Source organism: Eumetopias jubatus, unplaced genomic scaffold (assembly GCF_037043125.1).
Source record: "Eumetopias jubatus isolate StellerSeaLion01/CBP00866 unplaced genomic scaffold, mEumJub1_p1.0 scaffold_11, whole genome shotgun sequence".
NCBI lineage: Eukaryota > Metazoa > Chordata > Mammalia > Carnivora > Otariidae > Eumetopias > Eumetopias jubatus.
In genome coordinates this window covers 92,829,572-92,901,660 of record NW_028274817.1, presented here as the reverse complement: position 1 = coordinate 92,901,660, position 72,089 = coordinate 92,829,572, and positions in this window count along the sequence as shown.

Genomic DNA, 72,089 nt, shown 5'->3' with positions numbered 1-72,089 from the left:
CAGGACGGAGGCTGCCCCTGGGGGCCGGACCCCCAGAGTCCTGGCGGGGAGGTGTGGCTTGGAGGCCATCCCCGTGGGTCGCTGCCACTTCTTTCCTAATGGGAAGCCCAGCGCCCTGGCTGTTGTGTGGGCTGCAGGCTCTCTGCACACTGTGTCCAAGGGGACGAGGCACTGCCTGTGGGGCAGAGGGGCAGGGAACGGAGTGAGCCACGGTGAGGGAAGACAGATGGGCTTTTCTCTCTAGAAGCAGGGGAGCCTCCACTTGGATTCCTATCTCGTGGCAGATCTGACCCCAAGGTGGCTCTGCTGGACCAAGGTTCTCCCCAGAGAGAGAATCCAACGTAGCTGTGTTGTCCACAGGCACAGCACAAGGCCCCCGCCTCTCAGCCTGAAGGACGTCCACGGAGGGCTGCGCCAGGCCCTGGCCACTTTTGCAGAAAGAGTTGAATGTCACAAAAGGGAAACATTTCAGAAATAAGGGAACCGATCTCATTTTGAGGGTACGTTGAGCAAAAGGAAAACAAACCCCTCGGGACGGAAAGATCCGGCTTCCGGTTCTGCAGCCGGCTGACGAATATTTATAGAGTGACAACTACATGGGAGGCACTGCAATGGGCTTGGAGCCCCTGTCCCCGACGGAGTTCAAGGTCTTTCCCCTTCCGGTAGGCAACTGATTGGAAAGTGACTGTTCTGGAAGCCGTGCCTCATAGCCCTCCGACTCCAGGGAACAAAAGCACACCAGGGCCCCGGCCACCCAGCTCTGAAATCAAGCCAGCACTCGGGCCAAGGCTGCCCTTCCCACCCACTGCCCAAGCCACCAACCACCCCAAGATGCTTGGTGCTACATGTTCCTGCAGGAAACAGGACTCCTCTGACGGCTGCCTGGTTTGAGGACAGCCTGCCAGCCTTGTGGAACCTTCCAGAGACTTCAGGACAGTCCAGGCTGCTCCTGCCCACCTGCCTGCCCTCTTTCTCGGGTCAGAGGGCATCACTGGCTCTTGGCGGCTCTCCCAGCCTTGCCCAGCTCCTCCCGGTTTCTCTCACAGAAATGTCCCCCAATAAAATCCTTGCACATTTAATCCTCCTCTGGCATCTGCTTCTCAGAGGACCCAGACTGCCCCAGAAGCATTATCATGCCCCCTCCTTCTCCTCCTTCCTCCGCACAGGCTTCCCAGATGGACCACCCTGCCTCTAGCCAATATGGACCCCTTGCAGACACCTGAATTCGCCCATTCCTTAGGAGTCTCTTTATGATTTGGCATTTCCCCGGTAAACTCTAAGTTCTGTAAGAACTTACAACATCCTTAAGGCTCCTGACTTTGGTGGCTCTCACAGGTGTGGCTGACCCAGGGCAGGGAGGTCGTTGCCACTAAGCCCTTACATCGTATTTCAAGATGCCTCTCTGATTTATTACTATAATCCACAAAAAACGATTGCACGATGAGCCCACAGCACAATGCGAAGCTTTTTGCATGCATTAGCTCATTTAATGGCTCTCTCCACACGCACCCACCCCACCCCACCCCACCCCACCCCACCCCAGCCGTCACCCAGAGCATGCCCTTCTTCGAAGACAGCTCTATGACTTACTCTCACTCGGAGGGCGCTGCCTCCTCTGTGAATCCAAACCAAGACATTTGCAGGCAGAACGCAGAGATCTGATCTTACAAAGCGTGAGCATTTCGCAAGGGACAACAGATCCTCAGGTTGAGCAATTCCGGGCACACGGCTTAGTGACACAGTCGCGCTAGGCCCAGGTTAACAGATGACGGAGTCTCCTCCTCGATTTGATCTGTCCTGCTTTATGCACCCCAGCCACTTCTTTCCTCTGCGTGCCTTGTCTTCTTGGTGCCCAAAAACAAGGCCCCGGGGCTCACACGCCAGACACATCCCAGGCATTCTCCGACCCTCTGAACTCCATCTGTCCTCCCCAGCCCCCGACATTCGCAAATGTTCCCCAGCGCACCCGGAGACACAGCTCTACATACGAAACAAACAGTAAGCCATGGGCTGGCTGACCAGGGACCTCACACAACGTACTTGGCATCCGTGAGCCTCAATTCCCTCGGCTGTGAAACAGGGTCATTGCAAGGACTCATAGAGAGAATAAATTTGAAAATGACTGTGAATCCTTACTACTCAAAGCGTGGTCCTCGGACCGGCAGCATCAGCATCCAGAAACGAGGTAGAGATGCAGATCCTCAGCCCCCAGCCGGATGCGCCGAATCAGAACAGGCGGGCTCAGGGCGCCCTTTCCCTCCCAGCTGACCCGTGTGCACACTGAGGGCGGCAGGCTGGCCCTCCAGCTGTAGATGCTCACCATTCTTCTCCCTTCCGGGTAAGTACCCTAAGGAAGGAGCTCTGAGCCCAACCCTCTGCCTTTGCCCACGTCTCCCTCTCCTTTCTCCCCTTCCCCTCCCCCGCTTCCCTTCCCCAGCCCCTTCCTTGCAGAGTCCTCCCTCCATTCTCTTCCAATGGCTTCCTCTCCTCTGGCCAGTCACACAGAAGCAGGGGGAGACTTGGCTACACACACACACACACACACACACACACACACACACACACACACACGCTGGGAGGGGGCCACTCATCACAGCTTCACGGCCGACAGGGCGCAGAGGGAGGCGCAGAAATGCACAAAGGTGCCCAGCCAGGGATAAAACCCAGGACCAGCTGATGCATCCAATTCACCTCTGGTTCCAGGCCCCACTGGGTGGTGAAGTGCCCCCATTCCACATGCTTGATGTGTAATGTATTTTCTGTAATTACGGTGATGCTGACTGTGTACATGGGAAATGACTATAGCAGTTAATTATTTGTGGGTAAACAAGGGATGCCTCTTTGCCCCAGGAGAGACTGAAAGACACCCGCTTAAAGAACCACAAGATCAAAGAGAACGGGAGGGGGCAGGTAAGAAGAAAAGTCATTCTGCCCCTGGGAGCTTCCGGGAGGGAGGGAGGAAGGTGATTTGGCCTTTAAGGAGGCCTCAAGCCAGGCCGAAGGGCCCTTATAGCGAGAGCCAACGGTCCTCCCGGATCTAAACCGAGGTGTAGAGATGGGGGGTGATCACCAAAGATTGGCAGGAGTGCTCCCCAAATGCCAGGTAGTCCACACACAGCCTCTGCCCTCCCTGGGGCTCCAAAGAGCCCCAGGTAGCTTTGTGGGGGGTGGGGGGGCACATCCAGAGCCTGCTAGTTGTGAATATCCGTCTTCTTCTTTTCCCCAGGACATAAAATCCCCAGTTTTATGCTGGAAAGGTGCCCATCTCCCCCAGGAAAGACTATATGTCCCAGCCTCAGCTTGCAGCCATGTGTGGCCATGTGACCAAGTCTGGCCAGTGGGATCCAAGCAGAAGCAACTTCTGGAATGTGATCTGGAAGAAAAGAGAGTGCATCCCTCTTTGCTCTCTCCTTCTTGCGCGCTTGAAAAGGGATCCAATGGGGACCTCGAGCAGCCATCTTGAACCGTGAGGTAACTCTGGGTCCAGAAACCATGTTGTGCCAGCAACAACATCAAAGGATCCCGAGTTACTGACACTTAGATCTTACAGTCCTTTATGCCAGCCATCTTACCAGCCTGGGACTTCCAACCTCTCAACTTTTACACAAGAAATTGATTTCTGGTGTATTTAGGTCACTGTTATTTTGGAGGTTTTGTTATTCACAGACTACCAAAATCAGACGAGAAAGATATGGAACATGGTGTCTTAGATCAGGTTCTCCAGGATGCAGACTTTGAGATGGAACTTTGCATGGAGGGGCACCGAGGTGGCTCAGTCGGTTGAGCATCCTGCTCTCGGTTTCGGCTCAGGTCATGATCTCAGGGTCGTGGGATGGAGCCCCAAGTCGGACTCTGCACTCAGCGGGCAGTCTGCTTGAAGATTCTTGCCCTCTGCCCCTCCTCCCACTCGGGCACACACACACACTCTCTTTCAAATAAATAAATCCTCTAAAAAAGAAATTTGGATGAAGGAGGTTTACTGGGTTGTGGTCTCAAGGTCAACACTTGGGTCCACATGAGGGAAAAAGATTGAGCAGGGGGAAAGCTGACTGGCAACGTGGTCACAACAGTGGCCTTGGTGGATCCCACAATGACCTCTGGGGTAGGGATGGCCCTTCAAACTTCAGAACTGAGACAAGAGGGCTGAGTCTTGGGACCCCCCCGGGCTTTGGTTTTCTTATCTTTTAAAGTGGGTGTGTTACCAATCTTGCATTTGTATCAAGGATAAGAAAAAATACGTGTGCAGGACCACGCTCACAGGTGAACGACAGTGTGAGCCAGCCTGGGGAAGACTTGAGAAGTTCGTCCATGTCCTCTGGGGGCCCATGCCTGTGTCTCAACCAACTGACAAGCAGGGGAGTGTCACTTCTTCAGAACCTTCTCTAACACTGTCACCTTCTCCAACGGGGAGAATACACAGTCTCCTATGCTCAATACCATCATGGCTCTTACCACAGTGGACACGGCTGTTTTCCTGGGACTCTGAGCTCCGCCATCCCTTCTGTATCTCCAGCTTCCAAGCCCAGTGCCAGGCAACCAGAAAATGCCCAATGTACGACGATTGTTCAGTCAATGAGCTTCACTGAAGGCGCCAAACCCTGGTGATTCCCCTGAAGCCAGGAGATTTACTTGTTGCCTCCTGTGCCTCAGTTTTCTCATCCACATCATGGGAATCATCATAACGACAAACAACAAAATGCTGAAATGAGATATTAATTTGGAAAACTGCAGACCACGATGCTGATGCTGTGCTGTTGGAGATAGAGCGGAGGAGGTTTTCATCAGTGGAGTCGAAGGGACTCCGAGGGATTGTTTTCAGTGCATACACTCCGGCTACAGAGTTCTGCAAAATTAGGCAGCCACCAAAGTGTAGAACCAGGGACAAATGGCCACCTCCCAAGGGTAGCCCTAACGCCAGCCTCTCTTGCCTGGGAAGGCAACCCGTTCGGCCACCCCGCTACTGGGGGAAGGCTCTCCAGTGGGGCCCAGCCCTGGAAGTACAGATGCAAAGGGGCAGCTGAGACAGTGCAGTTCGAGGTGCGATCGGAGCCACTGCACACCCCGCCCACGATGGGGAGGGGGCCCCCGGCATGACGCACACAGGACTAGGGGACAGGCCAGGCTCCCTCAGAGGACGGCTCAGTCCTAAGCGGGGCTCTCCGGCTGCTCCACAGCATGCTCGGCTGAGGGGCCCAACATAAATCCAGGGCGTTGTGATGCTCTTACGTGTACCAGTGTGGCGGGAGGACGGCTTCCCATCCCGAGTAGGAGGAACTCAAAGCACCCTGGAGGACCTGGAAAAACAACGGTAACGCACCGCAGCATATTTAAGAGGCGGCAGGGCAGGGCAGTTAGGGACCAGCATTCTGGAGCAAGCCAGCCAGGAGTCAAATCTTGCCTCTGTGATGAATTAACTCTGTTACCTGGGTGGTGTTCTCTAACTCCTCCGTGCCTCAGTTTCCCGAGCAGCAGAATGGGGACAGGCATCATTCCCATCTCAGGGGGTGGTAAGGGCCGGGCTAGCATAGGTCAAGCATTTAGGGCCCGGCCTGTGAACTGCAGGGTGGCTGTGGGGCTCATCAGCTATTCCGTCCATAATGATCACCTCCGGGCCGCTGGTGGCACGCGGCAGACGGGCGCGCCCCTCCCCCAGCGCCCACGAAGTTGAATGTGGTCAGAGCCCAGTGAAGGGTAAGGGAAGCAAGGATCTAGAGCTCCAAAGAGAGAGAGGTCTCTCAGGGCTGGGGCAGGCGGGACTCTTTCGGTTGTAAGGCCAAGAAACGCCATTCAAACTGGCTCAGTCCAAAAACTAAAAGGGGGGGGGGGGGGTTGGCTCAGGAAACCAACATGTTAAAAGGTACTTGGCTTCAGGCATGGCTGATTCCAGGCACTTATCCCAAGTGATGACAAGAGGGCCACCAGCAGTTTCAGACTCAGATTTTATTAGTAGAGCAACTGTCCCCACAGTTCCAGAAAAATCCTCAGGGCTGCCGCTGCCTGGCTGGAATTGGCCAGCTTAGGCCATGGCCCACCCCAGGAGCCTGGGAGCCTGGCTGTCTTCACTTGAACCACGGGGACTGGGGAGAAGATGGAGAATGGATACTGACTGCCCAGATCTCCCCTCAGAAGGCCTAGCTAGAGAGACCTGACTGCCCCCCCCCCCACCTCCTACTCTTGTTGAAATAGTAACCAGTGTTTGTTCAAAGCCACAGATTGCAAAGGCTTGGCACCCACGCCATTTACTCTCAACTCACTGGAATCAATTCTGGGCCCAGAGGTGGGCCTGGGCGCACGGCAGGGGAAGATTAATCTAGCAGCTGTGTGTAGGAGGGATCAAACGTCGAGAGCCTGGTGCGGGTGGAGGGCATTGTTTTCAGCCCAAAGGGAAGGGGCCCATCCCTGCCTCTTTCCAGTTCATCAGTAAAGTCCCAGGGTGGCCAGGCAGGAGGGACGAGGAGAGGGAGGGGCATAGGAATTGGACAAGGACCTGCTCTGATTCGGAAGCAGGTTTTGAGGGAAGTGGGGGGCGGGGTGAGTCCAACAAGATGCTAGAGTGTGGGCTGACAGAATAGTGACAGACTTCTCTGACAGATATGGGGAACTCTGTTAGGGGAAAGAGGGGGATTTGGTTCGATTCATTTGAATCAAAAGCGCTGCAAGAGCACCCAGGTGAAGGTGACAGCAGGCTGAGTTCAGAGCTATGGATTTCAGGGTCCCAAAGTCACCACTGTGCCCCTGGGAGTGACTCGGCCCCGCTGCTGGGGAATGTTGGGGCACAGGGCACGGTGGAGGGGAGGCCGAGAACCAGGCCTTGGGAGATGTCCATATATAAGGGATCAGGCAAGGGTGTGCCGCGCAGAGGACAGTGGGAGCTCAGCAGGAGTCATGCAGGGGGCGGGCGCCCGGCAGGGGAAGGGGAGGGCGGTGCACGGGAAGGCCTGGCGGTGCAGAGTGAACGGTTTCCCGGCCCGAGCGGTGCCGGGTGCCCGGAATGAGGCAGCTGCTGAGTTCCTGCTCTCACAAGCACGGGCGGACCATGGCTCATGTCACTGCGACGAGTATATCTGGGGTCAACAGAGGCCGTGCAGGCCCGAGAAGGGGGCAGCGAGTGTTTGTTTCTTCAGTGCTTTAGTGATAATGAGGGAAAAGAAGAAAAACAGGGCCCATAATAAAGGGGAGAAATAGGAGGAATAGAGTAGCTGTGGCACCCCTAGACACACACACACACACACACACACACACTCATATATCGTATACACGCACGCATGCACACTCAAATACACACTCCTATGCACACCTGTACAGACATGCACACGTGCACACATGCACAACACTCATACACACTCACATACTATACACACCCGTACAAACATGGACACACAGTCATACACACTTGTACGCGCACGCACGCGCGCACACACACACACACACACACACAGGCTTGAGAAGGTAGAGAAAGCACTCCTGTTCCCACAGAATTCCTTGGAGAATCGTCCCCAGACACCATCTTCTGCGGAAACCGGGTTCTTCCACACGGGCACGTGTGCACACACACGCACTCACACAGAGGCACCCGTGTCCCCACGGGGACCGGGCCGCTTGGCTCGCCCCCGGCCGGCGGGAGAACGACATGTGGTGGGCAGGGAGCGGGGGCGGTGGGGGGGGGAGAAGCCGGCCTGGGGGTGGCGGCCCACCCTTTGTTGAGGCAAGGGCCGGGGCCGTGGCGGGAGTGTGGGTGGATGGGAGCTCCGTCCTCCCTGCTGGCAGGCCCGGGCAGGCACCGTCCCCAGATGTCAGCGCTAATGCCTTGATAAACAGGGAGCTTGCTGGAATGTGGCTGTTAATTGGGGATACGCCGCAGCCTTTAGCTCGGGGAGCAACGGTTAATGACGGGCCCGCTGGGGGAAGCCACACGCTGTTGCCACTGTTCGAGTTCTGTCCTCTCTGCGTTTTAAACAGCAGTTTATCTAAAATTGAAAACACTTTCCTGGGAATAATTATTTCTTGGAAGCTACAGGAGTGCTATCAGATTCCACAGTCTGCTGTCGGGTTGACCTTCTAGGGGCCAAGGGGCCGGCTGCGTTTGGGGGGGACGGCTTTGCCACTGCTCTTCCCCACTCCCATCCTCCTGTCTCTTGCCTGGGTCACCGCCGCACAGCCACCGTGGGCATGTTCCAAGGGCCTTTGTAGCTAATTCGGGGCTGAGTGGGAGGTTCACTGAGTAAAGGGGAGCCTAAGAAGGAAGAACAGGAGGGCGGGAGATGCTTCTAGCGTTGCCCAAACCCACCTGGAAGCCTCCGCGTCTCTGTGTCGGCCTCCCGGCTCAGGCTGAGCTCTGCCTGGTCTGCCGGAGCAGGGTGTCAGGGAAAAGGTGCCGTGGTCGCCAAAAGATCCCCCACGTTTCCAAAAACGGTGAGCCTGCAGCAGCAGGGGCAAGAACCCGAGGCCCACCGAGCTGTTCGGATGAAGGCAGGGGCAGCTCTGTGGAGGGGCACCCCAGAGCCAGAGGTGGCCTCTCCTTCCCCAGTTGGGTCCAGGCTGCGATGGGAAGGGACGGAGGGGTGCGGACCCACACCAAAAGCTGACCCTACGTGTGTCCTCCCAGGGTCAGCCCAGGCCAGACCACGACAGGGCGCTCAGCCTGGAAACATGGCCACAGGCAGCATTCTCCTTGAATGGTGAGGGCAGGACACGGACGGTTAAACTCAACGCGTTGGCCACGGGCCAGCCTTCCGGCTTGGCAGTTACACACTGTCTACCTCCGCCTCTCCCCACTGCCCCATCACCTCCCTGTCAGGCGGCTTCAACGCCGCTCGCCTCTTCCTGTCAGCAAATGTTTGTGCGTGGCGTTGCTGGGCGACAGTTGAACAGGGCCTGCATTTTCCTGGTCCCTGGGCCCCTGGGCCCCTGGCCTTCCCTCCAAGGGCTTTGTAGGCCTTAAGTGTCAACGCAGCGTGAGCGACGGCTCGGAGCAGCACCGGCCCGGCTCCTGGAGAAAGGGTTGCTCTGGCCATATCAGCTGAGGATCCCTGGAAGGTGGAGCCAGGCCTTTCCCATGCTCCCAGCTCCTTGGGGAACGGTTCCGTTAGTCCCCTTCGCAGACCCATCTGAGGAGACTGGAATTCCTTTTGCCAAATGCTGATAAAGACAGGAACCATGACTCCACCCCTAAGTGAGGTCACACGTGGCTCCCTGCCCATGGGAATCTGGACAGCAGGATGGACCACCAGGCATTCTGTAAACACCTTGTGTGGAGGAAGACCCACCGAGGTTTCGAGGCAAACTTAGCTCCCAAGGCCAGCTCTGTCAACCACCAGCTGTGTGGCCTCAGCGCTCTCACACTGCCTCTCTGGGCCTCTGCTTGCTTATCTGCGGCGTGGGGCGGTCACAATAAGCCCCACTTTGTTCAAAACCAACAGGGCCTCTTTCTTGCTGTAAGTACTGAGAAGCCACCATGGGAATGCCAGAGTGGGAAAGAACTCTCTATGCAAATAGGGGAAATGCAGGGAGATCAGTGAGCCAGGGTTCTGGGAAGGAACCAACAAGGACGGGAAACTGTTTCCTGTTCTTATTTGGCCGGGGTGGGACCTGAGAGAGTGGTACCTAATGGGAAAAGGTGCTGGGTAAAGGACGGGTGGCCTCGAAGCAAGAAAGGCAGCAAGAAACACCGGTCGTCAGGTCACCCAGACCTGAGTCCACGTTTTTGCCACATCCTGCCCTAGCTGTGTGACCTCGGGCAAGTTGCTCACTCTCTCTGAACCTCACCGATCAAACGCCCTCCAAGTACTGACCTCCTAGGGGTGCTGTGGCTTAGCATGTGGTAGGCATCCAGGGAGTTAGGCCCTCAGGCTACTTGGGGACAGAGGACGTACAGGCGAAAAACCATGAGATCCCTCGAGGGCAAATGCGGTCAGCGCCAAAGGCAAGGCACGAGAGACGAGCGCTTTCCCGCTCCCCTACATGAGCTCCCTGTGATCATTTTACAAAGAAACTACTTACAATCAAATCTTTGTCTCAGGATCTGCTTCTAGGGACACAAACCCAGACAAATACTGAGGCTTCAGGTCTGGCTAGTTCTAGGTGCTTAAGCAATAGCCTCAGGAAGCCATTCTTCTCTAGCTCTCAACTCGGCTCTTCCTCTTACCCCCATCCTTGACGAGGATAAGACATATTCAAAGTGTTCGCAAGAAGACCGATATAAATCTATTTCAGCCCAGAGGTGGAGACAGGGCATCCTCTAGAACAAGAGCTGCAAAGGGAAGACAGCCAGCCATGAAAGAGACAAAAATGAATGGCTTAGGTCGAGGGCTAGGGTGGCCGAAGTCCCCCCGTACCCCCCTCCCCGACACCCGGCTTGTGGAAACGTACTGGGCCCCTGGAAGGCACCAGGCGGGGGCAGGAGCGTTTGTGCTCAGGAGGAACTAGTTATAGGAGGGCAACATAACCATAGCCTGAGGGACAGTTGTGAAAACGCAATGTGCATGTGTGTGTTTAACTAGTGGGAGCAGAAGACGCCCTACGAGCAGGCACACGCTTCCTGAAGAAAGCAGATTCAGAGCAGAGGCGCAGGTTGGACCCAACCTACCTACATGGAGCAGACACACTCAAAGACAAAGTGATGCAACATCCAAAATATTTTAAGAGAAATGCCTGCGTAGCTATCAACATCTTAAATGTCCTTACTTTTTGACCCAGAGACTCTACCTCGACGGGCCTTTCTTTCAGAAATACTCATGCTCGCATCCAAAAATATATGCACAAGGAAGTTTACCACAGCCTCATGGGTCACATTGAAAAATTAGCAGCCCCGTAATTATCCAATCATAGGACCGTAATAGGGAAATGGTTACGGAAATCATGGCATATCCATACTGTGGCATTTTCAACAATTAATAGAGGGCAGCACGTATTTCTCAATTATCATAGTTTGGGTTCCTGAAGAAACTGACCTGAGACAAGCATTAGAAGGCAAACTATTTATTCAGGAGGTGGCAGAAACTCGGGAGAGGCGTGGGTGGGAGGTAGAGAAAAGTGGGGGGACGGGAGCCAGGGTAGGGAAGGCAGGCAATAGAAGGTGTGCTCTCAAGGGGCGCTTGGGCAGTCCGTGAAACATCCGACTCTTGATTTCGGCTCCGGTCATCATCTCAGGGTCGTGAGATCGAGCCCTGCGTCGGGCTCCACACTCAGCGAGGAGTCAGCTTGAGACTCTCTCTGTCTCTCTCTCTGCCCCTCCCCACACTTGCATGCAAGTGCATGCGCGCTCTCACTCTCGCTCTTTAAAGTAAATAAATGTTGGGTTTTTTAAAGAAAAAAAAGAGGTGTGCTCACAATGCCAAGCTGGTTACCCCTATGGACAACTGGGGCTCATTCCCGCAGGGGGGCTCTAGGAAAAGCCTCCAAGTTATTGCCCAAGAGCAAGGGGGTTGGCAGAATTGTCCACCAACTCCTGAGATTCCTTGGTTGAGGGCTGCTTCCTGAGTCCAAGGACGTGGACCCTGGCAGTTAGAAGGCACACCTGCACGTGGGAAGGTTCCAGGGACACAGCAGGGCACCAACAGCCTCTGCCAAACGTTCAAGTGTTGCTGTGTGGTTTTGTCCCCCCATACACTGTTTAAGTGGAGGTGGGCGGAGGTGCAGGGGGCTACACAAAGTGTGATTGCACTTTTATTATTAAAATATGGGGGCGCCTGAGTGGCTCAGTGGGTGAAGCATCTGCCTTCTGCTCAGGTCATGATCCCGGGGTCCTGGGAGTAAGCCCCGCATCAGGCTCCCTGCTCCACAGGAAGCCTGCTTCTCCCTCTCCCTCTGTGCTCTCTCTCTTGCTCTTGCTCTTTCTCAAGTAAATAAATAAAATCTTTAATACATACATACATACATACATACATAAAATGGGTATGCCCACATGCATTTCAGGGTATACCTCTACAAGTATAGAAAAGAAAAGAAAAAGGAAATAATGCAGACACCAAGCCAGGACAAGGAGCAGAGACAGCGTCCTCTACTTCCATAGTCTGAATTTTTCCACACAAGTTTTACCTTTGTAACTAATAATAACAATTATTATTACTATTATTATTAGTATTATTATTTGCCAGGAAGGGGGAAATTTTTAAAAATGGAGTGCCTCATCTATAAGGGGAAAAGGTGATAAAGATCCCTAACCCCATCCTGGACCCTTTGGGCCAGAGGAGTTTCTGAACTGAAAAGTTTTTGTGGATCAGGAAGGTAAGACCCGCAGAAACCAGGTCTTATGAAACATCCCCTGGCGGGCCAATCAGACACGTTAATATTGCGTTGCCGAAACATATGAAGAGTCACACAAAGTGGGATAAATAATGACTATAAAAAGCCTCACATCAGTTCAAACCAGGTTTTGCTGCCAAAGGCATTTGTGCCAAACTTAACAGAAAATCTTTGGGTTTCTGCTGCAGAGAAGGTATTGTGGATTGGTAGTAAGGACAGGAGAGTTTCTAAAACCAGAGGCGAGGGTGATGGGGCCAAGAAGGCGGGGTAACGAAGTCCTCCCACGATAACACAGGAGTGGGGGCCTTCTGTCCAGTTGTCACCCAGGGCAAAGCACCCAGAAGGGGCCACCTAGATCCAGGTGCTTCTGGGGGCCCCTGCTTCCCGATCAAGTGCCCACTGCCCCCTTAGAGCACCTCTTGGTGTCACGGCCTAAATATTATGGACACATGAATCCTCTAGGGATCTGGTGACAAGGCAGGTTCCAAATCAGTGGGTCTCAGAGGGAGGCCTGGCACCTGTGGTCCTAACACATACCCAGACGGGGCCGATGTCACTGGTCTGAGGACCTCACTTGGAGCATCAGTTTGAACCAAAGTGGGTCTCCATGGCCCTTGCACACATCAGTCATGGTGGCCACAAAGAACGCGTCAAATTGTGTAAGTTGTCAGGTTCCTTGGATGGGGCGCCAGCAGTGAGAACATGACCACGCAGGGTGGTAGGGATAGGAAGGGATAGGTCCCCACACAGGAATGCTGTGTTCCTTTGGGGACACAAAGAAGCCTTGAGAGACAGGGAGACCAGAACCAGAGAGCCTCTGTTTAGAGGCTGCAGAAAAGGAGGACCAGTTCGCTGGGCAGACCTGGCATGGGGAGGTCCCAGCCATGCAGGTGATTGGGTGCCGCTGAGTTCTGGTCAAGCTCAGCTGGAAAGTTCCGTCTGGTCACAGCTCCACCCTACTCCAGACGCCTCAGCCTTGCCTCCTGACCCTCCTCCTGCCTGGCTGCAGTAGACAGGGAGAGGGGAGTGTTACCCCAAAACACCAGGCATAGGTGCCATTCAGAAGAACCTGGGCAGCCCGAAAAGAGCCGGTGGCCGCAACGGTGGCAGAAGTGAGACTCACGGTTACCTCTGGGGGTGGGTGTCGATGGAATCCAGGCAGGGGGGAACTTCCGGGTGGGGGTAGGGGGCCTGCAAATGTTCTATAAGTTGATCTGGGTGGTGGTTACATGGATGCAGATGTATGTTAAAAAGTCACTGAAGGATGCCTGGGTGGCTCAGTCATTGAGCATCTGCCTTCAGCTCAGGTCATGATCCCAGGGTCCTGGGATTGAGCCCCGCATCGGGCTCCCTGCTCAGCGGGGAGCATGCTTCTCCCTCTGCCCCTCACCCTGCTCGTGCTTTCTCTGTGTGTGTGTGTGTGTGTGTGTCTCAAATAAATAAATAAAATCTTAAAAAAATAAAAAATAAATTTAAAAAGTCATTGAGCCATACACTATCGATCTGTGAACTTGACTCTGTGAGTGCCATATCCAAGTTAAAATTAGGAAAAAGTAAAAATGAACCTCACCCCTGGAATAAAGTAAGGGAGCCAGTCCTGGGCCCGCTCAGAGTATTGCCCAAGAGGCTGCTGGGCCACAGGGACCAACAAATAGCCTCAGGGGCCAAAGGAGGAAAATGTGTGCCTTTGCATGAGCTGAACTGAAGACATGACATGACTCCACCCCGGGTGTGATAATTGAGCAAATGAGATGTATGCAAAGATGTCTCATGATTTCACAGTCACATACCATGTTTGTGAAAAACTTCATTTGGCAAACATCGCAACATCCATTCTGCTCCTTAGTCAGAAAATGTATTAGAATATCAATGTGCCCAGCTTTTCCTCAGCCACCCTAGCAGACAGATGTGTCCTGTACCTGGAAGTATGGCTAATTTCAGACCAATGAGATGTCAGCAGGAGTGAGTGAGACTACTGAAAGCCTCCGTTTAAGAGAAAGATCAGTCCTCCTTTTCCTCCATATTGCTGCCTGCAGATGTGATGGGTGGAGCTCTAGCAGCCTTCTTAGACCATGAGGACAAGGGAAGTTGTCTGAGGGTGGTAGGCATCGGCGAGCTAGAAGGAGCCTTGGTCTCTGATGATTCCATCAAGGCTCTTAGACTGCCTGTTTAACCTGAGAGAATTTCCTATTTTATTTAAACCCACTGTTATTTTGGATTAGTTTCACTGTCATATGCACACCAGAGATGGTCCTTTTGCCTATGCGTGACGGTATGCCAAATCTCTCACGGAGTAGTGCACATTGGCCACATGCTGCCTGTTTGCCCCGGATTGTGGGGCAGAGAGGAAGCACATCAGGGAAATGTACACCAGGGAAGAAGTGGAATAGAAAGGCTGGGCTTCAGGAGTGGTAGACTGCACAAATGACAACAGACGACTCCCCTCCTGATAGTCCTGTCCCTACAATGTGACTTCATAGCTCCTCCCAGCAAGGATTAAAGTCTATTTCCTTACCCCTTAATCTGGATTGGCCACGTGACTTACTCTAGCCAATGAGATAGTAACAAAAGTAACCCAGGCAAAGGTCTGAAAAGCACAGGAGCATTGGGACTTGCCCTCTTGTTGCTCTTGGAACCCTACGATAGCCATGTGAACAAGCCAGGGCTAGCCTGGCAAGGGGGAGAGAGAAGCCCCAATCATCATACCAGCTTGCTGGGTACATGAGCGAGCCCAGGGGAGACCTAGAGCCCAGCCCAGACCAGAAGAAGCCCCTGGCCAAGCCACAGACCAGTGAGAAATAATAAATGGTCCTTGTTTTAGAGCACTAAATCTTGGGGTCGTTTGTTAAACAGCAACAGCTCACTGATACAGGGTTCACGGCCCTTGAATGGCGATATTCACACCACCTTAGCCTGGGGTGACGTCAGTGAAGAAGAAACCAAAACGCATCTGGAAAATACAAGACACCCCAGCCCTTGTCTTACCCCCAGGGTTCCTCCCCTTGCCCCTGACCTCTCCCATCTCTCCCAGTTAGGCACATACCTCCTCCGGGAGCGCAGAGACAAGTCCTGGCTGATCTCCCCATTCCTGGGCCGTGGGCAGTGAGTGGGACTAGCAGATGGCCACAGAGGAACCGCCACAAAAGTGTCGCTTTCCCAGGGCAGAAGGAAACCTCAGCTCTAGGAGCCGGGAAAGGAGTGGTGGGGGGGAGGAAGACGCAGCCCTTGGGGCTAGTTTATGCCTTTAAAACATGCGGACGTACAGAGAGAATGGACGAGTCTTTTCTATTATAAAAGATGTGCTTAGCATATTTATGTAATAGTTTCACCACGTGCACTGAATCCAGTTACTGCATTAAGGAAGGAGGTTTTCCTTGCTGGTTTTGACAAACTTTGGTATCTCTGCAACCTCTGGGCAGGTGGTCTTCATACACAAAAGGAACCCTGGTGGCTGGGTGGGGGGAGGGAACCGGGGAGGGGGGAAGTGGCCCACGAACCATGCCCGGCTTTTAGCTGCACTTTGATGGCTCCTTGTACACTGTCCCTAGGAAATGTACATGCAAGGGTGTTTCCTGCACGGAGCTCCACGCGGGCACTGGGGGTGGTCCCCAGAAAGATGGGGTGCTGGGAAAAACTAGAAGACTGCCAGGCTTCCGAGGAGCCAGGGCCAAATGATCTGAGATGTGGGGATCAGTCAGCAGAAAAGACCAACCTTGCTGACACGTTTGGCCTTGCCCCCCCCAAAAGCCCCTCCCACGTTTTCTTCCTCTTTCGCCTCTTCTCCCACTTTCTTTCCCTCCCTCTCTTGCAATCTCTTCCCCCTTAACTTTGTCTATCTTAATTGGCCATAACATGGAAGTGAAATTCTTTTTATTATCTACTATATTTATTGAATACAGTTTTATGTTCCTTGCTCTTAATTTTTAAAGTGGATGAGCTGAACACTTTATGGTTTTCTTTCAAAAAATTTTATATCGCGGCAGTAGTCATTAGCGCTGTTCACAAATATTCCGGCTCTCCTTGGGGGCACGTGGCTGAATGGAACGTCCCCCCACCTCTGGTTTGGCCGTGTGACTTGTTTGGGCCAATTAAACGCGAGCGTTCCGGGGTGGAGGCCTGGCTGCCGGCGAGCTTTGGGGCCACCCAGGTTTCCTGCCGCTGTGGTGACAAGGCACATTTTGGTCAAGAAGAAGACTTGCTCAGTCCGGGTGTGTCCAGGACTGTCGTGGGCCTCTTCCCTGGCTGGCCCGTGTCGGGTCCAGATTGTGAGTACAGAATAAGCTCTTTTATAGTAAGCCACTGAATTTGTTACCAAGGCATAGTCTTACTTGTGCTGACTGATGAAGTCCTTATACTACCAATCCTCCTCTTTTGAGTCTCTTCTCTAATAACAAAGCATTTAGTGTGATGGTAAGCTCATTATCTGTGCCCATGGTTTTTCTGTGTTTGGGGGTGGGGAGTCGGGGGAGGGCGTCAGGATCCCTCTGAGAATCTGATGAAACAATGAGCTCCCTTGTCCCCTAAAATGCACACGTGCAATTCTGCCTACAATGCTCAACCATCGCTGCTCCCGCTGGGCACCCTCAGTCTGGATGCCGGGTGGGGCAAGTCTTCCTTCTCCCACGTCCACGCTTCTGCCTTCTGTCCTGAAACCACCGCAGGCACAGGAGTCTGCCGGTTCTGGCGGTGTCCTCGGGGCAAGAAGCCATGCATCATTTCAACCGCCGGAGCCACGGCGGTCATCAGAACACGGGTAACTAGGTTTCCGCAGGTGTTCCCTATGGTGGGGATGAACATCTACAGGCAGCAGAGAGAGATTTGAGCATTTCTGGGGCCGTACTTCAGAAAACCGCCCCCCCCCCCCGTGAGGGTAGAACTGAAAATAAAGGGTAGCAGGGAGAGAGGAGGGGGTGGCAGGGGTCAGGGACAAAGCCCTTGACCATGACCCCCGCATGCTTGTCCCCATGATTCTTTTGTACGAAGAGCACTCCCTTGATCTGTGACACTATGTGCCCTACATCTCGAAGAATGACTTGTTCTTCACTCGGACACACGTGACACGTTTGCCTTCCTGAATGTCAGTTTTGTCATTCGCACGACCTAAATTACTGACTCAAAAAAAAAAAAAATTCACGGGGCGCCTCGGTGGCTTAGTCGGTTAAACGTACGACTCTTGATTTCTGCTCAGGTCGTGATCTCGGGGTCATGAGATGGAGCCCCATGCCGGGCTCCGCACTCAGTGGGGAGTCTGCTTGGGATTCTCTCTCCCTCTGCCCCTCGCCCCCCCCAAAATTCACTTTCAGGCCCGCTGTTCAGAACTGGGAGCAAATGCCCCCCCTGAAAACAGTGTTTAAAATGGTGGTCAGTCTCCTTAAACAAATTACCAAAGTCTGTCAGATGCCTCCCAACACAAGAAAATGCTGGAAGCCAAATGTAGGAGTCTCTGCAATGTGGTAGCAGAGAGGGAATCCGCATCTGGGGCATCGGTCTTACCCATTCTCCATCTCTCTTCTCCCTCCCACTGCCCTTTCCTTCAGGTCCTCCGTCTCTGCAAGCCTCTTCCCACCCCCACGGCACACTGTCGCCAAAATCACCCCTCCTTCTCACCCCCAAATCTCACTGTCTCAGTGTAGCTGACCCCACGAAGGTGTTCAGAGGAAGGCAACTGTATTGGACCAGTTCTTACTAAACTGTGAGTGACCATGTATCAAAGTAAAAGAAAAACTGTCAAGAGCGGTGAAGGAATGTGTACTGGGAGCTTGCCTCCTGGGATCAAATCCCCAAAGCATAGCTCCTAATTGTTCGAGCTTCTTTCCATCTTTCCACCAGCCCACGCAGCCTCTAAAACAAAAGTATTTTTCAAGCTAACTCAAGGTCACCGTATTGCGGCTTCACATACGCGTGCATGTGTGCACGTAGGGGGGTTGGCGAGGGGGCATCACAGGCAGGGAATCAGCAGTCTCCCATAACAAGTGAGCGGCATTGTCTGCAAAGCAATCTGGCGTCGTGGGAAGGGGGAAACCCTTATTTGAGGGAGTGGGCGGTTGAGGGTGGGAAGGATAGATTTTTCATTCCTCAAAAACCACTCACAGAATATAAAATTAGTTACAGCCCCTTGATACCGTGAACAGAAATCGAATTCACATGGCAGCTAATTTTGCCTAAAAACGCCGCTCTCCGAGCCATGGGGCTACGTCCAGAGGCCCGACAGATGCCACGGTCTTTGTTCCCTTCCGCGGGCTGGGGGGGCGGGGTACAGTTTCACCCCTTGCTTCATTCAGCAGCTTCGTCTGCAAGATTGGGGAAAGGCTAGTTGGTGTATTTCGAGGGAGCCAATAATTAGTTCTCTTGGAATCTCGTTTTAGATTTTAATTCTTAGTCTCAGAGCCAAACTATAGGAGCAGAAATTTCTATCTGTGGCAGGAGGGTTTCAGTTTCGGCGCACTAAAAAAAGGCCCTGCTTTGGAGGCATTTTTTTCATGCATGAATCAAATTATTCCAGCTGGGTTTTACCAACACGTAGGCAATCAAAACCTACTTTAACTTGCGATTTCATTCTTTATTTACTAGTTCTATAAATACTGTGATGGGTGTGCTTTTATATCAGGCTGGGGGTGCGAGCAGGAAGAACGGCAGCTGTCTGCAGCCAGGGGTCACGGGTAGGTCTGGGGGGCGCGGGGAGCCGGGCCTGCCACCGCTCCCCCCATCTGTGGGTGAACGCATCTCCTGCCCGCTCCAGTCTTGGGCTCTCGAGTGTGGCCACGAGGACTCCACTCAGCAGGCCTGTACAGAATACCTTTGCCACCCTCCTTTCCTTCCCTAGGATGACAAGGCCAACCTGATTTCTCAGAAAGGGCACCTGAGTCTGGCAAGGAAATAAGAATCAAATGCTATTCAAATCCGCAAGCAGCAGACAGACACAGTGACAGACGATTCAGGCCATGGCTGGTGCATCGTGAAGTGGCATCGAGAGCAGGAGAGGGAACCGAAGATGAGGGGTCGGCCTTGGTGGCCTCCAGCTCTGATAGCTGATGATTTGATGAATTACACTTGTGTGCTGGGCCCCAGTGGATAAACCAGGATTAAGGGGTGAAGTGCCAGGGAGGCGGATTCTGACTCAGCATCAGGGCAAATTTGATAAAGATTAGAGTTGTCTAAAATGAATTGGGCTGCTTTGGGGACAGCAAGTGCCCTGTGTCTGCAGTTTTTTCAAACACAGGGTGACCCTGAGGAGCAGCCATGCAGAGCGGACTCAAAGCTGCAAGGAAGGTTCGATTTGGTGGCAGTTAATGTCACGTCCGACTCAGGAATGCCAGAACGTCTGCCTCGGGCGGGGAGGGGGCTGCATGCTTCCAAAGGAGCTGCAGGTGCTCCTCGGGCTCTCTGCCACCCCTCCTGAGAGGACACAGTGCCTTCTGCCCGCAGAGACCAGAGACCCTACTGCGAGAGCCCGCACCGGTACACACAGGCAGGGCAAGACCGCAAAGTCACTGTGAGGGCCGATGCAAGATCCCAAGGGCGGAAAAGCTCTCTCTGAAGGATGGAAACGTGGAAGGCCGGGATGTATCCATGCCTGACATCTGAGACACGGGTTCTCTGGGCCCCTGCGGAGCTCCTCAAAACGGTCCGAGCCTCAGCATGCAAATTGTCTGCGCGCTCCCTCTCCCCGTCCCTGAGATTCATTCTCGAGCCACTGGAGGTCTGCAGGAGCCCTTGCGGTGTGGCAGCTGTCTTCACCTTGTCAGGACAGATGTCCAGGGCCAGCACTGGCCTGGAGTCAGACCCAGGCTGCCGGAGCTGGGGGGCCAGGTGACAGGACGCCCTGCCCAGCATGGGCCGGAGAGTGCCCCCTGCCTCCACATCAGCCTTGCGGGGGGGGGCCGGGCCCTCCCTCCACCCCAGCCCTCTGGTGACCCCTCCAGGCTAGCAGTGACTCGGAGGCCTCCATCTGGACCTCCATGCACCCCCGCCCGCCAGTCCTCCAGCCCTTTGGTACTAGCCCCGCCTCTTGGACCAGGTCTATGTGTCTCGAAGGTGTCAGTCTTAGGGAAAGTTAACCATCCCACACTGAAGGACACTATCCCCAGTGGAAATATGGAGGAGCAGGTGCAAGTCAGGGGTCCACACTCCACATCTGGTTTCTGCAGCATTGTACAAAATATGAATTAGCAACCAATGTTTCAAAACTGGAGAGCTTTTCTATTAAAATATTTTTTCCCACTTCTTCTGCTACATTAGAAAATCTGGCCCCAGAAGCTGAAGCAGAGAAGCCAATGGCCCGTGTTAGATCTGGACATGTGTATCCAGCTTTCCACCAGCCCCCAGCACCCCCGACTAGTCTCTGACATTGAGGCCAGGTATCAGTTGCCATAAATCATTTCTTTTCATTTTGTGGGTCTGGTGCAGTGTCATTAAAAGGAGAGTGAAATATTCCTTACACCCATGTCTCCATGGAAAGTCCGGGAAGGAAAGGGCTGTGTCTTTAAAGGAAAGTGGGAGCAAACATATATCTTGGTGGACGTGAAGATTCTCCTTATGTGATTACTATGTAAAGTGTTTCTGCACCTAACACAACAAAGCCTAAGACGCCATTATGGGGAAAAGGAAAAAAGAAAAGAAAAGAAAAGAAAACGCCAGCCTGCTCATTCCCTTCCATCATCTGCTCTGTCCCTGTAGGGAGCTGACTGAAATTCGTGCTGAAAACGTTGTTCAATGCATTTCCCCTTCCCCGGCTTCCAAGAGCGTGGCCACTCCCGCTGCCCCGGCTCACCTCACTGAGCCCCTTCTCCCAACTTACCCCTTTGCGCCTCGAGCAAGCCTTTCCTTCCATCCCGAATGCCTTTTCCTATGGAGCCGAGGTCCTGCTGGCCTCATCAGCTCTTCCAACTCAGAAGTTTAGGGATGGTCATGGCCGGCTCCCCAGAAGCCTCTAGATCCCTGGAAAGATGACTTCCAGAACTTGGTGTGTTTCATTATGATACGCTGGGGGTTTATTGGACTCCTCTAAAAATAGAAGCCCAACAAAACTTGACCCACGCTCTGGGAGCAGAGCAAGGACTCCCCGGGAGGCACGGCTCTCCCCCACCCACTTAGCGAGGGCAGTTAAAGAACAGGAGTCCTGGCGGATCTTACGTTTGAACCCAGCACTGGGGTTCTGGGCCCCAGTCCCTGGGAAACTATGTTATGCCAGTCGGGAGTCTCAGAGTTTTATAATCACTCAAAGATCAAACCACGTAATTTCAGTGGTAATTACTTGAAGAGAAAAACGATCCTTAGACCTCAGTGGCAATAAAACGTCGGCGACCTATGAAGTACAGAGATTGCTGTGGGCCACGGGGCAGTCTGGAGCACCAAGCAGAATGCTGGCTTGTAGGGGGACTGGGTCAGAGATAACAAGTGCGAGAACTTTTGGAAAAGGGAGGGGTCTGTGTGCCCCTAGAATGATCATCCAAACCCCTAACACTCCACCATCTACTTTCCATCTGCCAACAAACTCCTACTCACCAGCTATACCTCACTTGGAATGCCCTTTCTTCTGGGAGGCTGCCCAGACCCACTTCCCTTTGCCTGTCCTCCAACACGATGACTTTCATAGCGCTTTCCCTGTCTCCAACTCCATGCAATAGGCACCCCATCCCTCAGTCCTTACCCTCAAACTTCTGGCCTCCACCAATCACCCTGGGCTTTACTTTCTCAATGGCTCACTTGTGTTTCTTGTTTCCATACCAGCCCTTTGATAAAAAGCCAGGTCTCCTCAGTTGTTCTCTGCTTTGCACTAGGTACTTTGGACTTTCTGGAACAAACTTGCTCCAGCCCAGGCACAGACTCAATTCCTTTTGCTCCACGCCCTGCGGCTGTGGGCTAGCTGGGCTACTCCCACACACAGTCCTGGCTCCCAGAACTGCAGCCTGGGCGAAGCTCCAGGACCTTGGTTGCGCGGTGTGGGAGGACAGACATCCCAGCAACGAGACGCATTCCCACTTCTGTGCTCCTGCTCTTCATCTGTCCTGTGTCTCGTGGATAACACCCTCTTGTATCTTCGTCCATCTCTCGGGCCAGTCTGTGCCTCTCAGAGGCTGAGACCCGGCTTTATCTTTCTGGGTCTCTCCAGAACTCCATGTCGGGGCCTGACACCTAACAGGTTTGGATAGATAATATTACTTGTCCATAATTCTTTCTTTACTCCTTGTCTCTGACACTCTGGACGGAGTGTATCTCCCCATCCTCTGACTTGGAGCTTGGCCATGTGGATTGCTTTGGCCAAGGAAATGCGGGTGAAAGTGACAGTGTGTCAATGACGAGCTAAAGCTTTAAGCTTCTGCCAGCCCTCTTGAAGCTTCTGTCCTCCTTTATGAAAAAAGAGCATGTCCCAGATAGCCACTGCTTCTTTGTCCTGGGTCACAGAATGAGGCCGTGTGGGGCAAGCACAGACCGAAACTGAAGCCTGGACTCCAATCTAGCCCACCTTTAACCACAGAGCCAACCTCCAGATCTGCAAGTATGAGGCACATATTTGTGACTGTGACGTCTCCGAGACTTGGGGGATAGTCCGTTACAGAGCATCACACACACAAAACTAATGAAGCCACAGTCCCTCGGGACACCAATGGGGGACGAATGAGTGAAAGCACAACTCATTGTCAAGAGTCAGCTCAGCCCCGGATACAGTTCACAGGGATTCAGTAGTTCTGCACGCGTGCTCCCTGGACCAGCAGCATCTGCATCACCTGGAAACCTCTGAGAAATGCAGATTCTTGGGCCTAGCCCTGGACCTACTGAGTCAGAAACTCTGGGGAGGGGTTGAGGGGGAGCCCAGCAACCTGTGTTTTCACAAGCCCTGCAGGTCATTCTGATGCACAGCTGGGTTTGGGAAGCCCTTCAGGAATGATGAACTAGAACAGCCTCCTTCAGTCGAGGAACCATTCATTCCCTTCAATGCAGACACTCCAGCATTTTAAATGCTAAAGTCCAATTAACCAAAATACCCTGACCAGCACAAACACCGCCATCCCATTTCACCTAAGGTGCCCTGAGGCATTCCATCCCGGCATAGAACTTTCGCGTCCAGTGGCTCTCAACTCTGGCTATATAATAGAATCTCTTGGAAGTTTTCAAAAATCCCAATGCCCAGGCCCCACCCAGGCCAATTAAAACAAAATCCCTGGGGGTGAGAGCTAAGCATCAGGATTTTTTTAAAAGCTTCTCCAGGTTATTTCAAATGTGCAGCTGAGGTTGAGAATAAGCTTTCCTTTTCGAAGGGAACGGGGCCAGCCCAGCAAAGCATGGTGCCTGGCATCCCCACATCGGCGCTGAAGAACCTAAAGGCTGGTTAAATGTCCTACGTCTTGGTGCATTTGCAGCACATCTGACCAGGCAGGCCTCCGGAAGCATGGTGCACGGGCAGGAAGAGCATGGAGCAACTCCGAATGGTCATTCATCCTTTCAGCCTACCCGGGCTACCTTCTTCGTGCCGGGCAGCACGCTGAACGCTGGCAAGTCGGGCCAGTGGCCGGACTGAGCCAGGCCGCCACAGAGAGTGAGGGCCTGTGTCTGGCTGAGAGGGTCTCACACATGAGCTTGTGCTTTGGGGCACGACCAGGCAGCAGTAGGCTCCCTGGAAGGACACAGGTGCCCGGGCCCCTCTCAGGAGGCCAACTGGCTGGCCACCCTCCATCCCCAGCCAGACCCGGAAGGAGTCGGGGCTGCTCCAGTCTGCTGCCTCCCTGTCCTGCATGGGGCCTTTCTCCCTGGAAGCTTCCCCGATGCCTCTGCCTTCCCTCTTCGAAGCTCACGGCAAGCCTCCTGCCCGCCCCCCCCCCACAGAAGACCCCCACCCCACATGTGCAGTGTCGGGCCCAGCTCTGCAGAGAGGAGCTTCTGCCTGACCCTTCTGGACCCAAGGTAGGAGAGCTGGGCCTTCCCACCCCTGGGCCCGGCAGTCATTGGCGGCGGTGGGCTCCGGACCACCCTGGGGCAGGGCGGGCGAAGGGAACTCCTAGGCACCTCCACTCTCTACATGAGCAGGCAGAGCGGCTCCAGCAGCCGAGACCAGGCCTGCTGGGAAGAATCCCAGGTGCAGTCCGCTGGGAGCAAATCCGCTGGAGCCACGGCGAGGGCCATGCGGTGACAGTAACAGGGACCCAAGGTAGAACTGCCAGATCCAGGAAGTATAAATAAAGGATGACCAGTTAACATTTGAATTTCAAATAAACAATCTGTCTTCTTTTTAAGCATAAGTCTACCCCCATGCAATATTTAGGATATACTGACACTAAAAGTATTGTTTACCTGAAATTCAAATGTACCTGGCCGTCCTGTGTTCTCTTGGGCACCCCTAGTCCAAAGGGGACCATGTAGGCCTTTGCTGGGCCCATTTCCTAATGACACCGCTGTGCGTGCATGCCCTGGAGAGCCACTGGCATCACCCCGGGCTGCCGCTTGTGACCTTTGGGGATACTGGCCACTGTGTCATGGCTAGGACCAGAGGTCTGGACTGAAGGTGGCGGGGACACCTGTACTAAATGTCTCTTTGACCCCTTAGGCACCCCTTCCGCATTAGATCAGAGCTGTGGGGCTCACCCAGAGCCACCCTACCCCAACGACCGGGACAAAGTGATTGCCCGCGTGCCCAGTCTGCCCGCCAGGCCTCGGAGATCGAGGCACTCAGGCCTTAGCCAGTCCATCACTTGGTCAGCCCAACCCTTTCATTAAGTATTTTTGCATCCTTTCGCCCGGCTTTAAATAATGAAAAGAGGGCTCCGATAGTTCTGGAAGTTGTCCCAATGGCTGGCAGGTCCTGAAAATAGGCTGGGATTGATTGATTGTAGTTATAACCAGCAGGCCCCGCTGTGGGCGCCCCCGGCCCATGCATAATATAAAATATACAAACAGCAGACAGGGAACAAAGCCAAGACTGTGGCTCTTTACTTTGATTTGCGATCAGCTCCTTTGAAATCCCCTGTATTTAGAAAACTTGGAGAATGAATACAGTCCGGCTTCGTAGCCCCCCTCTCCCAGATCCCAAGAGCTCTGGAGCTGAGGAAAGAAATGCAAAGTGTATGTGATGCTTTAGGCATTTGTGGGGGCCACCAGGCTAGCAGGGCTGTGGGCAGTTGGAGGCTTTCAAGAAGGCAAGGTATGGGTCTGTAGAGATGACCACAGCCCAGCAAATCTCACTCAGGATTGTTTTCTCAGATGAATTAAGACAGGGAAGGGATAGAAAATGCCTCTTGTTGGAGAACCGGGGTCCACAATGAAATTGCTGAGCCCCCACATTGCCCAACCCCGAGGACCTACTGGGCTTCTTAAAATGCAAGAGAATCCGTTTTTCTGATTATTTAAAAAGAAGGAGAGAAGAAAAGGCCTCCTGAAGGACTCTAAATGCTCTTAAAGTCTTGAGGTATTTCAAAAAGTTATTTCCATGTAGAAACTTTTAGGCGTTTCATTTCAAAAGTACAACCCCTTGAAAATCACAGGATGTAGCAGGATAATTAGAAAGGACTAGAAATCATTGTCTTAGGCTGGGTTTCCCCCAGAAGCAGAGCCCGAGACAAGAATTTGCGTGTAAATCGGTTATTTAGGGGACTAACTGGGGAGCACTGTAGGGTGGTGGGGAATCACAATAGGGAAGGGCAGACAGGCTCATGGAGCCTGCATTACTGAATGGTGGGGGCAGCCAGGGCTTGACCCCACTGCCCCACACTGGGAACAGGGGACATTTCTCCTCAAACTATTACAGTGAAGGATTTGGTCCGCGTTTTTTGTTTTTTTTTTAATTTCCAAACCATCATGGACTTACACTGTTTTATCCCTGATCATCTGAGTAGATAATAAAAATGAATTACTAGAAAAATGTTAAAACAAAGACATGCAGGGGCGCCTGAGTGGCTCAGATGGTTAAGCGTCTGCCTTCGGCTCGGGTCATGATCCCAGGGTCCTGGGACGGAGCCCCACATCAGGCTCGTTGCTCAGTGGGGAGCCTGCTTCTCCCTCTGCCTCTCTCTCTCTCTCTCTCTCTCTCTCTCTCTGACTCTCATGAATGAATAAATAAAACATTTAAAAAAAAACAGACATGCAAGACACAAGCCCACTTTTTTTTTTTTTTTGTGATTAGGTGCAAGAGACCTATAACTACCTGCAAAATTACTACAGAAGTTCCTAAATGCTTACTCTTGATTCCCATGCTTATCACAAACCAGCAATAAACAGCTCCCAGACTGGCACCAGTTCGAGGACCACACTCCGAGTTGGCCCATCTGAGATGCGAAGGAGCCGGGGTATTTACCTACAAATGCACGGGGCGAGGCTTGCGTCTAGGGAGAGCTAGCAGGGGTGGCAGATTGGCACCATGTCTCTCTCGCCGTGTGTGAGGGCGCAGCAGAAGCCCTTGGACCAAGAGATGCAGAGGTGACTGACAGCTGGAAGTGCAAGGCGCGTGCCCTAAAGGGGTAAGGGCCAAATGGGGCTGGGGGCAGGGCAGCCACAGCATTCTGGACCACAAAAGTCATTGGCCCTGCCTCTTCTCCCGCAGGAGTTGGAGAAATTGGTCCCTGAGCCAGTGATCGTCCCACCGGGGCACTCAGATGTCACGGAGGAATGTCACAGCCAGGACTAGGGTAGCGGAGAGGGCTCTCCCTGCTTGCCTGTCTCTTGCCCACATTGGCATTCTCCTAGACCTCTGCTTGCCCCGTCCCTCGCACCATGCGGACAACTGCCAGCTGGGGCACAGGCGGTGTCATCCACAGCACGGCCATCTCCCACAAGGGTGAGGCTGGCTAAACTCTCATCCACCCGCTAATCGCCTGGGGAGTGGAGGGAAGGTCCGTGGATTTAGCGCAAAGCCGGGGCCAGACCACAGATCTCCTGGCTTGAACCCACTGCGTGACCCTCTGAAGCTCTGTTTCCTCATCCGTAAAATGGAAATGCTCACCTGTGCCCTACTTACCTCCCGGGGCTGTTGTGAGGATCAAGTGAGATAAATAAGCAAGTGAAGTTCTTGAAAAGTTTAAAGTCCTCTAGAGTGGGCAACCCGAAGAGGCACACGTTACCCAGCATCCTCAGCTCTCAGAACCCAGACCCCAACTCAACAGTAACTTAAAAAGGTCTCTGATTAAGTTCAACACAGGATATTGGTTTGGATCCTGGATCACAAGACAAATGCTATAAAGCACATGATTGGGGCAATTGGCACTATTTGAATGAGGCCCGTATAGTAAGTAATAGTTGTATCAATGTCAAATTCCCTGGACTCGATCACTGTACTGCGGTTACATAGGGGAATGGCTGTGTTCCTAAGAGTTACATCCGGAAGTATTTAGGATTAAAATATCATTATGTCTGCAAGTTATTCTCAAATGGTTTTACCCTAACAATAATAACACCAATAATAGTAGCAGAAGAGCAGTGATATTATGCGTGTATGTAACACACACGCGCACACGCGCACACGCGCACACGCACACGCACACACACAGAGAAGAGAAAATGTGATAAAAAGGTAAGAATTGTTGAATCTCAATGACTTATACATATAGGAATTCATGCTACTGTTTTCGTAATTTTTCTGTAAGCTTGATTTTTTTGTCAAAATGACAAGGTTTTAAATAAAGAAGAAATAAATTGGTCATCTCCTTCCTCAAAAAAAGTCTCGGAGCCTCTGAGCCACTCTAGACATTGTATCAACACTGGAAACTTCCTGGTCCCTCATTCGGAGCTTACTGGCTCATATTCTACACAGGTTCCTAATAAACTTGGTTGTCTGATTTCTCAGCCCAGGATAGAATTAGAATTGGAAAGGCTTGGACTTAGAAAAGGGGAGGGGACCTATCAGAGACCTCACAAAGAGTTAGCAGTGGAACACAATTCACCCATATCTGGGGTGATCTCTTTACTGTACTCCATGCTGAGCCTACCCAAAAGGTAGAGTGGTTCAGCGTTTCTGTTCGGGAAGAGAAACACAGCCATCAAAAACAGTTGGAAACTCTTCATTGCTACTCGAAGAAATCACTATGGTGGATGCTGTTGGTTGCTTCTCCAACACCCCTTTCCTGCTTCTTTCTTCCTGTCAAAGCCTATCTGCCTGAAAAGACTAAGGCTAGCAGATATTCACTTTCCCAAGCTCCCTTGTAGCTAGGTCATGGCCATATAACCCTGGGCAACCTGAAGAGGAGGCTTCTGCATAGCTTCTGGGAAAGGTGCTCCTCCCTGACTGAAAAGGGTATGGAATGAGGAACTCCTCTTTATGCCCTGCCTCAGACATGATAGGATAAGGGTATGATGCCTGGAACTGGGGCAGCCGTTTTGTAATCATGAGGAGACAAACTGAAGATTAAAGAGCAGTGCTCTGATGGTGGAGAAGGATGGGAAGATCTTCAGTTTTTAATGACCTGTCTAAAAAGTTGAGTTAACCAACCCTGCAGCCAGACTTCATTAGATGTTCTCATTACTTAAACTGCATTTCATTTGCAAACCTATTACTTGTAGCCAAGAAGATTCTTATATCTTATTGGGAAAACACCTGTTTTCTGGAAACGTCTATTGCTGCAGAGCCCTCCACTCTCTGTAACATCTTACTGTAGGGTGGAAAGTTGGGAAGGCCTGAACAAAAAGTGAGAGGTGAGTGCCTCTTGAAAAACTGTTTGGAGGGGAAGTAAATATGACTTGGGTGATCTTCTCCAAAGAAGACATCCAGATGGCCAACAGACACATGAAAAGTTGCACAGTATCACTCATCATCAGGGAAATGCAAATCAAAACTACAAGATATCACCTCACACCTATCAGAATGACTAAAATCAACAACACCAGAATCAACAGGTGTTGGCAAGGATGTGGAGAAAAAGAAATTCTCATGCATTGTTGGTGGGAAAGCAAACTGGTGCACCCACTGTGGAAAACAGTATGGAGTTTCCTCAAAAAGTCAAAAATAGAACTACCTTGGGCGCCTGGGTGGCTCAGTCGGTTAAGTGACTGCCTTTGGCTCAGGTCATGATCCTGGAGTCCCGGGATCAAGCCCTGCATTAGGCTCCCTGCTCAGTGGGGAGTCTGCTTCTCCCTCTCCCGCTCCCCCCTCTTGTGCGCTCTCTCTCTCTCTCTCTCTCTCACTCTCTCTCTCTCAAATAAATAAAATCTTTAAAAAAATAGAACTACCTTACTTTACAATAATTACACTACTGGGTATTTACCCAAAAATACAAAAACACTAATTCAAAGAGATATATGCACCCTTGTGTTTATAGCAGCATTATTTACAACAGCTAAGTTATGGAAGCAGCCTAAGTGTCCACTGATAGATGAATGGATAAAGAAAAGGTATATTTTCTTATATACACTGGAATATTATTGAACCATAAGAAAGAGTGAAACCTTGTCATTTACAGCAACATGGATGGAGCTAGAGAGTATTATGCTAAGCGAAATAAGTCAGTCAGAGAAAGACAAACCCCATATGATTTCACTCATGTGGAATTTAAGAAACAAAACAAGCAAAGGGCAAAAAAAGAGGGAGAGACAAACAAAGAAACAGGCTCTTAATTATAGAGAACAAACTGATGGTTACCAGAGGGGAGGTGGGGGAGATGGGTAAAATAGGTGATGGGGATTAAAGAGTACATTTATCATTATGAGCACTGTGTAATGAATAGAATTATTGAACCACTGTATTGCACACCTGAAACTAATATAACACTGTATGTTAACTACACTGGAATTAAAAAAAAAAATTTAAAAAAAAAGAAGCATGTCAGCCCAACAGGGATTCTAAAACTGTCAATATTGTTTATAGGACCTCCTTGCCCCTAGTTGCCCAAACCAACTGCATCGTGATAACCAAGAAGGGTTGTTAAAAATTGAGATGCAGGCTGGGACACCTGGGTGGCTCAGTCGGTTAAGCGTCTGCCTTCGGCTCAGGTCATGATCCCAGGGTCCTGGGATCGAGTCCCACATCGGGCTCCTTGCTCAGCAAGGAGCCTGCTTCTCCCTCTGCCTGCCTCTGTCTCTCTCTCTCTCTCTGATAAATACATAAAATCTTAAAAGAATATATTTTAAAAAAATTGAGAAGCAGGACACCTGGGTGGCTCAGTGGGTTAACTGTCTGCCTTCGGCTCAGATCATGACCCCGGGGTCCTGGGATCGAGCCCCACATCGGGCTCCCTGCTCAGCAGGGAGTCTGCTTCTCCCTCGCCCTCTGTTCTCTCTCTCTCCCTCTCTCCCTTCCTCTCTCACTCTCATAAATAAAATCTTTTTTAAAAAATCCAGATGCCTTCATTTCTTTGAATCAGAATCCTGAGGTCCACAAGCCATTCATTCTCCCCAGTGACTTCATGAGTTTAGGAAAGTTCCTGATGACTTTACATCACGTAGCTTCTGGTCTGTTCCACCTGATTGGTTCTCTCCACACTTCCTTATCCCTTAAGCCAGCTGCCCCTCAGATGCAAATAGATTCTCCTCCTTTTCTTTTGAAGAGCAGCTTTCCCAGCCCAATACAGCTTCTATCCCAAAAGGCTTCTGGAGGCACTCCCACATAAATACAGTCCGCTCCCTAAGAAACATGTTAATGAATATAAATTTATGCATCTTATTGTATTAGCAAAAATCAGCTGCAATTGTCAAATATGGTTTCTAAGTCAAGAAGGCTCTGAGTGTTGCAGAAAATAAGGGAAGAGCATGCTTACAGAAATTCCCCTGAGGTGTCCTGGGAGTTATTCTTATTTCTCTCTTGTGGGTGAAATTTGGCCTGTGGTTCTACTGTGTTTTCCAAATCAGTGACTTTTGTGTTTCCTAGCCAACCATAGGATGGAGTTCATCGGGAGCCAAGCAAGGCCTGCTTCAGGGCATGGGAGAGTAGAGCAGGGCTAAATGCGGACAAGACCCATAGAGAAAAGGGCATCCAGCCTCCCCACCAGGGACCAGGGCTTTGCCATACCACTTCCCCAGTGCTGACTGCCCAGGTCCCCACAAAAGAGAAAAAGGCAAAAGGGAAGTGTGGTTGGCTCACTTTACACCCTTTCTAATGCCCTTTGCTTGCCTTCCTCCACGATAGGGCCCCAAAGCTTAAAAACAACAATTCCCAGGATCCCCTATAGTCAGGGTCAGGCATGTGATCTGGGTACCACCAATCCATCACACTCAGTAAGGTTTGGCTGCAGGAGTGAGTAATGTGAGGCGTCAGACCCACGCAAGGACATCAGATCTTCCGGCAAGAATGCGTCCTCCATAATTCTGCTAAGCTGTCCAGGCTGCATTGCCCTGGCACTGAAGCATCCAAAGCCAGGTCTTTGGCCCACCTAGGGGTTCATTAGCTACATAATATCTTTTAATAAATCCCTTTCTGCTTTAACAATTTAGAGTGGACAGTGTTGATTGCAAGTGAGAACCTTGAGCTATTGGGGAGGCAATTTCAATATTCCCACAAGTGAAAAAAAGATAAGACTAATGTCTTTTTTAAACACAACAATTAAAAGATACAACATTGCAAGTAGCCCAGAAAGCACCCTTGCACCCATCCCCAATCAATAACCTTCCAAAAGTAACCGCTGTTATAATTTGTACGCACCATAGTTTTGCTTGCTTTTGAACTTCATATAAAAGGAAGAAATCGTAGATTCTATACTTTTGTGTCTGGCTTCCTTGCTTAGCCTTCTTTCCCAGCGAAATTCATCCACAGTCATTCTTTTTCAATGCCGTGTAGTATTTCGGTTTATTTCTCCATCTTCATATTGATGGACATCTGGGTTGTTTCCAGTTTGGAGCAGTCATTACGAATAAAGCTTCTCTGTGAACACTCTGTGCTCACCTGCAAGTGGAATTGCTAGGTTATGGGCTTGGGGTTTGCTTTAGCAGATATCACGAAACGGGCTTCCTTCCAAAGGGGGGTTGAGCCAATTTACATTCCCACCAGCAGTGTATAGGGCAAGAGACCTTGGCAAAGGTCTTTGTCTAATTTAAGAATAGCCACAAAGAGTAGGGAAGTCCCCATCTACCAGGACCGGTCATAGTGCAAGTGATATTGATTATCAAAAGTTTGAGGCAAAGGTCCCAAAGAAGCTTATCTCTGGCATTCTATTGCAGAGACCCTGAGCTGGACAGGCTCAGATGGGAAAATCTCAGACTCCAGCACCCGGACTCATGGGACAGGCAAGGTGCAACTGCATAGAGAGAACAGAGCCTTACCATAAAGACTATAATCCTTAAATGTCAAGTCCAGGGATGATCCTGTCATGATAGAGTACAAAGGGATCATTTTCCACTCCCTTCTTATCCCACCAACTCCAGTTAGCATTCTTGCTACCTCCATCATGACTCCCCACCTACCCCATCCGATCAGTCCCCTACTAGAAAGGAAAATCCCTGGGCACTCAGTTGGGAGCATAGATGCTGAGGTTGTACAGACCTGGGTGTGAACCCTGACCCTTCCCAGAGTGCCTGGGTGCAAACTGTAAAGATTGGCAGTTGCTTGACCCTGAGAGGGTTTCCTTACACGTCCTGCTCTTAGTGCTTGACTTGCGTTACGTTAGTCCAGACCCTAATCTTTACCATTGCTAATTGAATATCTTGGATAAGTTGCTGAAGTTCTTGCTCTAAGCCATAGTTTCTTCACCTGGAAAATGGGAATCATATTAATATCTACTTCAGAGGTACTAATAACATAAAGTGGTAGCACGGCCCGCGTAGTAAACGCTCAGTAAAGTTTAGCTGGTGTTATAATTAAACCTGAGCCAGGTTCATTTTGCTAACAGCGTGATTATTGGAAATTGTGGGGACCCTGAGCAAAAATTACTGAAACCCATACCTCTTCCTCCTCCCCCAGTTCTGTTTCACCTAGTCCCACGATGATCCCTTTCCTCACCATTCCCTGGAGAACTCAATTTGAGACCAAATAATAATGTTGACCTTGGATAGCTTTGGTTATGATGGACACAGAGCAGCCTACCTACCCAACTCAGAATCTCACCTCTAACACTCTCAAGGTCAGGCTCACAGTCTGCTTGGGGCAGCTGGTCTACCAGCCTTGGGTGGGGATGAGGGTCAAAGAAGATAAGATGGCCCCAGAAGTCCTATTCACCTGTAAAAGCAGACAGAGATCCACAGAGACATATGGATGAAATGATTCAGAGCTTTGGAGACATATTCCCGAACAGACTAGTGTTTTCACCCCAGACAGAGTAAAACTCTAAGCCCCCACGTCCTCTTCAAAAGTGAAGGTTCATTCATTTCCTCTACAGTACATCACCAAGGTGTGATTGGATTGGTTCATCGTGTTCTGATCATTTTTGTCCCCTCTCCCAGCCCGGGGGGTAGAGGAGACAGGGCAATGTCTTTTATATAATCTTGGAGATTGATATATATATCTCTCTCTCCCCCTCTCTCACGTACTCGTGGAATTAATGTGGTATCAGCAAAATGAACAATGCGATCTAGAATTTTTTTTCACTTTTTAGTATGGAGATTTTGAAACATACAAAAAGAGATAGAATTATACAATAACTCCCTACGTACCCATCACACAACTCCAATAATTATATATTCATGATCAATCTTCTTTCATCCACTTCTCCTATGCTATGTTATTTTAAAGCAAGTCCCAGACATCATATCATTTCATCCATAAATATTTCAGCACACATCACTAAAGATAAGGACTCTCTGTTGAACATGGCCACATTCCATTATTGCACCCCGAAATTAACAAAAATTCCCTAATGCCATCAGATATACCATGCTCAAATTTCCGATGGTCTCAAAAATGTCATAAAAATAGTCATGACACATTGTTTGTTTTGAATCCAGATTCGAATAGGCTTGGGACTTTTCATTTGTCTTTACTGCTATTCCTTTCTTCTCTCATGGCCACCTCTCTGGGGATGATTACATCATAGTTCTAAAATTCCTGCCCCAAATGTGCACATGGCTCACTTTGCTGATACCACATAAATTCCATGAATACATGATGGAGGAATCGGGAGGGGCTTAGCACACACTCCTAATTGTAGCCCATCAGACTGCTATGTGCTGGGGCTCAAACTGTCGACACATCATAAATTCACAGAATTCTCAGCAGGGGGTGGGGGGCTGGGACCCTTTTGATTGCAACCTCTCAGGGAACATTGTGTTCCCGGGTTCTCTCTGCTTTGCTAATTCAGCATCCATTCTGCCAGCACAGGGAGGGCTGGGGGACAGATTTGTTTTCAGAATGGACTCTCTCTGCCTCCAAAGTGGTTTGCTGGCTCCATCAACCCCCACAAAGTCCCCGACCTCCCCCCAGGCACCCCTGCTCTACCAGCCTAATCATCAGCCCTTCACAAACATGGTAGACTGCTCCAACATGGTCAGCCAAGACCACCAAAGTTGCCTCGAAGGTTCGGGCAACCACCTTGATGGGAGATGTGTTGAGGGAGGGCCAGCGCAGGTCAGGGAGAGTAGGAGGGGTCTCTGGAGGTGCAGCGCCCCCGAGGAGGTACTCTCACCTCAGCAAAGACTCCCTCCCATCTGCCTTCCCACACCCAAACCTACATGCCATGGCACCTGCGCTTTGTGCGATCACATTTCAGGCAGCTGGCCCCCTTCCGGATTTGGGAGTCCCCCCCCCAAAACGCATAAAGCCAGCCAAAGCCTTGCCTCTCAAAGTATGGTTCGGGGACCAGCAGCACTGGCATGCTCGTCGGAAATGCAGAAGCTCGGGCCCCACCCTGAGCGCACTGAATCAGAATCTGCATGTTAAGATCTCCAGGGGCTCCGCAAACAGGTCAGAGTTTGAGAAGCATGGGAGCAAGGACAAGTGTCCGAGGACAGGGTGGTAGGGTCGGGGGCTCGAGAGCTGGGATCATTTTCCTCTGTGCCCACGCGGTTCGCAAACGCTTCCCACGAGGGCCACCACTTCTTAAAAATGTGAAGGCAGAGCCCGAGAGAACTGGCAACGTTGTAACCAGGACTAAGGGGTCTCACAATGGAAAATGAGGTTTTTCTCTGCCGGCGCCCAAGGGCACAGTCCCTGGCCCCCTCTCCTGATGCCCACCGTTGCCCTCGGAGATCTCTGTTCAGGGAGAACTTGCTTTTAAATGAGAGTCAATGGACCAGGTCGCGAAGCTGTCAGACGCAGGAATTTCTGGTGCTCGTGACTGTTGTAATTAAAATCATCCGAGTTGACTAAATTGGCCGAAAAGGAACCAGGCCCACATGACTGCCATTCAAAGGGGAGCAAAATAGCTCCTAATTTGTTAATTAAAAATATGAATGCACTCCGTACGGAATGGCTGTGCGTTAAATTCTATTCAGATTCCATTAGAAAACAAATAAGCTCTGCACCCTGATTAGAGGGACCCGGTTCCCCAAATCTGGGTGGATTTGGCCAGGCTTTTTTCGGAGAACAAATTTAGAGCTTGCAAAGACCTTGCAGAGAAGTCAAATTCCTGCGGAGACTTCTCTGGTAAATCAATCTGGTAATTAGAAAAACACGCCAATAGATTGGATTTGCTCTCTATTTCTTCATCATACTGATGAGGCTGGTTCAAAGAACAGATATTTCCAGAGAGGTGGGTGAGGCATTTCCTGCCCGCTCCGAAATGCGCCCGAAATGCAGCCACCGGGGAAAACTGACGGCCTGGAGGCTGGAGAAAAGGCAGGGGGACAGGCCAGATGAAGCCGGGTCACGGAAGGGGCTGGGGAGTTGGAAGCCATGCCTGGATCCTGCCCAGCCTGCTCCCCTCTGCCCTAGGTTCCCAATTCACCAAGCAGCCGTGGGCGGCGGGGGGGGGGGGGGGGGCAGCTGAGAATAAAAGATAAAAAGAAAAAAAAAAACCTGGGCTGCGCGCTCTCCAACCCTCCACTGCCGATTCTCCAGCCTGGCCCACCGGGGACCCAGGGCTCTGAGGCCCTTTGGGGATCGCTGAGAGCCTGAGGCCGGATTTGAAAGGTTCTCTCCAGAGGAGCAGGGTGAATCTCCTCCGCCACCTTGGGGTTTGTGCTTTTCCTGAGCCCCAAGGTTTTTTCCAGCGATCGGGCAGAGCCGCGCCGGCACATTCTCCTCTCTATCAGCGGTCCTGCCTCCTTCCATCGCTGGGCTCTGCGGTTCACGTGTCTTGGGGGGCAGGAAGGCCATGTGGGGGGTCGGACCCACCATGGAAATCTGGGCCGACCAGAGGCGGCGTCCTGGCACATTGGCCACGCCGCACCGTGTCTGTCCCCTAGGCTTGCTGCAGCCCACAGAGGGCGTTTATGATGGCACAGCTCACCAAGCTCTCAAGGGAGAAAGCACCTCTGCTCTCCCTCCCTGCCCCTGGACGGGGGCCAATCGTGCCCCCTGGCGGAGGGGGGGTGGCATCTGCCTCCCACGGCCTCCCCGGCGGCAGGTCAGCATCTGAGGGGAGCATTTTCCTACAACAGTAGCAGCTCAGGCTGTGTCAGGATGTATTCATTTTACAGACTCGCCAGTGTCCTTTCACGGTGTGGAAGCCATGGCTTTGCCTTTATTAGAATGAATTACTTTTAACACCGACTCAAACGGGTCGTCAGAAAATGCGCTGTGGATGTGTGTGCTCTTTTCCACCATCAGAGAAGCTAGGGAACAGAGAGGTCAAGGGCACACACTTGGAGTCGGGCCAGCTGGGTTCAAACTGCAGCTTCACCACTTACCGTCGCCATGACCCTGGGCAAGTACTTAGTGTGGCAGATGCTGCCAGCATCCTGCTTGCGTGCACTCGGTACTCTGGATTCCCCTGCAAGCTGGCAGCTTCTTGCCGCCAGAACCTGCGAGAGGCCTTCAGGCTTTCTCTGACAGCGGGAACTAAGGCCACTTTCCACAGGGCAGGACCAAGGCGCCAAGAAACTTGAGACTCCCAGGAGCAGTCTTCAGCCAACGAGGCCAGGAGTCGGAGGACGAGTCCCCTAGCTCCCCTGCCCTCGGGTGGGACAACTCTGAGGTGTGTTCTAGAGTTTCCAGAGTTCCCCGGGAACATTGGGTGGCAGTCACCCACAGCAGTCATCTGCCCATTGCTGCTTCTTCCTCCTGGTGCTCTCTGGAATCACTGCTTTTTACCGACCACTCGCACTCCATTCTTGGCTCAGGGTCTGATTCAGGGGAAAAACCCACCCTAAGTTGCCTAACTTTTGAGTTTACTTACCAGTAAAATTGGGGCAACATCAGTACCTTCCTCATGGGAATCATAGTGAAGATTGAATGGGACACGAGGTGCAGAGCACTTAGCTCAGTGCTTGGCACATAGGAAGCACTGTAAGTTTGAGAAATTACTATTATTGGCTAATAACCTAAAGACTTCTCCTTCCCATTCTCAGAGCCCACCCCTCACAGTCCTCGCCAATGCAGTTCACAGGGCTCGTTCACTCATTCATTTACACTTCACACACAAAACACAAAAATGGATTGTGGATGACTTTGAAAATGTCATAGTGTCCAGCCCCTTCTATTGGCTTGGCCTTTCGAGGAATCATTTGTCTAATCCAAATAACGAGATGGGAGGTCTCTGGATGCGACGTGCTTTCCCTGTAGCTCGCCAGCACCCCGAGCCTGCACCTCTAGGTACCTGAAGACCACCACCTCTCACTTCTTCGCTAAGAGAACAGAGAACTGCTGTTGCTGATCTTCGGTCAGCTGAGGTCACTCGGGCCGCCGCAGACATTGGGAGACTCAAATGGGGCTGGAGCGTCCAAGATGGACTCAGTCATACTCATGTTGGTTGTCATTGGCCTTTAGTAAGGTGGCCATGGTTCTCCACATGCCCTCTCCAGACACCGAGTTGGGTTTTCTCACAGCATGACTACTGGGTACAAAGTGAGAGCATTCCAAGAAGACAAACTCCAAGGTGGAAGTGCTTATGATGCCTCTGCCTGATGCTCGCTTGTGTCCCTGTAACCACAGCAAGTCACATGGATAAGCCCGCAGAGTCAGTGTGGCAAAAACTACACAAGAGATGAGTACTGGCGGCTATGGTTCATTGGGGGCCACCAACGTGACAAGCTACCGCAGAGGGCTCCAGCTTCACAAGACCTCCTTAATCAATCATGGACACAGCATCGACCTCCCAGGATATATAATCGAAGTGACAAGGGATGTTCCATCACCATCTCCCCAGGGACCTTTACCATGATGGGGCTGACCCACTCAGCCACACACATTAGGCGGAAAAGCCTGTGAGTCACTGGATCATTTAGGATTCCTTTGGTTGAAAGTCACAGAAACTCAATTCAAACTATCTTGAAACAGTGAATTTATAATTTATTGGTTCATGTAACTAAAAATTCCAGAGGTAAGTACTTGCAGGCATGGCTTGATCTAGGCATTCAAATGTCATCCCTAGTACTCATTCTCTCTGTCTGTTTCCATTTATTGGTCCTGCCCTCCTTGGTACTGACTTCACATCAGGAAAGCTTCTCTGGAGTAGGGGGGAAGATGCCCCATTGACAACTCCAGGCTTACATCCTGCTACCTTAGAAACTTAGACTTTATTCAGAGTCCACCGATTTAAATGTTATTGTCACCCAAGGACACCCTCACAGAAACATCCAGAATAGTGTTTGACCACATATCTGGGCACTGTGACCCAGCCAAGTTGACACCTATGATGAACCATCATAGTCAGTGTCTCATACGACAAGATGCTGTTACCAGATAAAGGGGAGGCAAGACCACAAACATCCACGAGAGCTACAAAATAAATAGTGGGGCTCAACAAAACCAAAGGCCAGCCATCTGAGGGACAATTAGTCCCCTCTCTCCTGCTGCATGTTTTTGACCATCTCAGTGCTCAGAAAGTCTTCTCACGGGGCAAGATATGGGAAGATATGAGAGGCAAGCTCAAGTCAGCAAATTTTCCTATTTGCTAATAATCCTAATACCAAGTTCTCTAAAGAGGAAGGTAAACAACTATTTAAAATAAATAGTGCACAATTGTTTTGTTATAGTTATTATGATAGCAGCAGCATCTAGTGATTTAGAGTGTGTTATCTAGTCATTTCTCAGACCACCAATGATCAAGAATTAATTATTTCCCGGGTGTCACATGCCCTCTTTCTAACGATGGAGAAGAACAGAATGTATCCAGATGAAATGATGATTACTAAGAAGTAGGGGAAAACAGTTGCCACAAGTCCTGTGAACTGTTGTTGCAAATGCTAAACAGGACTGTAGCGCATTAGTACCCAGCGGGCCAAGCCAGGAAGCCAAGGACATGGCACCTTTCTTCAGGGGACACTGAACCGATAGCCCCTTGAAGCAGGACAGGAGAGGAGAAATGGAAGCAAAAGGGATTTGAGTCTGTCACAAAGTCATCCGAAAGTGAGGGGCCCGGGACACTAGTAGCAAAAAAGAGCTAAGACCTCGGCTCCACGGCGAGCTCTGGAACTGGAATGGCCCTTCAGAGTTGTCCCCCATTGGGCTGAAATGTCCAGGCCTTGACACTGTCATATTGATGAATCACTGGATGTGAGCTCGCCCAGGAAGGGGTGTGACCTAGGGTTCCAACCTCGGAGGCAGTCCCTGAAGATGCTGACCACCAAAGGCCCAACACGATTCCCAGCAACTGGGTCAAACAATCCTTCACTGAAGGGGACCTGGGAGGTGACCACTGTGCCTACCTTGAGTGCTGTCATTCACACCAGTCCTCACAGGACACAGATGTGTAATGCAAACAGTGCTTTTTGGTACACCTTATACAACACAGATGTCTCTTGTAACACCTTAACCTTCAGGAAAGGAGGTTGTAGCAGAATGTCCTGTTGGAAATTAGACTTGTATTTTTACCCCTACAGCATTTAGAGAAGTACGAGGGAAACTCTTGGGCTCCCTTTGGGAGAGTGAGTCACCAGTGAGGCATGACGTCCCACCAGGCTGGATAGAATCAGCCTTTTGTGTTTAAGGATAAAAAATGGGGAGGTGCCGGGCCAATGTGGGCTTCCCTGAAGCCAGAGTAATAAAAGGATTTTTGTGATTTAAAGGTCTGGGCCCAGTCATAGATAATCAAACTCAACTGTCAGAAAAAGAGGGTAAGATCAGCCCCTTTGGCGTTGGAGGCCCTAAAGGAGGGGTGTCTAGACCCTGAGGAGCAATAGGGGGGCAGGGAAATAGCCAGGAAGGGGGCACTTTGGGCCCCTGAAATAGTGAAGGAACCTGCCCTATCTTGTCTCACAGTTGGTTTGTGGCCCAGGGGATTGGGAGGCCTGTGGCTGTGGGAAGTAGACATCACATGACTGCCCAGAACAGTAATTGCATTCCCCCTTGACACTGGGGAGACACACAGGCTGGCCACCAAAAAGCTGGATCCTACTCATTTCTGTGCATTGGAAACAAGTCCTATAAATTCCCTAAGCTTCCCGTTGCCCCGGAAGTCACAGGCCGGCTGCTCCCCCATCTCTGCACCTGAGCCCCCCCCAACCCCTGCTCCCCACCCTCACCATTCCTACCCAACCCTCCCTGCCTCCTGTAGAAGGTCTGATTTCCTGCAAAACACTCTTGTCTGCTCCCAAAAAGCTCTTCTGCTCTGCTCGGTTTTACCCACAGATCTTTTCACAAGAAAGGAGTCTTTTATTCCACAATTCAGAGATGAAGCTTGGACTGCAAGTAATCCCAGAGGAAGCAACTCCATTATGTGAATTCACTTGAAGGCATAAAGGACAGTGAAAAGAAGTGTCTAAAGCAGGAGACACTGATGGGGGAGAGGGACAGTAGTAATAAGGCAGAAGGAGCCCTAAACCAAGCAGCTGTGTGTTAAGGACCCCATTGCTTTGCTTCGGCCCACCCCTGATGAATATATACAGGTACAGGCTGCTATGACTTTGTCGGCCTAGATTCATGGTTCTCAACCCTGGCCACACCTCAGAATGTTCTTGGGAGCTTTGAAAAACTATCAAGGCCTGGGCCCCACCCCAGACCAATTAGATCAGAATCTCTGCAGGTAATGTCTGAGAATGGGGATTTTTTTTTTAACTCTCCAATTATTCTAAAGGACAACTGGGGTTAATGTATCAGTCAGCTATTACCATGATACTCCTGCATAACAAGCAAACCCCAAATTCCCAGTAGCATACAAGAGGAAACATTTGTTTTTTCTCACTCACAGGTCTGCAGGTCAGCTGCAATTTAGCTGATTTCAACTGGGCTCGGTTGGATTCAAGACCAGATTAAAAATTGGACCCAGGTCTGCTGTACTTGTCTCGTCCTGAGACAAATGGCTATGCAGGGTAAGTTCCCCCATGGCGACAGTTGGAACGTAAAAGAGGCTAAGCCAAATCACGCAAGCTCACGCTCCTTCGTGATCACTCTGTTGGCCAAAACAAGTCCCATGGCCAAGGCCATCAGGAACGGGGTGGGGAAATAGAGTTGACCTTAGCAGGAAGTACCACAAAGTTACTGGCAAAGGCTATGACGTATCATTCCCTAATAGTGAGGCGGTGTAAAGATTTAGAAACAGTAATCTAATCTGCCACAGCTGGGAATCATTAGCCTATAGGCTAAGAAATAATTCTTCTCCCAAGTGATTTTCATTAAGGGATCCTACTGTTCACGGGGTTCAGCTCTGCCACTTATTAGCTATGTACTGTGGGCAAGTCACATAGCCTCCCTCATCCTCAGTATTTCCCTGTGTAAAATGGGGATGATAATTCCTAACCTGCTTCTCTCAAAGGGCTAGGGGGAGGGCAAAATTAAGTGAACGTGTGTGAGCACACACTGCTTTCAGTCTGCCTAGCATCTGTAAGAAAGATCACTATAGCACATTAAAAAAACATTTAATCATAGGAGAAAATATTTGCAAAAGACACATCTGATGAAGGACTATATTATCCAAAATATACAAAGATCTCTTAAAGCTCAACAATAAGAAAACAAACCACATGATTTTAAAAAGTGGGCCAAGGGGCGCCTCAGTGGCTCAGTAGGTGAAACGTCCAACTCTTGATCTCGGCTTAGGTCTTGATCTCGGGGTCATGAGTTCAAGCCCCATGTTGGGCTCCACACCAGGCGTGGAATCTACTTAAACAAAAAAGAACAAAAATGGGCCAAACACCTTAAAAGATACCTCACCAAAGAAGATATACAGACAGCAAATAAGCCTATGAAAAGATGTTCCACACATGCCACTAGGAAAATGCAAATTAAAACAATAATGAACTGCCACTACACGGCTATTAGAATGGCCAAAATGCAGACCACTGACAATACCAACTGCTGGTGAAGATATGGAGCAACAGGAACTCTCGTTCATTGTTGGTGGGAGTGCAAAATGTCACGACCACTTTGGAAGACACTTTGGCTGTTTCTTACAAAACTAAACATACGCTTACCATACAATCCAGCAATCATACTCCTTGGTATGTACCCAAAGGAGTTGAAAATTTATGTGCACACGAAAACCTGCACATGGATGTTTGTAACAGCTTTATTCATAATCACCAAAACTTGGAGGCAACCAAGATGTCCTTCGGTAGATGAGTGGATAAGTAAACTGTGGTCCAACCGGACAATGGGATCTTACTCAGCACTAAAAAGAAATGAGCTTTCAAGCCATGAAAAGACATGAGGGAAACAAGTGCATATTACCAAGGGAAAAAAGTTGACATGTAAAGGCTACATACGCTCTGATTCCACTTCTGTGACATTCTAGAAAAAGTAAATCTATGGCGACAATAAAGAGATCAGTGGTTGCCAGCGGTCAGGGAGAGGAAGGGATGGCTATAGGCAGAGCACAGAGGATGATTAAGGCCGTGAAGATACTACGTCTGCTACTGTAATGATGGGTAGATGTCCTTGTACTTTGTACCTTGGTCCAACCCCACAGACCATCCAATACTAAGAGTGAATGCTAATGTTTTTGGGTGACAATGAACTTTGAACTTTGGGTGGTAATGACGTGTCCGTGTAAGTTCATCAGTTACGCCAAACGTACCACTCTGGTAGCGGGGGGATGTTGATAATGGAGGGGCTGCAGGTGTGAGGGGGAAGAAAGTATGCGGGAAATCTGTGTATCTTCCCTCGATTTTGCAGCGAACATAAAACTCTTCTAAAAAATAAAGCCTGTTAATAGCACACAAAAAATCTAATCAAAAGCCAGGCACTTGGTGAGTCCTCCTGTTGGTGTGTGTGTGACTGGGAGTTCCTAAACTTGCTGAAAGTGATTCAGGGCCCTGGAGCAAGAACATGAGCTGACATCTCCCAGCCTTTGGTGGCCCCAGAAGGCCAGTGTGGGGTCTCCCTCCCCAGTCTGGAGGCCTTGACCTAAAGCAGATTCTGTGAAGCACTTGCTCCACGCCCCCTTCTCAGCTTCAGCGTGCATCCCCCCAACTGCCGGGGGTGCTCAACTCTGAACACCCTCAGCCAAGTGGTCTCGTAGAACTGTGTGGGCCAGCAGACTTGGTTTCACATAACCATGGGCAGGGGGCTGCCAGTGACTGGCCAGTGCTGGAGTCTACTAGACCTGCCTCCTTGTTTCAGTTTCGGGATAACTCTGCGGGGCTCTCCCGGTCCCAGAGCTCCCCGGGGGATCAGCTGAGCCTCCGGTGCCACCACGCTCCTGTCCCACTCGTCTGCCCATTCCTGCCTCCTCCAGTCCCCTACAGGTGTTGATCTGGAAAGCTCCCCTCCAGAGGCTGCCTGCAAATCTCTAGCCACAGCCTGCTTGCTGGGGAACCGGACCTGGACAGCCTCCTGGGAGGAACGGTCACCAGGTTTTCACAAGACCAGACAGTGGGCGCCTTTACCTACATCAGAGATCTCCAAAGCCTGAGGGCTGTCTCTTGGCTGCCAGTCTGTGAGCTGTAACAGGAGACACTAGACCTGGTCGGCAAAAGCACAGTCCTCTTCACTAGAAAGACTCCAGCTGCAGCTAAAAGTAGAGCCCTCGGGAACCCCCTTCCTGCTGTTTGTGCTGCGAGTGTGAGCACACGTGTGTATTTGTGTGGTTGGAGTGAATAAATGTTTAAATCAGGGTGTCAGTTATAATTAGAGCGACTCTCCCTTCTTCATCGTGGAAGGATTCCTTCATGCTTAACGCCTGGAATGTCATTTTCCACTGTGAAATCCTTATTCTTCAAGGCCTAGTGCCAAAGTCGGCTTCGTGAGGCACCTCCCCCACCCCCCGGACGGGATCTGTCTCTCACCCGGCTGCAGCCCCGGGGCCCTCGACAAGCAGCCTCGTGAGTGTGTTCACCCCCCTGAGCCTCTACTTCCCCGTCTTGTCCTCCCCGAGGGCAGGGGCCATGCCCCATTCATGTGCTCCGTGCTGGTTACGCCAGGGGTCATCCAAACAATGCATGAATGAAAAGCAAGGCCGAGAGAGAAGCAGTTAATTCTGGCCATGCCACCAGAGAAAGCACCCCAACCAGATCTCGGAGGGTCCTGCCCCACAGAGCTGTCCTGGGGCTGTAAGATTCCCAGCATTTTGAAAGAAAACAGACCCGCCTGCACTTCCCGACTCCGGCACCCCGCATGCAGTTAGCGACCCCCTGGACCAAGTGTCTGACTTCTCCGGCACCTGGCAAGAGGCTGGACGCACACCTGCCCCCACCCCACCCCAGCATGCAGGAGGGGCACCCCAGAGCCCCCTCCCCACCCCAGAGCCCTTCTTGGTATAGGGCCAAGCCGCAGGGCTAGCCTCAGAGCTTTCAGGGCATGGCTGCCTCGGACTGACAGAGCAGCGCGTTATTTCAACTGATCAACTTACCAATGCACAGTTTGTTGTGTGTTTGGGGCAGGTGTTAACCCAGGGGAAAAGCCATGGAATTTCACTTGAAATAAATCCAAGCAGAAAGGTGCACCCTTCCCACCCACCCCCTCCCTTGCTGAGGGTCTCCTTAGGTGGGGGGGATGAGGCGAGGCCAGATTCTTCCTAATCCTCTCTCTCAAAATCACAGCTGAGGCAGCCAAAGGTGCCTGCCCTTTTGAGGGGCCTTTCAGACAGCAGCGTGTGTTTGGGGAACCTTATTTTTTTTTGAATGCCCTCCCCAGTTACTTCTCCCCGCCCCGAGAATGAAATAAGATGGTCTCCTAGCCGAGGCTCAGCATGCGCCGGACTAGGGCACGGCCGCAGGAAGACGGGCTCCCCTGTTCCTCCTGCACAAAGCTTTGCAGCCAAGCCAGGCAGGGGCTCAGCCCCCCATCCTTCTGGGGCCTGCATTCCTCAAGGGAAAAATAATTGGCCTGTCTATAGAGCATCAGGATTCAAATAAAGCTTGAAAACGCACGAAGCCCTGCGAATTCTATAAATGTGGAATCATAAATGATGGCCCGCCACCACATAGACACACGTGTACGCACGGCACTGAAGGCCGCCTCGGCTCCCCTCTCCAATTGTTGCCCGGATCCATCTGATTCAAATAAGCCCACTCCCATTTTGAACTGGAGGCAATCAGGGTGGAAAATACTCCATTCCATTGGTGCAGGTCCAAACTGTCACCATTTGGCATCCTGACACGCCGATGTCCCCATCAGCTGTTCAACGTCAGCCAAAGGGGGCCTCCCCCAGCCAACAAATCAGAGATTTCATTAACCAGCAAAACCTCCCGGAAGGATGAGCGGCCTCACGTGGGCCGCCCCCACCCCATCCCCCTCGCCTCCCCCCGCCCCACTCCCTTCTGCTACACAAACAGGCTCGCAGCAACTAGATTGGATTCAGATCTTGTAGATGAAAAATTTCAGATACAACAGCAGCGCCTGGCCAGACCCCGAGTGAGGGCCAGGCCCCGCACGGCAGCTGGGCTGTCTTGGTAATAACCACTCGTAATATCTGACAGAAAGAACCCACGCTGGTCATATCCGATCCTGCCACATGAAAGGAAGCATTACGCCAGCCTCTCAGGGGCCGGGGCTAGGGGAGAGCCTCCGCACAAATCAGAAGCGTTTTCCACGAAGCTGCTATTCAAGTCCTGGAAAACCAACAGGGGCTGTTGGCCTGACATCCTGGGAGCTGCTATTATTCTCCGGGCAGCCTAGCTCACAGAATGAAGCAAGGCCAGCCTAACCCAAATTCGCCGGGCGTTTGGCTTGTCTGAGCTCAGAGGCCTTGGATGGGGTGGGAGCAAAAACCCATGAGGCCGGCTGTGGGAGTGAGCTGCCGGGCACCATGGGGGTGGCATTCAAAATATTGAACGGCTGGGACAGCCTGGGCCTCAGCCATCCAGAGCGAGCGCTAGCCTCCCTGCACCCCGGGCCGGGGACCTGTGTGTTGAGCTGTGTCAGGACAGCCAGGGTGGCAGGGGGCACGTGGGACCACAGACTCGGAAGCATTTCAATACTTTGGCAACTAGTAGGGCCGTTGGTTCAAGCCCTGGCCCAGAAGCCCCGGCCTGAGCCAGGTTTGGTGGCACCCTGGCACTTCATCCTTTGGTGCCCAGGACAGCCCTGAGTCGCCCGCCCGATCCAAAATCTTCTAGACTTGTGGCCGTGCCCTTGTAGACAGAACTGGGTGACTGGGTCTTCCAAGACTCGTGCCCACCTAGAGCAGAAACGTACAACTTGGGGTTCCCAGCATGTTTCTCCAAGGCAGGACTTTAAATTTTGGAATGCCTCTAGATACTTCCAAACTACCCGTGACGCACCCAGGGGATGGCCCTGCTGATGCTCCCCCTCGCCCCACCCCCTAATTCTTGTTCTCATCTTCACAGCGTTGTGCTAGCCAGGAAGAAAGGGCTAGATTCTAGAGAGATCTTGGTAGAGATAGATATCTCTACAAGCCCATGCTCTCAGCCCCAGTGTCCTCCTGGCTGAGCCTCAAACACCTAGAGGGGTCTTAGGAGCCATAGTCACTTGGGCATATTGTGTCCCCGAGTCCTTAACATTTTTGAGATCTCAGCAAGGTGAGGTGACCTCCACCCAGTGATCACCTTGGTTTTAAAGCAACAGATGGTGAGCTTGTAAGAAAGCGTCCAAGAGGACACAGGTAGCGTGTCCTGGAATCGCACGGGCTGGGGTGGAAGCAAATGAGGTGTATGCAATTTCTTTCACTTTCCCCCTACTCCGTTTCCCTGCTGCTGAAATCAGGCCGGCATGGTCTTTCAGGGCCTCAGTGTCCTCATCCAGGAAATGGGACAGATCCACATCCTGGAAATAGAATAACCTGTATCACGGGGTTGTTGTGAGGACCGAAAGAGGTTGTGGGTGACAGCGAGCCCCATATGCTGTAAAAACGGATGCCCCCAATGTGCCCCCCGAAAAGCCCAAGCCTCCGCACCGCCAAAGCGCTCTCTGCCAGGTGTGCCCCCGTGGGAAGCAGCGTGTCCCCCGGGCTTCCTCAGCCGGCACTGCTGGAGTGCGACCTTTTCCGAGGACGAAACAGCCCCAGCGCTCAGGCAAGGACCCGCCGCAAGACAGCGCGTCACCTCAGCATTTCTATAAAAAGATTGCTCGGGCTGCGGAGCCTGGCTGACAGGCCGGGCTGGGAGGGTGTGTGCGTGTGTGCGTGCGTGTGCAATGAAATGCTCTCCTAACAGCTGGCCTCGGCCAAGAAGCCATGCTCGCCCTGAAGCCCCCAGCCCTGCTCGCAGCGGAGGGATGGATGCAAGGAAGGCGGCGGAGGGGGGGGGGGCGGGGGGGTGGAGAGAGAGAGAATGAGGGAGAGCGGGAGGGAGGGAGGGAGGGCTGTAAGCTGAAGAATGGAACTGAGCAAAGAGACGTCTGCGGTGCTGATCTGTCGCTGTATGCGGCCAACACAATGGACCTCTGGGTGGGCTGAGAGCCCCCCCCCCGACCTCCTGCCCGTGACACAGATAAGGACCTGGAGGACTGCTTCGAGCTGCTGCCTGTGCCCTGGGCCAGCCAGCCGCAAGGCCAGCCTGGTGTGAGTGGCAGCAAAGATAAACGACACCCGCGCGGGCATTGACTGCCCCCACACAAAGGCCGCCTCTCCCCGAGTCCCTCTGAGGCCCAGATGGTCAGGGAAGCCCTTTCCCGCCTCACAAAGAGGATCGCTGCGTGTCTTTTTCTTTTAAAATGGAATAAAAAAAAAAAGCCATTGCTCACAAAGGACCTGGATGAAAAATAAACCCTTAAAAAACCCAGCCTCTCCTGGCTCAGCAGCCCGGCATTTCTTCCGACTGTCAGACTTAGCAGATTGCTTTCTGGAAAGGATCCAATTGGCAAGACCTGCCGCTGCGCAAATGAAATTTTAAAACCCCGCTCCTTGTTGCACTCAAAGAGCTTTTCTCTGTCTGCTTGTTCTACACGGCCTCGTAGAATTATTCTCTTGTCTCTCGTTGTATCGGAAACTACCATTCCCCCGCTTTCCCGCCCCACGTGAGGGGTCCTCACCCCAGCTGGGGGTTTGGGTAATCAGAGGCGGCTGGAGCACCACTCCAGCCCCCCATCTTCATTCCCCACCTGGGTTTCATCTCACAGAATCACCTCCTAATTAGGAGAGAGCCTTGCTCCTGAAGAGAATAAACACTTGCAGCCTGCCTCCCTCCCTCCCCAAGCCCCCCCCCCCGGCCCCCTCCGTAATGAGGTAAGTGTTTGGGGTGGGGGGGCGATGAGCGAGCCGGGATCACACGGGCCGACGTTCTTTCACGCACAAGGTTTGACACCCGTCAGGCCTGTGACACCAGCTCTGTTTGGCTGGCGTCCCCCTGGTGAAAAGTCAGCGCAAAAAATAGCCACAGGACTCGTCTGGCTTTGACAGGCCGCCTCAGTGTGTGATGAACTTGCATGGAGGAGGCGGTGTGATGTAGCAGGAGAGTCCCAGGCCCCAGAGCCAGGCCACCTGGGGTGGAATTCCTGGCCGGCCCCGTGCTCGCTTTCCTCTGTGCTCAGGCTGAGGTTGGCAGTAGTTGGCCAAAAAATCGCCTCATGGGATAGATGGCCTTGTTGGCCCCATTCCTCGCCCCTCCCTGGAGCCATGAGATTTTGCAGCCCCTGTCACTAAAGGGGCAGACTCTACAGCACCACCCTTAGACTCTGGGTTCACCCCTCCTACCTGAGTTGGCCCATTGGGTGAGGCAAGAAGGGACAATGTCCACCCAACCCTGACACTTCACCCTTATCTGAGCCTAGGCCTCAAAAGGCACAGCCGTGTTCCTCTCACCATCTCGTGTCTCTGTCACCTCACCAAAAGAGCTTCTCCCTCGGGGGGCTGCTGCCCCCTCGGCCTGGGCCCCCAGTGAGCACGCAGGAAGCGGACCTGACTTATAAATGTCCTTTGTGAAGATGACACCCCCTCCCCCCACTGGTGGCTGCCTGTATTGGACATCTGGAAAAGAAGGGACCCACGGCAGCAATCCTGAGGAATGTCTGTTACTTGCCAGCCCTGGCCTATTTGGGGCAAGAGCATTAACACCCGCCTGACCATTCCTTCATCACGCCCATATCTACCGAGCACCTACCATGTTCGAAGAGCTGGGCCAACCACCCCCATAGAGAAACGTGGGTTGCCAGGCAAAGACAATGCCACCCTCCTGTAAGGCGGCGGGGGGTGGGGGCCATGGTCACCTGATCCACCAATATGTAAGGCCCAATTTCCCATCATAAGATGTTAAGAAAAGAAAGGTGGGAAACGGAAGTGAGGCAAGCGGTACGTTGTCTGCCCCCCCATCCTGTAGCCAGTGTAGTCAATGAAGAATATGCTGATTATGACCTGCTAATGAGGAGGCACAAAGCCACCCACAAGGGTCTGGCAGGTAGCACCCTCAGCATCCCAGCCCCCACTTTGGGAAAGTGAAAACCCCAGGATCGTTTTGATTGAAGGGGCACTTTCAATATACCCACACAAAGGAAGTAAAGTCACGAGATTTACTACTGACAAGCCCCAGAGACCAGGCTGGGGTGGGGACACAGTGAGCTTGGGGAAGGGCAGTCCTCCCCCGCCACCCCAGGTCACGAGCCATCAGGAGACAGAGGTCAGGGGAGCAAGTACCCCCGACTTCTATGGTGGTTGGGGGGGGAGGAGGTCACTAACTTTTCACGGGCTTAACTCCGCGTGGTTACTTTAAAAGGTGCTCCAAGAAAAGCCAAGCAGGACCTTGTAGTGAGAGTCCCAAGCTCCGGTCCTTAACTCAACGTCCAGACTCTGGGTGTGAGCAGGGTTGTCACACTGTCAAATGCCTACACAGCAACTTATAATAGCTGTGTTCTGATCACAGGCAGGGAGGCAGGCTACCATATTAAAGGAATACATCAAATGTAAATGATTCCAGAAATGGCAAATGTGAAAAGAAAGTGGGTGTCACGCAATAGACAAGCCACTTCTCTACTGTGCGGCGATGTCCCTGGCGCTGCCCAGTGAGAACACAAAGATGCCGAACCTGGTGTGGGGTTCAGAGCACGGAGTATCAGAAAGAGCCCCCAGAATCTTTTTGTTTGCAGCCATCCACGAGGCCTTGCTTAGGTCTCCAGGTGATGTGACATGCCCCCAAACGGGCCACCAACAGGTCCCCAAGGTGCTTTGAACCCAAGAGCCTTCCCATAAGCAGGGTTTATACTAGGCATTCAGGAGCTGGGGCCAGCTGCTTGAACCGTCCCTAAGCCAAGGCTGCAAAACCCATCACCCTGACCGTTCAGATGGCTTGTGGGAAGGGACGCTTGAGCCCGAAGGCCGTGCCTGGCCCGGGGGTTCCCTGCAAGTCCGGGGTGTCTGGAGAAGGCGGGACGAGGCCGGGGGGAATGTTCCACCCAGAGCAGCAGCTCCCACTCCAGGAAATCCTGGCGAGTCGAAGTAGATCGGAAGCAATGGCAAAATGCCAGGCCGATTCTGAACAGGCATCCGTGTTCAGCCAGGACCAGATCTGAGGGGCAGGAGGACGATAGCCCAGGGCCGGGCCTGGAGCCAGGTCAGTCCATCCTGGGGAAAGGCAGGCGAAAGCTGGGGAGGGGCCCCGCCCAGCCCAGGCCCCAGAGAGCCTGGTCGGTGCAAAGCACCGGAGGCTCCAAGAATCGGGCAGAAAGGGCCTTTGGCACCTTGGGGCCAGGGTGGGGAGGAGACAGCCAGGCCACACGTGCCAGGCAATTTAACGTCCAGGCGGAAACAGAATTTTCCACAAACCCTGCTAGCTGGTGGGGAGACAGCTGCGACTATTCCGCCAGGCTGGCCTCCCGCTGACTCCAGGGCGAGGTCCAGGGCTGAGCTGGGGTTCGAGCCCCCACCTCATGGTGGTCGGGGCATGGCTAACCCCCACTGCACTCCCGAGCCTCAGTGACCCAGCTAGACCGTCCCAGAAATGCCCTCCGAACAACAGCTCAGACAGATTCCAGGCTCCCAGTCATCCTCTATTCACAGGTACACATGCCCTAGTTATTGGGCTCGACATACTTCAAGACTGATTAGCAGATATCTACAGCCCCAAGCTCCCCACCCTGATGGCTTCTTCCCACCAACCTAGCCCTCCCCAGCTCCCCATTCCCCAAGATCCACGGAGCTCCCCACAAACCAGCAAGTAAACCGTTAACGCCCACAGTCCAGGAGCCGGTGTCCAGCCTGATTGTCCAAGGACTGTGCCCTACCAGTTGTTCAGTGTTTTGAATGTGCCACCTGGATATATGGAAAATGCCAAGTGCGGTGCCCTGTCCTGTTAATCACGGTCCAGCACGTGCAGCAGCTATTCCCCACCAAGGGACAAGCCCTTCCCTAACCAGCAGCACAAGCACGCTAGGGTCTCCTCCATCCCAGTCCTTCTAGAGGAACCCCACATACCCGCCTGAGCAGCCCCCAAAACACCCTGGTCTCAGCCCCCACTAGTCTTCGATCTACGACCTAGTGTGGGTTTGACTTACTAACTTGAACGTTGGCTTTCCCTTAAGACAGTGATAAGCATCACGCAGCTTGTGTAGCTTTTCATATGGCCCCTGATCTAAGGCACAGGCAGGACACTAAAAGTATTAAAGCAACAAATATCAACTCCCTTTATTCTCCTGCATGCAAGCCAAGCAACTCCAACCAGCCTCGCCCGCTGCGCCCCCTCCCTGGGGCATCACGGGAGAATCTGGTCTACCGTGTAGGAGGGAAGGACCCTTTAGTTCATGTCAGCTGGAAAGTTCCCAAAGGCATCTATTTCATGGTCTGGACCATTTGGGCATAACAGATGGTGAGGAGAATGTGCCCAGGAAGGGTGGCTCGGTTCACGGCCAGCCCAGCATCTGGGTCTCCTTGGGTGGGTCATGGCTGGGGCAAGTCCACTGTCAGGGGCAGAGCTTCTCAAGGTAGTGCCTTGTCACCTCCTCAAAGACAGCCACTGCTCTCATTCTCACCAGACCAGAGCTGGCTTCCCGAACAGGGAGGCCCGGGGTCAGGGGATGCTGGCACCGAGGCTGGCAGCCCCTGGGAGCAGGATGGCCCCGCCACAGCTCTGCAGGCTGAGATCCAGGTGCAGCCGGGCAGAGGTGGGCAAGATCTTAGGCCATTTGGAAGCCAGGGGCCTGGCCCACAGCATTCCCTTCCTGGTGAAGTCAGCTACTAAGGCGGTTAAGAGAGAGAAGTGGGGAGCGTCATCAACAATATCGGGTAAATCCCAGAATCGCACCCTTGACGTCACTGAACTGGGGCGCCGCCTCTGGAACAGCTGACACTGTGGCCACTTCTGGGCTCTTGAGCATCTCTCGAGGTTAAGGACAGATGCTCCCGCAGCTGATTCAGGGCTGCTAAGGCCAGGGGTCCCGACTAATTCAGCTTGAGGAAATAAATCCAGTCGCCATTCAGGTAAATGCCAACGCCTCTGTCAAGCGGTCCCTCCTGGTTAGAGGACAGCAGGGAAGCTGAGGGAGTGCAAGGGCTTTCTGATGGACTTGAACTTTCTGATAGTCTTCAGTTTGCTGGCTAAACAGTGTTTGGTTCCTTCGATCGCTTATATAATCACACTGAGCACCAACTATGCACCGGGCACCATCTTAGATCCTGGCAGTGAAGTGGGGTAGGGACCCGTGCACAGCTGCCAAGAACGGAATCCACATTCACTAACTGCGCAGAAAAGCATGAACTGCCGAGTCTCTGGCAGGACTGCAGAGGCAAGTTCTAGACGGAGCTTTCAGGAGCAACAAACTCCCCAAACCATACTGCAAGAGCAGCTGCCAAGGCTCCGCTGTGATGAGGAGCCCTCCGTGGTCAGACAGGCCAGGCTGTTGGACCACACTGTGCCTGCCACGGCTCACCCAACAAAATGGAGGCCCAGCAGGCTGCCTGTGGTCCCGTGCACGTGAGTCAGTGCCCGAGTCCAGGGCTTGCCGAGTTCTCTAATCGATGGCGCCAAAAACATCTCCAGAACCCCAGCTGCACGTCACACAAGCCAATCCACTGTATTTGCCACAAATGGTGGACAAGACAGACCCAGCCATTCCTCCAGGGAGCTGACGTCCTGGCTGGGGGAGTGGGTGCACACGTCCAGTGACCGGATTAGCCTTCCGAGGAGGGTTGGGAGAAGCACCAAGGAGGGGAAGCACAGGGCTATCGGACAGTGACCCCGGTCTGGGGGAGGGGGGCCGAGGAGAGTTTGTCTGAGGAAACGGTGAAAGGTCAAGAAGGAGTTAGTCCGGTGAAGGGGGTGGGGGAGAACCTTCCAGACAGAGGGAATGACACTTCTGTAAGCTCAGAGGCAAGGAGCGAGTGTGGCATGTCCAGTCCATGCGGCTGAAGCCTTGAAGGATGGATAGAAGGTTCCGTGCCTTCTGTGCAGGGCAGCCACTCTCGGTGTGTGGCAGGACACGCCTGCAGCCCGTGGCTGTGGCCTGGAGTGCACTTAGCTGAGCCACGGATGAGGCAGGCAAAGCCAGAAATAACAGGAAGAGCGACCACTCACCTCTCACCTCTTCTGTACCAGGCCCCAGTTGAAACACATTCCGTCAGGTAACTCATTTCATCCTGTCAACGCCTCACTCTTAGTAGCCCCATTTTCAGATGAGGAAACTGAGGACCGACTTGTCCACAGCCAACCAGCTAGTAAGTGGTAGGGTCACGATTCAAACCCGGAGAGTCCACACTGCAGGGTCTGCAATCTCAACCCCTCACCCTGCAACAGAGGTGAGAGGTTTGGGCCACGTGGCAGAGGGCATTGACGGTCACAGAGAGGAGCTTCTGGAAGTGGTATTAAATATTGAAATATAATGAACAGCGCAAGGCGGGGTTCAGCAAAGAGCCAATGAGTGGAGCCGTAGAAATATGCTAAAGGGTTTTGTAACAGATGCGGCAGGGGCCCGCCTCGGTGCCCTCACCCTTCCCGTGTCACCGCACATGGGCCTAACCCCACCCCCGCTACCAGCACCTGCGTCTCTTTGCCTGAGGGCTGCTCCGGCCCCCAAAGCCGGCTCTGCCCACCCACTCGGCTGGCCAAAAATGCCAGGGAACTACCACCCGCCCAGGAGCAGCCCTCAGCCAATGACTGGTCGGAATTGCGGGCAAATACCCCAGCTCCCTTGCCCCGAGGATGGGATCACGATGAGGTGCGTGCCTCACGGTTATTCCCGGAGCCTCCCCGTGGGATTCGGCCTCAGTGCCCCCCGTCCCGACCAGTGGTAACTGGCCTGATAGCACACTTTAAATTGTCGTCCTTCCTTCCCTGCCTCGTGCTCCCATCCCCAAGCAGCGCTTCCTGGGGTCACCCCCCCATAAACTACTTCTCCACTCAAATCCTTGTCAGAGGAGGGGGGGGTGGCAGTGTCAAGGCAGGAGGAAGGCGGGCAGTGTTCCAGTGAGGGGACCACATGGGCCCCATGTGAGGAGGAGGGTCTCAAGTAGCCCGGTCATCGTTCATGCAGGCCTCGATGTGCGTTCTTCCCCAGCATGGGACTCCTGCGCTGTCCTTGCTCCCCGTGCCCTGTTAGGGTCCCCCACCAGCTCCCGCACCAAGCCTCAGGCAGCCCTGAGGGCCGGGCCTTCCCAGGTGGCCACACTGCCTCTGTAAAGATTGCATTCGGATTCCTTTTCGAGGCTCTGTTTGAAGTTGGGACATTACCCTACTCTCTCCAGCAAAGTCGCTGGGAAATGTCACATAATTAGGTCACTGCCAGCTCCCTGGCCCTCCTCCTGTCACGGCTCTCGCAGCTGAGCAGAGGTGAGGGGTGCTTATATCGCCTCTCCCCTGCAGAGCCCTCCGGGGTGGGGGTGGCAAGGAGACTCACGGTGTGGCAGGTCCATTTTCCAAAGGTAGTCACAAAACATATATGTATTCCATCCCCCCCACACTATGTACCTGTGACAGCTACCCTTCCCACTAAAAGGTGGGGTCTACATTGCTTCCTCTTAAACCTGAGTGGGACTGGTGACCGTTCCGGCCAATAGATTATAAAGAAGGGGATGCCATGGGACTCCCTGGTCCAGGTCATATGAAAAATCCAGCTTCCACCTGCTTCTCTCTTTCTCGGAAGCTCACTCTGGGCACCCAGCCACCACACTGTGAGGAAGCCCAAATCAGCGCAGGAAGAGCGTTCACGCAGAGCGGCTCGGGGGAGGAGAGCTGAGGTCCCCCAGCCAACAGCCACCATCAGCCGCCGCCAGACGTGTGCGTGCACAAGCCCTTCAGACGGCCTGAGCCCCCAGACTTCGGGGCTTCCAGCTGAGGCCCCAGACACCACAGAGCAGAGACAAGCTGTCCCCACGTGCCCCATCCAAACTGCTGATCCACAGCATCTGCAAGCATAAGAAATAATGATTGTTTTAATCCACTAAGTTGTGAGTGTGTGTCGGGGGGGTGGGGTGTGATTTGTTATACAATCGTAGTAACAAAAACACCAAGCTTCCAAGATCCTGCCATTTGCAACCACATGGATGAACCTGGATGACACGATGCTAGGTGAAATAAGCCAGACACAGAAAGACAAACACTGTGTGCTCGCACTTTTCTGTGGCATCTCAAAAAGTTGAATTCATAGAAGCAGAGAGTAGAACTGTGGTTACCAGGAGCGGGGAGATGGGGGAATTTAGAGATGTAGGTCCAAGTCATGCTTATCTCAGATGAGTAAATCTAGAGATCCTGTGTACAGCTTGGGGACTATAGCTAAAAATACCGTGCTGTATACCGGAAATGTGCTGGAAGAGTAGATTTCAGGGGCTCTCATCACAAAAGATAATGGTAACTATGTGCAGAGATGGGTATGTGAATCAGCTTGGCTGTAGAAATCATTTCACTCCATAAATGTATATCAAAACATCATGTTGTACACTTTAAGTATATATAATTTTTATTTAAAATTTTTATTTAGGGCGCCTGGGTGGCTCAGTTGGTTAAGCGACTGCCTTCGGCTCAGGTCATGATCCCGGAGTCCTGGGATCGAGTCCCACATCGGGCTCCCGGCTCAGCGGGGAGCCTGCTTCTCCCTCTGACCCTTTCCCCTCTCGTGCTGTTTCTTTCTCTCTCTCTCTCAAATAAATAAATAAAAATCTTTAAAAAAATATAAAAAAAAAATAATAATAAAATAAAATAAAATTTTTATTTAATTTAAAAATAAACAAAAGGAGGGGCACCTGGGTGGCTCAGGCAGTTAAGCGTCTGACTCTTGATCTCAGCTCAGGTCCTGATCTCAAGGTCGTGAGTTCAAGTCCTACGTTGGGCTTCACACTGGGTGTAGAGCCTACTTTTTAAAAAAATTTTTTTTTAATAAAAATAAACAAAATGAAACACCAAGCTTCCCAAATTCCCAGGGTTGGGTCAGGTTGGGTTTTATTTGGTTTTGTTTGACAGTGTTCTGTCCCTATCAGGACAACTGCAAGAAGGCATCCCCTGTGTCAGAGCCCTGGCCCCCACCCGCCTTTCCTAACACTATCCCCTGACTCACAGGTCTGAAGGGCACACGCCTGGTGTTCCCACGGGGACGTTCTTCCAAACAGCTGGGAACAGCAGTTTGTCAGATAACAATGGGACCAACTGGGGTGACATCGCCAATTCCCAGCCACTCTTGTGGTCCCACTTTGTTTCTTGTTTAGTGCTGACGATAACCTCAGGATAACAGCATCTGGGGGGCCGTCTCCCTTCTCCCACCCGGCGCATAATGCCCCAGAGCCGACTTGTCCAAACCAGAGAACCCGCACCATCCACGGAAGCAAAACGGCATGGTGAGGGGAGCAGGTGTCTGCGGAACTGATTTATCCAGTTGCTCGCATCTGCAGGTTGGGCCCCTCTAGGGCTCGCTCAGATGTTTTTAATCTCCCCTTTGGCTGTTCCCATCTGCGTGACCCGCTCATGCTGGAAACACTCTCACAGCGGCAGCGCTTAGCCCGGGGTCCAGCCCCGCCCTGCAGACAGATGGTGCTTTAATGGTGACCCTGCCAGTGACAGTGATGTTGAGCAGCCTCACCCATTACCCTTCCCCACACACAGCTGGGCTAAGGGGATGCCCACGTAGACCTGCTCCCATAGGCTTCTTCCTGTGACTAATGCCAGGAGCTAAAACTCCGCTATCACGCGCTAGTAAGCAAAATCACTAACCCTTCTGGAAATTGCTTTTTGCTTGGGAGCTGGGATGCCTCTAACTACCTGTGTGACTTTGGGCTAATTATGTAAACTCTCAAAGCCTCGTGCTCCTTGCGTGTAAAATATGGCTGGCACCTACCTCGAAGGGTTTGTAGATGAATTAAATGAGATAATAACCCTTGCTTATGGAGTGCTCACTATGCTCCAGAAGGGACACCACACCCTGAGCATGCAGTATTAGGTCCTTCTGTCTGGAAGCCTGTAATGAACGTCTGCCACCATAAGCCCATGTTAAAAGGACTTGAAACAAATGATTCATCAATGGCGACAGGAATGACCAGATTTGTTTACTTTGCAATATGAATTGCATGTGACATCAGAAAGTCGACTTTGGTCGGCAGCGTGGAGGGAGCACTGACTTAGGAGTGTGACAGCCTGGACTGTCCTTCCGCACGTGTCCCACGACAGCCACGGGAGTAGAATTCTCCATTGGCTCCCCGTCATTTGAGGGCCACGATCCATCCCCACAGCTGCAAAGCCCCGGGAGAACTAGCCTCAGCTGTGTCCCCAACCTCTGAGCCCACCCCTTACCCCTCCCTCATTTCACCTCAGCCCCCTGACTTCTTTGCTGTGTTCCTTGAATAGGCCTTGCCCCAGGGCCTTTGCACTTGCTGATCCTTCTACCTGGAGTGTTCTCGCCCCAACAGTCCTGGGCTCACCCTCACTTATTCAGACCTCCGCTCAAATAGCTTTCTCTATCATCTCTCCCCTTAACACGCTTTATTTTTTTAGAGTGCTTGCCCTAGTGTTACATTACATATCTAGAAGTTTATTGTCCTTCTCTCCTCACTAGAATGTAAACTCCCTAAGGACAGGGGTGATGTTCTTTTCGCATCATCCCCCGAATCTGGAATAATGTTTGACACATAGTAGGTCCTCAATAAATAGTTATGGGTGAGCAAATGGCTTTTCTAAAATGTCAACCTGCACCTTCTGTTCATTGAACAACTTCCCTTTGTCCTAAGAGTAAAGACTTCCAGGGCCCATTATGATCTGTCCTCTGTGTAGCTCCAGTCACCTCCTCCATCCACCCCCCACCACTCACACACACTCACACTCACATTCACACACACAGACACGCGCGCGCGCGTGCGTGCACACAGATACACAAACATACAATTACAAAACACACAGACATGCACGGACAGATGCAGAGACACATAGACACATATCTACAAACACGCACGTGCAGGCATATACATGGACACACATGAACACACATATGTGCACACACAGACATATCGCGTATACGGACACACAGACACACACAGCTGTAAGCATGCACGTGGACAGACTCACACAGACAGACATGGGCAGACAGATGCACAAACACATAGGTACACATATACACAGACACACAAGAGATACATGTATATATGGACACACACTTTCTAGCCTACAGTTCCACAGACATACCACATACCACACTCATGCTCACCCCTGGGATTTTAGCATTTTGCAAATACCATTCCTTTGGCCAGCTTTTCTCTCCCGGACAGTTCCCACCCGTTAAGCGTGTGTTACTATCTTTCTTGGCGACAGGCCCAGGAGGTTTGGGAGGGCATCCTGTGCCCTGAGAGCCTCAGTACGAAGCCCAGACTCTTCACCCTGACGTGCTCAACAGATATTTGCCGAGTGCAGGCATGCCTTTGGGTGAGCCACTGAGCTGCCCTTGAACGTCGCTTCCTCCTCTGTAAAGATCATCGGACTGAAAGTTTTCTAAGGCCCTTGGTCTTACGGTTCTATGATTCTTCAATTCCATGCCTGACCATCTATGTGAAAGAAAGTTATTTCCTTATTGTACCAAAACCATAACGAGTATCTTCATGAAAACTTTTTTCAACTCTTCCAGATCTTTTCCAAAGGGAACGTGCCGAATGAGAGGCATCGAGGGCCCTCAGAAATGAGTTCAATCCTGATCTTTCTCTGGGGAGAGGACCGAGGCCCAGAGACAGGAACAGGCTTGCTCGAGGCCACTCAGCAACCTAATGGAAGAACCAGGGCCACAATCCAGAGGTTGTGGCTCACTTCGTTATTTTTCCCCCAAAGAAAATAAATGATTTGGGGAGATTTCTTTCGCAAAGGCAGAACAGTGGAAGCTAGCAACATTTGGGTGGAAATTTGAGAACGAGGATGAGTCATATCTCTTTAAAGTATCACTCGGTGTTTTGCTGTGACAGTGCATAAAAATAACCCTAGCTAACTGGCTTAGTGAATTCTTGCCACCCGCCAGGAACTGCATTAAGCACTTGACACACTTTTCCTCATTTGAGTCTCCAAACGATGCCATGAGAAACGTACCCATTTTACAGATGACAAAACTGAGACTCAGAGAGTAAAAGTAAGATTCCCAAAGGTCCCCAGGTAGTAAGTGGGCAGAAACAGGATCTGAACCAATGTGGTGGTGTGATTCCAGCTCCAGGCCCCTAACTCTGGTATCGTCCTGCATAGCAGCCCCCATCTGTCAGAGTGTGACCAGCACATCCTCTCAAATTAAATTAACACGCCTTGACAGCCTGATGCATTTATCAAAAACAAGTTCACACGGCCGAGTATGGGCTGAGCACTTCTGTGCTGTCACCTTTCCGCCTGTCTCCCTTTATTCTTGCTGGTGACTTTGTGGTGTGGGCAACGTGTGTGTTGCAGGCACAACCTCACAGCAGTAGAAGTGGGAAGTGGCTTACAGAAGATACAGGTTGTATCAGTCAGCTATTGCTCGGTAACAAACCACCCCAACTCTCAGCGATATATACAGTAAGCATTTATTCTCATACTCACAGTTCTGAGGGTCAGCTGGAGGGGCTCTGCTTCCACCACGTGCCTGCAGGTTGGCTGGTCTGGGCTGGACTGGACTCCAAGCTACAGGGTCGGGTCAGGCCCATGGGTCTCCTTGCTCTTCTGAGACTAGCTGGCTCCCTGGGGCATGTTCTCTCATGATGATGACAGAAATGGAATAGGACAAGTGCAAACGCATGACACCACTTACGGCATAGGCTTGGAACTGGCATGTCATCACTTCTGGCTACATTTGAATGGCCACGGCAAGTTACACAGCCAAGTCCAGCACCAACGGGAGGGAAAATAGACCCAGCCCTCTCTATTCAGAGGAATGGCAATGGGCATGGATAGAGGGAGGAGGGAGAAATTGAAAGTAGTGATGCCATCTACTGCCGAGGTCATTCACAAATGTAGCAAGATCGGAGCCTCGACGGGTTTTTATTTTGTGAAGATGGGGGAGACAGGGAGGAGCACAGACAGGGACTGCTGTTACCTGTATCTTGCTGGGACAAGAGTTCCCTCTTCATCTTGAATTTCAGCTCAAGGTTTCCAGGGGTGCTGAGGGAGGCAGAGAAGTTTCCGGTCTAGACAGGGGACATGGGGACAAGTGCCCTCCAAATGTGTGTTTGCACACCGTGATCAGGACAGCAATGGTCTCTATTGAATCAGAGCCTTATTCAGTGTGCAGCCTGCGTGTCCTGGAGGGCTGCAGCCCCGCCCACTTCCAAGGCACTTGCCGGGAAAGCCGGTGGGTGAAGGCGGATGGTCCAGCCACCTCCATGCACCTGAAATACTGACCAGATGGCCATGCTGTCTCTCATGCCTGCACTTCTCCTCCTCCACTCCTCCTGAGCTAGCAGGGGCAACCCCACCCATAAGGGTTGGGAAATAAAGTCAAGGGGTCAACTGAGCGCTTCCTGTCCTGGGTGTGCTGTCTTTTCTACTGCCTCATATCTCTGCCTAAACAAACATATATATATATCCCTCCCTTCCTCCCTCCCTCCTTCCCTCTCGCCTTCCCTGTCTCTCTCTCTCTCATGGTGGCAGGTGTAAAATCCTCCTCACCCCCTGCGCTGTCGGCTACATGATGCAGCAGAGTGCTCCTGGGGTAGAGATGAGGGTCTGGAGCCTGGGAAGCGTGATGATGGTGGTTCTGGTCCCGGTCTCGGAGGCAGGCAGACCAGAACCAAATCCAAGTGGCACCACGGTCCAGCCTGATAACTTCTCCAAGCTCTGGTCTTTCTGTCCAGAAGGTGGTCGTAATGATCATACCTACTTTCTAGGAACGTTGTGAGAATGGTTAAATGAGAAAAAATGTGGAGAGTGGCTGGAACATGATAATATTCCGAAATTCAGAGCTGTTATTATCATATGTCTCTTCGATTTCTGATGCTCAGGGTCAAACCTCACATTATATCTGTGTAGGCATTGTCTGCTGGTACGGTGACCATGCTCTAAACACCTCACATCAGTCCTGCCAACAGCAGCTGTGCCAGTGGGCCCCCACAAACCCATTCATTCATTCATTCATTCATCCATTCAATCATTTTTCTTGGGGGCCCACTCTATGCCCAGAATCAGCCCATACACTAAGAGAAGTATGAAGAAATGTAAAACACAACTCGTCTCTCAAGTAGCTCCCAGTCTACCTGGGAATCAAGGCCTTCAAGCCCAGCGCAAAAAAATCTGAGAGACAGGAGGGGCCCACCTCCCACCCAAGGCAAGAAGCCCCCTGCCCTATTCCCTACAGATCCAGCCTCTGACATAAATCCGCACACGGGGAGCTCAGAGCCTGAGGCAGGAGGCCGGGTTTTTTCCAGTTCTAATTGTGAGGAAAAAAAAATTTCTCTCTGACTTTGAGATGAAATTTAGCTTCCTGTGATGTTTGCCCTCCTGGCACGTTTGCAAGCAGCTGTCCCATCTTTCCTGATTATATATATATACCGCTAAATCTGTGCTTTCTGGGGTGTTCCGTGAACCTCAGAGCTTCAGTAAGTACGTACGGATTCCAGCAAAGTAAGTGCTCATCGGTCATTCTGTTTGCGAAACCCTAGGTAAGCAAAACCAACTAGCTTCTGTTCCTGAAAGATATCAGCACGAAGCCTATCAGAGAAGCAGGTGATGCCAGAAAAAGTGATACAGAATATCCCCAAAGCTTCTGATCCCAGGACTGGACTCTGCTCCCAGAGCCGGCGTTCCTAAGTGAACTCTTTGGGGGAAAAGCAAAGCTAAAAAAAAAAAAAAAAAAAAAAAAAAGTAATCTGGACCATGAGAACACAGGCAAGGAAGATCACTCTGAGTTGGATGCTATAGCAGAAGCCATCACGTCCCGCCCACACCCACTTGGCACTTAACACATCCGGGCACATGGCCTTGACTACCCATGGCCAGCACCGCGTCTCTGCCTGAGAGCTTTCTGGCTGCCGTAGCCCACTGCACCCACGACTGCCGCAGGCTGGAATGCTTAGAAATCTAGTGACCCCCTCCCCCCCGGAGCACCTGTCAACCAACGACTGGCAGCCCAGTGCCCAGACCCTCGGTTGGGACAACCCTAAGGGGCATGTCCTACAGCATCTCCTAGAGTTCCCAGTGGGACCGAGCCCCAGGGGCCCACACGGGCGGCCACTGACTTGCTCACAGACCATTTGGTCATTCCCTTCCGTCGCTGCCTCCAGGCCCCACTCCCCTCCTGGTTGTTCTTGCAATGTCCTTTCAGATAAACTATTTGCACTCAAATCCAGGTCCCGGCGCTGCTTTTGGTGAGACCCAAACCACAACAGATGGTCTGGGGAGTTTTTTTCCACCGTCGGGGCTGAGCCTAAAGGAGGAGGTAGTGTCTGGCGGGCCAAAAGCGGGGGGGGGGGGGAGAAGAAAGAGGAGAGGTGTGTCACCGAGGCGCCCAGGCAGACCCGGCGTCGGCTCCTTCTGCTCCTGCACAGTGGTCCTCAGTGCTTCCCATCTGCCCTGCACACGCGCGCACACACACACACACACACACACACACACACACACACACACACACACACACACACACCTCAAGTCTCTCCCTCCCTCCCCCTGCCTCAATTTCCCCACCCGTTTGCCCACGGCTCAGGGACTCAGTCTGGCCAGGGTGGAAGAGGACTCCAGACAGCGAGTCATGGGAAAGGAGGAGAGGGCTCTCTCGGGCACATAAATCACTCTGCAGCTGAGAGGCCTGGCGTTCCCAAGCCTGGAAGGTAATTCCCAGGGCCGCGAATACTTGGCAAGCAACCCCCAAGTCGGGGCGGGACTCAGCGGGACTCAACCCAAGCTTCTGGGTTGCTTTTTCTCCATCTCACTGTGGGTGTGACCTTGATCCTTCTGCAGAGGTAAACAACGGGGTCTGAATTATTTGGTTTGGAAAAGGAAGAGGCCCCAGGGACATATAAATGCGGAGGGGACACAGCTGTGCACAGCATGCCTGCTTCCCCTCCTTTAGCACAAACCCAGGGCATCTCCACAAGCACAAAGGCATTGCTCTCCTCTCCCTATAGCGTGGGCCAGAGTAGCAGAAGCCACAAATCACTAAGAAAAGTGCAAAAGAATGCTCGCCATTTCTTGGAATAGAAATAATAATAATCTGGTCCGTGTATTTAGCCAAGACATTTTTTCCAAGGATTGCACTCAGATTTATCGGAAGTCCCCAGGGTCTGGATATGTTTTAATTAAAACTGTTATTGGGGGGAAACATGCAAATAAAAAGGACCCAAAAAATTACCCCCAGAAGTGAGTTATGTGGAGATGACCACCAGATTGCATTCCTCCAGCATTTGTCTTTTCATTGCCTTGCCGTCTGTATGGTTACACCCTGGTCAGGCCCGCCGTGTCGACTGTTCTGCTCATAAAATAATTACCTACGTTGACCATCTTCTAAGTGCCAGGCACACTGGACACATGATATTCTTCTCATTACAACCCCAGGAGCTACCATTTAAGTGATTCCTATGTGCCTGCTCAGTGCTTTTGGTGCAGACCTCATTAAATCCTCCCAAAGTCCTCTGATGTGATTCTTTTAGTGTCCCCATGTTTCGGATGAGGACACTGAGGCTTAGAGTAAAAGAGGAAAATCTCGCAGGGGGAAACGGGAGGAAACCAGGTCTGTCTGGCTCCAGGACAAAGCGCAGTGTTAAGCATCAAACTTTCCCGGCCGGCATGCTGAGCCAAGGGGACAGGTGAGGTACCAAGGCAGCACTCCCAGAAGAAACCAGTAAGGGCCAGGGCAGTGGAGTAGGAAAGTGGAGGAAGCCAGGTGCAAACCCAAGCCCCAGCCTCAGCCTCATCCCAGGGACTCAGGGGGACAACATAAAACTCAGAGTTTGTCTTGCCTCCAGGGAATGGGGCTGGGATTTCTTACTCCACACCAGTCACTGGCTCTGGGTGCCCTGGGATGAGGACGGGAAGGAGGACAGAAAACTTCTAAGAGTTTTCAACTCTCCATACCTCTCGGGAGGCTACCAGTGTCGGAGGACAACCTTCTGACAGTTACAGCTGTTGGTGGAAGAGCCTTCTGAAGCTGGGGGCTGGGCGCACAGACCTGGTGGAAGGAATCAGAACAAATCTGGGTGGGGTGCCAGCAATGCACCACACTTGGCACGTGACCCTCCCCTTGCCCTACATTTGTGGCTGGGCGAAAAACTTCGAGAATGGGCCATTATGTTCTGGACATAATCGTCAATAGCCTGCCCTACCACCAGACTCCATAACACGGACCACCCGGCCAAGGCTGAGGGCATGAGGCACACACTGTTGACCCAAGCTAACCCACTCATTAGCAAAGAACCACCCTTAGGGATATTCTTCTAAGATAGGAACTCAGCAGCAGTGGGTCCTGCCCAGTCCTCTAAACTCACAGCTTCTGCTTTACTGAGAAAACGTAGCAGCCAGGAGCCAGGGTGATCCAGAGAAGCCGGCTGGACATGTCTATCCAGCCTCAAAGACCAAGCAAGCCACTGAGGGGTGTGCATTCCAGCCCCAGTTCCAAGGAGCCCAGCTGCATTTTCGGCCCCATGCCTGGAGATGGACAGTGGCGGCCTGACAAATAAGCCTGCTTCCCCAGTGGCCACCACAAGGCCTTGACTGAGACAGACAGCTAGGAGCCCAAATCATAGGTATCTGGCTAGAAAGCAGCACAGATGTGCATGCCGCCAAGCCACAAACAATGGTAGAATACGGGGGGGGGGGGGGGGCGTTAGCCCCTGGCACCAAGGCTTAGGGCCTGGGGCTGCCCTGTGCCTCTCTCTGAGGCTCACAGCTTGCTGTGAGGGCTTTCTGGATCCTCAGGACAAATTCCCTCTTGAATTTGGCCTGGTTTGAGTGGGTGTCTGTTGCTGACCATCACAGTCTCTAGGACACATGGCATTTCAAGCTCCCAGAGTAAGTAGACCTCCAAAGGGCACCCTGGGACACACACTGAACTCAAATGCAAGAGTTTACACACACACACTCACACACAATCATATATACTCACACACCTACACACTCATATACACTCACATGCTCACACATATACACATGCATTTACACACTCATGCATACAATCTATCTCATACCTAGCATGTCAAAGTACAAAAAAAAAGAACACTTAACAAGACACGCATTGTGCACTCTATGTTGATACGTGTCAACTGACTTCAGTCAATGGAATAAACCTTCTATTGCAGGACATTTAGGAGATCCCCACTGCTTTGCTATTGCAAACAAATAATGTTGAGTGAATAAAATTAAGTTACAAAGGATACGTACGGGATGCTATCACCTTGTAAAATGTAAAAACAATCAAAACACTGATGTATATGGTAAATACATGCGTATGTAGTACAAGTCTAAGACATTCGTGCAGAAGATGACCTGCCAGCCCCTGAGGGGAGGGAAGGAGGCAAGTCGGGAGGGAAGGAGAGATGAGATTTTCACTGTATTTAGAAATTTGTATTTTTTAAATCCATGAATAAGAGAAACAGAGGAAATATAGCAAAATGCTAACGTTTGTCTAATTTCTGTGGTAGGATCATGGGTATTTTCCTATTACTTCCCATAATTTTCTGCATTGGAATGATTCTTAATTTTATTTTATTTTTTTAAAGATTTATTTATTTATTTGAGAGAGCGAGAATGAGAGAGAGAGAGAGTACATGAGAGGGGGGAGGGTCAGAGGGAGAAGCAGGCTCCTCGCCGAGCAGGGAGCCTGATGTGGGACTCGATCCCGGGACTCCCGGATCATGACCTGAGCCGAAGGCAGTCACTTAACCAACTGAGCCACCCAGGCGCCCTGGAATGATTCTTAATTTTAAATAATGTTGTAATGATTTTTAAAATTTCACCTAAAACCAAATATCAACATAACCTAGGACCCAGCAGTTGTACTCTTATATACTCAACGCAACGTGTCCATGCGCTCACCAGAAGATGGGTGCAAAGAACGTTCATCCCAGCACAGTGTTATCAGACCCATTTGGAAACCGACCCTGATGCCAGTGAACAGCAGAATGGATAAGTAAATCATGGTGTGCTCATGCAATGGAACATATTTGGCAATGAGAGTGACCAGACTACAACACGCAATGGCATGAAGTAGTAGTAGTTAAGTAGTTAACACACTACCATATTACAGCATGAGAGTACTCTGAATTTGACTCTGTGCTTACCTTTACCGGTGTGCTGTCTGTTTTCATATGTTTTCATGTTACTACTTAGCATCCTTTCATTCCAGCTTGAAGAATTCCTTTCAACATTTCTTATAAGGTGGTTCTTATTGTGATGAACTCTCCCAGCTTTTTGTTTGTTAGGGGAAGTCTTTACTTCACCTCCGTTTCTGAAGAACAGCCTGTTGGGTAAAGTATTCTCAGTTGGTACTTTCTTTCTTTGAGCATTTTGAGTTTACCATCCCATTCTCTTCTGGCCTGCAAAGTCTCTGCTGAGAAATCTGCTGAGAGCCTTGTGGAGGTTTCCTTGTAAAAGAGAAATTTTTTTCCTCTTGCTGCTTTTAGAAGTCTCCCTTTGTCTTTGATTTTAGACAATTTTATTATAATGTGTCTTGAAGGAGATCTTGGAGTTAAATTTGTTTGGAGACCTATGACTTCATGAACTTGGATATCCAAATCTCTCCCCAGATCTGCAAAATTCTCAGCCATTACTTCTTTAAATAAGCTTCCTGTCCCTTTCTCCCTCTCTCCTCCTGGGACTCCAATAATGTGTAAATTGGTCCACTAGATGGTATCCCATAATTCACATGGGCTTTCGTCACTCTTGTCCATTCTTTTTTCTTTGCTCTCTCCTAACTGGATAATTTCAAATGGCCTATCTTTGAGTTCATAGGTTCTTTCTTCTGCATGATCAAGTCTTCTGTTGATGTTCTTTATTGCGTTTTTCATTTCATTCACTGTATTCTTCAGCTCCAGAATTTCCTTCTGGGTTTTTGTTTTTTTTTTTTTTATGATTGCTAGGTCTATTAAACTTCTCATTTTGTTCATGTATTGTTTTCCTGATTTCACTGAACTGTGTTTCTCTGGGGTGTTTTTTGTTTTTGTTTTTGTTTTTTTGTAGCTCACCAGGCTTCCTTAAAACAACTATTTCTAAGATGTGAGGGTGATCCGGCTGTGACATCTCTCACCCCATTCATGGCCAGGGTTGATTCGGCTGATCTGGCTGGCCAGGCAGGTGTCCCCTTCTTCCCTCACTGCTCCATATGCATCCCTCCCAAAGCTGTGCACTCGGTAGAAGAGGATGACCTTCCCTGATAACAGAGGACCGTTCTTCAGTCAAGGGTATGTGAGTAGCTGTGCTCCCTTGTTAGAACCTCCAAACAAGGTCTCAAGGTACATTTGTAGGAGGATGTAGGGTAGTCAAGCTTCCAAAGACTCCAGACACATCCAAATGAGGCGCTGCATATTGCAGTCTGCCTTTCTTAAAAAAGAAAAAAAAAAGAAAACTATTTCTAATTCTTCATCAGGCAAATTTCGGATCTCCATGTCTTTGGGATCTGTTACTAGAAAATGATTGTGTACCTTTAGTGGTTTTCTCATGTTCCCTCAGCTTGTCACGTTCCTTGAAGTCCTGCATCACTGTCTTCACATTTGAAGAAGTAGTCACTTCCTCCAGTCTTTGCTGACTGGATTCAGGAGAGAAATACCTTGTCAGCCCTACTAGGGATTTTGAAGCTTTCTTAGACCTTTTCTGTGGATACACCTGCTCTATACTTCTTATTCCCTTATTCCCTCTTGGGGGTGGGGGTGGGATGAATTCTTAAGATTTCATGCCTTCTTCCGATCCTACAAAGCCCAGTCGAGTATTGACAGACTCCCGTTTGCTTTCCCTAGAGTAGTGCTGAATGCTCAAATTTGTGTGTTTTCTCCCAATCGTACAGAGTCGGGCTGGCTTTCTGTGCATGCTCACCAGCTATCTGCAAATGTGCACACTCACTGTCCTGAGGGGTGTGCACAGGGATCCAGTCATGCAGTTGGTGGTGGGGGGAGGGGCACGTGGATGAGGCACATAGTGTGTTGGAGGTGCCTGTGAGCCTCCTGGGGGAATCTTCAGGTGAGGTGTCCCCAGTGGCTCAGGGATGGGCTCCGTGATAGAGTCTGGGAAGTGGTTAGAAAAATCTACATCCCCATACTTTCTGATCTCCGGCTGCTGTTCTCCCAGCTCCTCCTTGCCCCCAGAGGCATGCAGCCCACCTCAACATTCTGGATGGGGTGAGACAAAAGTGGGTTTCTTTGGCCACATCCCACACAGCTGGGGAAGTGGAGCATTCACTCATATGCTCTCACTTCTCCTGCAGAAGAAATCGTGTGCCGAGTGTGTCTGTCTTGGCACAGAATTGGGCTGCCTTGGGAGAGGAATAATTCGAGGAAAGTAGAACTATTTGTCTTCCCTTCTTCAATGCATCTAATTCAGATTTTTTTTTTTTTTTTTTTGCTCCAACAGTGTACTGAAACTTCACTGGACTCCTGGACTTCCACAAAGACGGTTCTGTCCATGGACAATTGTCAAAATCTGTGTTCTTTGGGGAGAAGATGATAGAAAATGCCTCTCCTGCTATCTTGATGATGTCACTCTCCACGGTCTGCTTCTTGATCCAGTGTGGTCACATGAGTGTTCAGTTTGTGATAAAGCATCAAGTGTATACTTTTGATGTGTGCATTTTCATTATTTTCTTATGTTTGAATAAAATCTACACTAATTTTATTTCAAAACTGAAAGTTAAAGCACACTCAATGTAATGCTCTCTGTTAGGGCTATCACATGAAGGCCATTGTCAGCCTTTCATTTCTCAGCTGAAATTAATCTATTGATCACCACTCTTGTAACATACTCAGTATCAGACATGAAATTATCAACCAGGAATAGCCTCTAAGTTGCTGCAGTGATGGGGGGGGGCGGGGGGGAGTGGGAGCTCTGTCCATGGTATTTACCGGGAAGTACCCCTGCATCTCTGCATTGCTCCAAAGGCATGTCCCTGTTTAGCCCAGGCCCCAACAGAAAAGGACTCATCCCACCCCTAAAGGAAATTAAACTACCCCTCCCTGCCCTAGAGCAGTGGACTGATCTCAGTCAGGAACCAAGTGCCCGGGGATGAAGGAGAGGCTATGGGACAGCTAAGGGAAAAAGCCAATCTGCCCAGGCCTCAAGAAAACAGACTTCCTTAGACATCACCCATAAATGCCTGAGTCTAGAGGGGTCTTTAACCATGGGCTGAGGCCAGCGAGCAAGCCAGGCACCCAGAGCCTTTCAAGATGGGGAGAGCACTTACATGGCCCATGTGCCCCCCATCTCCCTGCCAAGCCCTTGGCAGACATCACCAATCAATCAAGGCCCTCAGAGATGGGACAAGGCCTCACAGTCCTTCTCAATGACTCCCTGGGAGGGCTGGAAGAAGAGGATCTAGCGAAGAGACATCCCTGTGTTTTGTGGGCTGGGAGGGGCAGGGAGCTTAGTAATGAAGGTCATTACAAGGAGCAGTTGAGACTAAACTGCGCAATGCGCTGTTGATTACTCTGAACTTGATGTATACATTTGTTTCTCTGTTAATTGCACCGTAAACATAGACTTTTATTTCAGAAAGCAGAATATCTTTCTTCTGTGGCCCTAATGTAAAGGTACTCTTTTGGACTGCTGTTAAATTTGCAGAGTAGGCGGGGTGCCTGGGTGGCTCAGGTCAATGATCCTGGAGTCCCTGCTCAGTGGGGAGTCTGCTTCTCCCTCTCCCTCTGCCCCTCCTCTGCTCATGTTCTCTCTCTCTCTCTCTCTGTCTGTCAAAGAAATAAATAAAACCTTTTTAAAAAAATATTTGCGTAGTAGGCAATGGGCAGAACCTACACTAGCAATGAGGTGTGCCGTTCTACCATAGCAGGAACAAGCCAGGAAGGGGAAAGAAGCTGGAAACTTCTCCTACTTTCCTCATTATGGACAAGTTAGACCAAGGCAGGACCCTGAGGCTGAAGTACTCCTTTAAGGTAAAAGTGATGCCTTTCCTGTGCATGCTTTCTCTGAAGCTGTGTGACATGGCAGCCCTCCCCACAGGTGGCCGTGTCAAGGGCCACTGGGAAAGGCCGCCGGCCCACGCCCCGCAACCTGGGAGGTCACAGGGCCCCGAGGAGAGCCACCTCGGGCCAAGATCGATCTGCCCAGCAGTTACTAAAACAGAGCTGTGTTCTCCGTGCGTGTCTAGCTCCCCAGACAGAGGAGGAAGGCTCGGGGGTGGAGGGGTAGTCGGGCCCCAGAGCCCTGTCTGCAAGCCCCGCGGACCCCGCAGCTCGGCCGCAGGCAGACGGGGAGCTGCTGTCGTGGCTGCAGACAGCTGTCAATTATCCCGCGGCCACCCCGGGAGGACTGACAGCTACACGGAGCCACAACGGTGCTCCCGGGCCGGCAGCTGGTCTACAGCGTGGCTCAGATCCCACCAGCAAAATGGCTTTTTCCTCATGGCCGAGGTGGCAGGCTGAGGCCTCCTCTCCTAGGGGAGGGTGAAACGGTGACTCGGTCACTGTTAACCCGCGTGGAACCCGTCTGTCCTCCTGACATGTGCAGCCAGCCCATCTCTATTCACTGCAGCAATGCCAGCTCCCTGAGGGGACCCTCGGCGGGGGGGGGGGGGGGGGGGCAGCTCGTCTGCCTCCACTTAGTCCTCCGTTCGTCCTTCTGCTCCTCAGGGACACCCGGCCCTCCCCTCACCCCCCGCCTCCCCGCCCCATCCAGACCTGGACCTCTAATACCCTCAAGGGACTTAGCAGGTTTTCATTCCATCTCATTCTCCAATTGTAGATCCAGCTCCTTTGGGCATCTGTCCTGAGATTGATAGGATGAGTCCCAAGCCTTGGACCTTCCTCTGGGCTGAGTGCCTCACAAGCGAGCCGGTTGCTGGTGTGCAAGAGGGCAGAGGGGTGCTTCTCCTCAGCAGCTGGGCACCAGGTGATTTCTGCCCTGGGGGCAGGATCAGACTTCACAGAACGAAACCTCCTTCCTAATGTCTCACTCAGCCTCTCTCCAGGAAGGGCCCAAATCAGCAGAGGTGTTGGGTGAGGTCATGGCATGACTTTGTGAGGGGACCACACCTGGAGCCGGCTCCCAGATGGAGAGCATCATACCAATACATTTGAGCTCTGATTCGCACCTACCTGGAAGCCACGGAAAGTTCCTGAGGAAAGGAGTATGTAAGCAGAGCAATATTTTAGGAA